Source organism: Bufo gargarizans, chromosome 2 (genome assembly GCF_014858855.1).
Source record: "Bufo gargarizans isolate SCDJY-AF-19 chromosome 2, ASM1485885v1, whole genome shotgun sequence".
Lineage (NCBI taxonomy): Eukaryota > Metazoa > Chordata > Amphibia > Anura > Bufonidae > Bufo > Bufo gargarizans.
In genome coordinates this window covers 536,153,538-536,218,908 of record NC_058081.1, presented here as the reverse complement: position 1 = coordinate 536,218,908, position 65,371 = coordinate 536,153,538, and the positions used below count along the sequence as shown (strand labels likewise).

At 44.5% G+C, this 65,371-nt stretch overlaps 1 protein-coding gene across 1 annotated transcript; it reads right to left on the bottom strand.

The window, feature by feature from the left end:
* Positions 1-7,334: 7,334 nt before the first annotated feature.
* CYTH2 (cytohesin 2) lies at positions 7,335-46,343 on the bottom strand. The gene is made up of 12 exons (XM_044281540.1): positions 46,115-46,343; positions 34,576-34,723; positions 30,797-30,863; positions 28,804-28,922; positions 27,125-27,205; positions 22,700-22,812; positions 20,305-20,453; positions 17,515-17,626; positions 11,997-12,073; positions 11,844-11,915; positions 11,603-11,757; positions 7,335-10,130 (listed from the first exon to the last, which is right to left on the bottom strand). Exons 1-12 carry the CDS (start codon positions 46,131-46,133, stop codon positions 10,022-10,024), a joined length of 1,221 nt encoding a protein of 406 aa, XP_044137475.1. The 5' UTR covers positions 46,134-46,343; the 3' UTR covers positions 7,335-10,021.
* Between the last annotated feature and the right edge of the window lie 19,028 nt (positions 46,344-65,371).

The following is a 65,371-nucleotide window of genomic DNA, read 5'->3' as shown; positions in this document are numbered from 1 at the left end:
CACTAATTATACTGTTTTATTAACATTTGTGGACTTTATTACTTCTGTACTTTAGCAACCTGTATTGTTGTGCATGTGTTCACATAATATATACTCAGAACTTTTAACTTGGTGTCTTTCTCAATGTTATAAAAACAACAAAAACCACTTTAAAGGGGAACTAAAGCCAGAATCTAAACATAAAAAACAACAAAACAATTGTCAGTTTCGTCAGATATCACAATTGCAGACCATGAAAAATAAACTAGAAAAGCAGTGCATTGTTCTCTCAGGCTGCAGCCATATCTATATCCCTCTCCGTCTCGCCCGCTCATGCTAGTGCATGTAAAGCAGGAAGTATAGGAGGAGAAGGCTGGGTCTAGTCTGGATACATTCTGTCTACACAGCAAGCATGGCTATTATGTTGTAAGGAATTTCCTAGTTACCACCATGTGGAACTGTAATAGACTGAAGACTAATAAATCTACCAAAATAAATCCCACTCACCATTCCTAAATAATACCATAGGCAGATTTTGCCATCAGGTTCCCGGGAAAGCTGGGTCACCACCATGTGAACCACACAATTCTAAATCTATAAGATAAATCCCCCTCCCACTCAAATATAGGCCTCATGCACACGGCCATTGTTTGGGTCCGCATCCAAGCCGCCGTTTTTGCGGCTCGGATGTGGAACCATTCACTTCAATGGGGCCGCAAATGATGCGGACAGCACTCTGTGTGCTGTGCACTTCCCTTAAAACGGTCAGTGGCCCCGCAAAAAAAAATAAAAAATAGAACATGTCCTATTCTTGTCCGTTTTGCGGACAAGAATAGGCATTTCTACAATGGGCCGCCCGTTCCGCAAATTGCGGAAGGCACACGGGAGGCTTCCGTTTTTTGTGGATCAGACCTTGAGACAAAATGCCTGTTCTGATGGAAACCTTCTCCATCTGTCAGAAACTGATCAGATCTTCTTGTATAGTGATCATCATAAGGCTACTTTCACACTCGTGTTTTGGGCGGATCCATCATGGATCTTCAAAAACGGATCCGTTACAATAACACAACCACATGCATCCATCATGAACTGATCCGTTTGTATTATCTGTAATATAGCCAAGACAGATCAGTCATAAACTCCATTGAAAGTCAATGGGAGACGGATCCATTTTCTATCGTGCGAGATTGTGTCAGAGAAAACGGATCCGTCCCCATCGACTTACATTGTGTGCCTCCAGAGCGGAATAGAGACTGAACGGAGGCAAACTGATGCATTCTGAGCAGATCCTTTTCCATTCAGAATGCATTAGGGCAAAACTGATCCGTTTTGGACCGCTTGTGAGAGCCCTGGACGGATCTCACAAACGGAAAACCAAAACAAGATTGTGAAAGTAGCCTTATTTGTCAAGCATGTAAGGCTGTGTTCACATCACATTTTGTCCTATGAAATTTGGTCACACAGTAAACAGCTGCTTCATACAAATGTCATACATTGGCATCCGCTGAAGATGCTAGAGAAATGGAATGTTGTCAGGCGACTATGGAAAGGGAGAATCTGGGTGCATCAACTACCCACAAGTCCAGACTGTTATTATGGGGCATCAGTTAACATTAAAGGAGAGGGGTATAAGAGGACAGAATTACAATTCCCAGCATGACCAGACGTATTATGGGGTATCAGTGGCCATTACATGGAGAGGGATATAATAGGAGAGAACTACAACTCCCAGCAGTTCTAGGATGCTATTATGGTCTAGCAGAGGACATTACAGGGAATGAGTATAGGAAAAGAAGTACAACTCCTAGCATGACAACTTATAAAGGAAAACACTAACCTCTCACAGATACATATCGCAGGAGTTTGCCCACTCAGGTCCTTCCCTTGTGGCGTGAGCAAGGCAGGTAGTCAGACGATAGGTCTCCCCTAAACTGCTTATGACAGCAGTCTGGGGAGCAACGTGTAGACATATGTAGCTCTATGGGTACCTGGGTCATCCATGAGTTAGACAGCCCTCCCAGAGTAACTGTACTTGAGATCATACTTACCTTGTCCTCGGTGCTGGGTGTGGTGTGTAATCCTCTCACTGCTGGGCTTTTGACATCAGTTGACGGGGAACACATGACTGCTAAAGCCGATCACAGGCTGCAGGGGTGACCTGCTCCCCTTGGGTCATAACAACTGGTCATTTGACACAAGGGGAGCAGGTCACTGCTGCAGCCTGTGATTGGTTGCAGTAGGGATGTGTAGCTCCCGGTGACAGATGTGGATCTCAGAGCCGCAGGGAGGGGAAGAGCCACCTAGGAGCGGGGACCAGGTAAGTATGATCTCTACCACAGGTCAGCCATTCTCTTCTTGGAGGTCTAAAGCCTCAGTCACACGTCCGTGCTCAAATCCGTGAGCAAGTGGTAAGCGATGCACCCGTGTGTCCATTTTTTGCTGTCCGTGTTTCACTGACACTGGACAGCTGAAAAATAATTTTCAGCGCATCTCTTCTTAATGATCCGTGCAACACGGTTGGCATCTGTGGTTTTCATGGACCCATAGACTATAATGGCATGATGGATCCGTGAACACGGACAAAATAGAGCATGCATCCGTGCTAAAAAACACAAATCCGCAGGCCATGCTAAAACACGAATGTGTGAATACACACATTAAAATAAATGGGGACATGTGCTGTCCGTGGAGAACACGTACAGCGCACATCCGTGAAACACTGACGTGTGAATAAGACTTAACTCTCGGATAACCACTTTAAATGTAATTGTATGTTTTTTTGTTTTTTTTTCAGGGTGTAGTTCCCCTTTAATATTACCATCACCAATTGTTAACACAACATGGAGCAAACTGTAGCTTTTGTGTCGATAATAGGATTGCACTGGTATGATTCCCCTACCCGTCTTTAAAGTAGTTTCTCTTCTAGAGTGCAACTCCTGTGGGATGAGAAAGGAAATCCCAAAAATTTCCCACATGAATCACGGACGGCATATGTTCCCCTTGATTTAAGTAGGATAATTTACACATCAGGATGTGCCATAAATATCAGATAGGAGTTGGTGTCACATCTGGTACCCACTATTTCCACAGCAAGGCCTCAAAAGTGAAGAAAGAGCAATCACGCATGTGCTGCTTCCAGGGGCGGATTGGCCACAGACCTTACAGGGAAATCTCCCAGGGGGCCACCTGGGCCCTCCTCTTAGCTGGCTAGTGGAAGTATTTGTGGATGTATTTTGTGCTGCTGGCAGTATTTTGTGATGAATTGTGGTATTTGGCTCTGTTAGGCCCCTTTCACACGGGCGAGATTTCCGTGCGGGTGCAATGCGTGAGGTGAACGCATTGCACCCGCACTGAATCCAGACTCATTCACTTCTATGGGGCTGTGCACATGAGCAGTGATTTTCATGCATCACTTGTGCGTTGCGTGAAAATCGCAGCATGCTCCTCTTTATGCGTTTTCCACGCAACGCAGGCACCATAGAAGTGAATGGGGCGGATGCGGTGCAATTTTCACGCACGGTTGCTAGGAGACGATCGGGATGGAGACCCGATCATTATTTTCTCTTATAAACATGGTTATAAAGAGAAAATAATAGCATTCTTAATACAGAATGCATAGTACAATAGGGTTGGAGGGGTTAAAAAAAAAAAATATATATATTTTTTTTTTACTCACCTTAATCCACTTGTTCGCGCAGCCCGGCTTCTCTTCTTTCTTCTTTGCTGTGCACAGAAAAAGGACCTTTGGCGACGTCACTGCGCTCATCACATGGTCCGTCACATGATCCATCACAATGGTAAAAGATCATGTGATGAGCGCAGTGACATAATCAAAAGGTCCCATTCCTCAAAGAAGACGACAGAAGAGAAGCCAGGCTGCGCAAACAAGTGGATTAAGGAGAGTAAAATTTTTATTATTTTTAACCCCTCCAGCCCCATTTTAGTAAGCATTCTGTATTAAGAATGCTATTTTCCCTTATAACCATGTTATAAGGGAAAATAATACAATCTATACAAACACCTAACCCAAGCCTGAACTTCTGTGAAGAAGTTCGGGTACCAAACATGCCGATTTTTCTCACGCGCGTGCAAAACGCATTACAATGTTTTGCACTTGTACGAAAAAAAAATAATAATCACGCATTTTCCCGCGACGCAGCCGCATCTTATCCAGGCCAAAAACATGACGCCCGTGTGAAAGAGGCCTTAGGGTGGTATCATGTGCCACAATATAGTATTGCTGGCCCTGCCTTTCATCAATTTGGACCCAACTACAAACCAGGGCCACTTTAAGTTCCCAGTCCGCCCCTGGCCACTGCCCTCCATTCGCCATGTGCTCGCTCGGGTAATTTTTCAAGTTCCATAGTTAAAACTGGAAACAAAAAAAAAAAAAATACCAAGTTCAACCAAGGAATAGGTGGAAATATTAATTTGAAAAAAAAAGGGGAGTAAGACCCAGACTTCTACGCATTTTCATAAGCATCATAGTTAATCAGGGTCCATTCACACGTCCGTTGTGCATTACACACAATTGCGGATAAGAATAGGACACATTCTATTTTCCGGAGCCGCGGACCAGAATGTCCACTGTTAATGCTGTGACCATGTCCTTCGTTAAACTATTCCACAGGTTTACAGTTATTACTGTAAAGAGGCCTTGATGCTATATACTGTTGCGGATGTGCAGTATGCTCTCCTTTCACTTCAGGAGGCCTGTTCTGGAGGCAGGAGTGGGTACAAGAGGCGAGACCTACTCCTATCTGATATTTAAGGTATATCCTAGCAACATGCCATGTTGAGATTGAACAAAACACTTTAAAGAATTTCTTGTATGGGGGTATACAGATTCCACCGGGCCTTTAATCCAGGCCACTGCAGGAAGAAATCAGCTGTATGTTCCAGTAGAAAACCCAGTCAGGGGTTAAATATCAACCACCTGCTCTATTAACATGAACATACAGTGGGGAAATCTTTGAATTTTTTTATTTTTATTTTTTTTAATTACCATGATCATAAAAAAGAAGTCTGTAAAGAATCTACATAAACGTTTGTTCTTGCAAACAAATACTTCTCAAAGTGGTTTCCTGCTTCAGTTTAATTCCAGGAAAAGCAGGCTTGAAGACCACAAATGTACCAGCCATTTTCAAGAACTGTGTCTCACCAAATATCCTTAAACCTTTAACCCTATTTTGTTAATCTCCTATTCCTCCATGTCATGATGAGATGGAGCCCAAAAGGTCGGACTCCTGCCAATCAGATCTCCTTTACTGTAGTTAGGGATTAAAAGGTTACTGAGGTTTCAGAAAACTTCTATGTCATAGAGCCATATAAAAAGTGCCTAGACCCCATCAAATCGCTGGAACAAGGACAGATTAGCACTCACATATCACTCTTGCCCCACAGCTGGTCTTGATTCCGTCTCCTGCAGCGAGGAGAGCGAGAACACTATCCGAGCGCTTCCCTCTACTCGATATAGCGATTGGTGGGTTCTCAGCACTCAGATGCCCACTGATCAAAATTTTTGATATGTCAAAGGTATTCTGAATAAGTGATTACCATGTGACGACACCTTTAAAAGGGATTTTTTTTTTTCCAGAACTGTACTTAGTTATGACTTGTTCTTAGGATAGGTCATCAATATGTGATCGGTGTGGGAGGGACCAACTCCCATAGCTCCACCGACCAGCTGTTTGACAGGCTGCTCCACTTCAGAACAGGCACTAAAACATTTAGATGAATACAAGAAGCACAATGTGCCATATCCCAGTGTACGGAGCAGTGCAGTGACCCAAACAGGTGATCGTAGAGATAATGAGAGCTGCAGCACTATATTGTGATAGATGTGGCCCCCACTGATCTAATACTGATGACCTATCCTAAAGATAGGCCATCAAACATTGCAGTCCAGAAAAACTTCTATTGTAAACCCCCCCCCCCCACTCCCCCAAGAAAACTACCATTAATCTTGACTGTAATTTCTCCAGGGTCAGTACTATTATCTATAGGATCACTGGCCACTTAACCTGGTTTTAGCCTCTTCTGATCATCTCATTAGCAAGAGGATAAGTACTGATGTCATCTGCTGACAGACAAGGTCAGGACAATGAATACCAGTAAGCCACTCTGTATTTCTAGTAAACCACGCGATAGATAGAGAACATTACAGGCAATGCTGCTGTGTCCAAGAGTTTTACACTGGCAAATGCTTGCTCTGTAGACATTTTCTTGAGATAAGAGGTAGAAGATACTGCAGCCGGTTTTCTTGGTAAATCTAGATAAGTAGTTAAGCGAGGCTAATTCCTTGAACTATGCCAATCTAGAGGCTGAAACTGAACAAGTACAAAATGTGACTAAGGGCCTGCCATGAGTTATGAGAATGTAAAAGACCTGCCCCTTAACCAAGATCTACCCCCTGTCCTACATATAGAAATATAGAGTCACAGTCCAACTGGGTGCAGACCAGCTCTCTGCTCCATCGGTGGGGTCTGTAGCATTACTTTGATGCTGTCCAATTATAGCAGACAGTCTGGCTTTTCAAGATTTTTTTTTTTTTTTTATAACTTTCTGATATATATGGATACTTCAGACAATACATGGTAAAGACGCCAGATTTACATTTGCCGATTGTAGCACCAAAGAATACAGGAGTGATTTACTATTCAGGAGCAGATTGTGGCGCAAAGGCTATTTGTGCTGCAATCTGACTTTTTCCCGCTCACGCCTGGTCTAAAAAAAAAAAGCAGGCGTGACATCGGCGGGCCCTCTGTTTTAGGTATAGAAAATGGTGTAAATGTAAGGCAGCAAGGAGCTGGCTTACATTTAAACTGGTGTTGAATACTCTACATAACTTTGGCGGATCCACCGCCAGCTATGGGGGTTATTAAAACTGGCGTCTAAAATGCTGGTCGTAATGAATAACCCCCATACTTTTCATGATGTATTACAGGGACTTTAAGAAAAATGGTGCACATGAAAAAGTTGTAAAACTTTGTAGTAAGCTCTCTGTATGGCTTTAGCTGTTCATTTATTTTTGGGCACCTTAAGTTTTTACTGTTTTGTGGTCTTTATTTCTGCGTTTTTTTTGTAGTGTTTTACGATTAGGGTTTGATCAGTGTTTTTCCCCTAAAGAAAAAGTTGTGCATCTTGCATTTCATATTTCCCACCGACCTTCAGTTAACATCCTAAACTGGGATTTGCACCAAAAACGCAAAAATGAAGAAATGTGTGAAAGCACCCTTACACAGTAGAAAGAGCTCCGACTGAAGAGTTATCACAGTGTGCAGTGATGTTGCCGTTTTTCAATGGAACACATTCGGGTCGACTTCCACAAATAAACCACGCGAGTCCAGAAAAGCTCTCATACTACCATTTACGTTTTTTTATTAATGTATCTGTGTACAATATATTAAATAGAAAAAAATTACAAACATAATTCCAATCCAATATTACCGCGTCTTACCCCTTCAAAAGATGAGGTATTCAGTCCTGAATCATTTTCACAGCTTCTGAGTGAATGCGACAGACAGGCACAGTGCGGCGGGGGACAGGAGACCGTACCCCACCATGGCACTACAAATTACACAACCTGTCAAATGAGTCACATTACAAAACTGAAATATGGGTAATGCCCCTTAAACATATCCAAAAAGATGTGCTTTCCATTCCTCTCGACTGTGGCATGATCGGGATAAATGCATGCACGGTCAGTGTTATTCTATGGCCACCTTCAGCCCGCTGTAGTGTTTTCTTCCCTATCAACATTGGGGAGCAAAGTCGGTGCACAAGTAGCTTCAACATGCTGTGAGATTCTAGGAACCAGCCTTCTAAAAATCTGATTTAGGTCAATACTTTTCTCTTAAAAGGCTGCGCATATCAATCCCACATTTCGGGAGGTTCTCATAGCTGGAATAATGTGACACCTCTGTCATTAATCTCACTGGACACTAGTCAGCTTCCTCTCAGCCTGAAGTGGTTGACAACAGGGACAATAGAGCGTAACCAGCTGCACGGCACAAAGACTTTAGGCTTAATGCCTCTTTAGCGTATTAAACTGAAATCGCTTTGCTGGCGCACAATGAGACATCAAGAATAATGCACTTATTTGCTGCCTGTGGACTGGCAAAAACAATAGCAGCGACGTGCGCTGGCATCTTATATCCCACACAGCGGAGGGAGAAAGTATCATACAAGGCCAATCCTTAACAGTAGCAAATCAAGATCCAGTGCTGTGCTCCACTACCTGCGATATGGGTATTTGTGATATCCAGAAAAAGCACAAGAACTAGTCTGATGACATAAAGGAGGCTGTGAGACAAGCTCTCATAATGGACAGAAATAAATAGGAGGAAGTGCTAGTTTATAAAAATATCATAAAACTGATGCTTTAGGGATATCTGAGAAGATCTCTTCTATGTAAGAGATAATGCAGGGGATTGCAGTATATGCAGTTACCCAATATGCTCTTCAGACTGCATAAAAAGAATGCATATTCCATCATATGCTGTATTACAGAAGTGTCGCCATGGGGGCCGCCCTATGGCTCTGCAGTAGAAGTGACTGCACAGAATATCCAAGTATAGCCCGTGGATCAGCAACCCGCCCACACGCCAGCTGTTCAGAAACAACAACTCCCAGAATGCTCCATTTGCTTTTAATGGAGTTACAAGAACAGAAAAACAAATGTGCAAGCTGGGAGTCGTAGTTTCAAAGCAGCTGCAGTGCCAAAGGTTGCTGAACCCTGGTATAGCATATATGAAGAAAATTTGCAGATGTAGTGGAGGGTGGTAAATCTCTGTACAGGGCTCAACATATTTTACACCAGAGCAGCTACTGAAGTAAAAGCAGAAAACAGGGTCGTATACAGATGTGTAAGCTCATGCCACCCATTATATGGAGTAGGGGGCAGGTCCACGATTGGGCTTCAGCATGGTACAGTTGGTAGCTTTCTAGTGCTATGCCACTGCCTTGGCATTTGTTGAGGGCAGTTTCAGTAGCATGGTTGTGCCAAAAAGACGAGCACTGCCATTTTTATGAACATTTGTGAGGTCCGAACAGTCCAGGTGGCTACATGACAATGTGCCATTTTCAAGATTGAAGATCACGTTTTCTTTAATCTTCTACGGCTGTGAATTTGTTTCTTCAAGCTGCCAGCAGCAGAAAATGGACTAAAGGTTGCCATACACATTAGATGGATGTCAGCTGAACGCAGCGATTGGGGCAGGACTAGCTGACCAACTAACTGTGTATGAGAGCCTCACAACTCGACTCAGATTGACGGGAGAGAAGTGTCAAGGACTCCTTTTTTCTTAAGGTAGATAGGCCATTGCTAGAAGTGTCTGAAGATGGACATCTGGCAGAAGCTTAGTCCCCTTTCTCCACACAGGACACATGCAAGTCTATTGTCCAGTCAAGCCAAGTGTGCATTTGGTGGACCAGAACGAATAGCTGTTGTGCAAATGAAAATTTGGCTAACAGCTATCGAAGGGTTATGGCTACATTTAGACAAGATACATAGAGAACCCATAGAGAAAGCAATGCCAAACCAAGGCGTCACCTTAAGGGATAGTCCCCACCAACCTTGGAGGACCATCTGGCAGAAGATTATAAAAAGAACTGGCTACAGAACAAATGCGAAGCTTGTGCTATGGCAATGGAAAGGGTTCGAGTCGTATTGCTTTTTCATGCACTTTTCCACACCACATATTTGTCCAATAGGTTTAGAGTTCAATAAAACAAAAATATTCTTTACACTAATGAAGAGGAAGGGGGAGGGGGAAAAAAAAAAGGAAAAATCCAACAATCAAAGTCCTCAATGACCAGCACTCAGTGAACACTGAGGCCCGGCTTGAAATGATGGAGGCGAGATCAAGTTCAGCTACGCTCTAGCGAGTACACTAGGCATCCAGTGCAAACAAGGTCTCAGTTTCCATAGTGCCCTACCCGTGAGCACCAGCAATAGTCACCATCCTCATCTGGCAATGGAGTGCTCAGCAGTGGTTGCAAGCCAGGAGAGGCGAGTTTCCAAGAAGAAGGTACGAGTCCTTTAAGACTGTTCTTGTTGTTCCTGTTGCATCTGCTGTTTTTTCTTGACCGAGATCCTTTTCTTCCTGGCAGCCAGCATCTCATAGAAGGGGTCCACACTCACTGCAGCCCTAGAGGACGGGAAAAGGCATGTTACAAGAGTAGAACCTAAAGCATTTTTCTATATGCAAAACATGTACCATGGAATTAAAGGGGTTAACTCGTGACAATATAGTGTCCACCTATAGGAGAATGGAGAACCATTAACTATAATTTATAAATTCACTGTAAAATGTCTCACATATTGCGGTTATGACATAAGGAGGAGTATTCATCGGTTATAGGTCTACAAGCTCCATGACAAGACCTAGAAAACTGCAGGGGCTGGAGCTCTGCGGCCCCTTTATTCAGGAACAGTGTGCGAGTGGTTGTATCCGCTACCGATTCTGCTAATCTTTGGTGGTCCCCACTGAACATATATTACGGTCCTATCCGAAGCAAATCACAAAACAACCTGTTTAACCCCCTTAATGACCAGCCCGTTTTGGGCCTTAAAGGAAATACTTAAAATATTACTTTATTATATATTCTCAAATACCTTTCATTAATTATAAATGGCTCGTTTTGTCTGTGTCAATCATTAGGAGAAATAAAATGGCTGCCGTCCTATTAGTGCCAAACAAAACCTGTCCTAATCACACAGCAGGACAAGCTACTTCACAACACTGAGCTAAAGAGCTCCCTCATCCTCCTCTCATACTTGTCAGGGGATTATGATCCTGAATAAAGCTGATAAGATCTTCAGCTGAATCTCTGTAGGAATGGAGTTCATGAGGAGACATGAAGTACAGAAAGGACGGACAGAACAGACTGCAGTAATGTGGGACTGTGGTAATGGAGACTGCATACAAGAGCTGTTGCTCATTATCCCTCTCTCCTCTCTGTACTTCATGTCTCCTCATGAACTCCATTCCTACAGAGATTCAACTGATGATCATATTAAACTGTATTCAGGACTATAATCCCTGACAAGCAGAGCGAAGAATGAGGCAGCTCTTTACCTCAGTGTAGTAAAGTAACTTGTCTACCTGTTTAAATAGGACAGGTTTTGTGCAAACCAATAGGACAGTGGCCATTTTATTTCTCCTAATGATTGTTCCCTAGACGAGCCATTATAACTAATGAAAGGTATTTTCTTCCAGTATTTTCTTCCGTTAGGTTTACGCTCAGAAGATGATTTTGGAGCAGAAACAAAAGTACTGCATGCAGTACTTTTGTCTCCGCTCCAAAATCATCTTCTGAGCGTAAACCTAACGGACCCCATTATAGTCTATGGGGTCCGTGGGCTCCGCTCGCCTCAGTTATGTGCCCAATCCGTCCTCCTGCTCCTATAACGGAGCAGGAGAACGGAAAGGCTGAACGCTGGTGTGAACTCAGCCTTAAAGACTACATTGGAATTGACAATAAACTTCTTTTGTGAAAAAGTGTAAAATTCCTGCAACAGAGGCGTCATGCAGCAATCTTCATTCTGTTATCATATTTGGCATGAGCTTTATTACTAGAATGCTGGTCAATTAAACACATTTATAGGAGGCGCTCTTACTGTATAGATTTGATCCATTCTTCCTTCTCTTCAGGAGTCGGGGCTGAAATCCTATAGACATTATGGTTGCCTTCCACTACTCTCCCATCAGCCTCCGTTTTGCATGCTTTGATTAGTTGCCCTTTATTGTTTGGTATATAAAGTTCAAAGCAGTTCTGAAATGGAGAAATAGATAAATGTACCAGTTTAATATATTCTAGATATTACTCAAAAGATGGCGCTCACATATACCACAACGCACCGGTTTTCTAGGATCTTCAACTTCACGAATGCTGAGGTTCTCCAGCGGGATAATGCCTCTCGGCTCTTTATCCTGAGTAGTAGTAATAATAATAATAATGTGTAAGAATTTATTTAATACAAAATAGGGGGGGGGGGGGGGTTATTAACTTACCGTGGTATACTCAAAATAATACAGACAGTTGTCAGTTAAGATGAACCAGCGCCTCTTCCATGTTTTCACCCGGCCGCCTGAATGAGGTCAGGAAATATAGGGGGAGGGGCGGTAATGAGAGAGAGGACTTAGTATATATATGCAACATATGCACACTAAACGTTTACCTTCTTGTGTGCTTTATCAAGCAGGCAAGACACAACTACCGTATACAAAAGACAGCCACAAAAACACCATGTGCAGTGACATTAAGAATCGTGACTTGTGCAGTCAATGAAAAAAAAAAAAAAAGCCACAATAATTGATTGGTAATCCTAGGAGACAACATACGTTATGAAATGTGCACAACTATTTTATCATTTGTTGACAAGAATGAATTAAGATACCAAGTTCTGAAATGAGTCTGTATGGAGGCAAAAAAATAAATAAAAAAAATAATGAGTGCAAAAAACTAAAAGGGAGCCATCACTAAAACTAAGCACATAATATTCCTGCAGTGTCCGTGACTGCACTGAACCTGAATGTGGTCGGTCAGTTTCCAGCCTTTACTTTCCACTGTTATCATCATCATACAAAGTTGGGGTTCATGCACACAAGGATTTGTGCAAATTGGAACTGCGGGGGTGAGGGTCGGTTTTAGAGATCAAGTTTTCATCTAGAGGCAGTGACATGGTAGCTCTTAAAGTGTACCTAACCTTTCAACTAACATTGCAATGGACAATATATTACTTGTACCTGGCATAATATATATATATATATATATATATATATATATATATATATTTATTTTTTTTCCAACAGTTTTCCCCTCTGCACGCTGAATGTTAAGTTTGCAGTTCTCCCAGACATAGTGGGTGGACACAATCTGCCATCCACTGCACAGAGAAAGTAGAGGAGAATCTCCTTCCTAACTTTCTCTTACTCACAAGCATCCCCAGGATCATGAAGTACTGACCTGTAAGGTTGTAAATAAAGCATTTCAGCTGAGATTTAAACTTTCTATTTAGCTGTGCAGTCTCTTTGTCTGTGTGTGCCTCACTCTGCTCCTGCTCACTCCTCCCCCTGCCCTCTCCGCAGATTTGTATTGACATGTGTAATATGATAATTCAGCAGAGCTGGTTCTTCCTGGGGTTCAAGACATTTTTCAAAGAAAAAGCATTTAGCAAGGGGAGAGAGATAAAACAGCTGATAACATGAGAACAGGGGGTTTCTCTCTTATAAGGCATATTACAAAGTTTCATATAGTCAACTGTGCTATTTATGTATGCAAAGTTGTGTAAAAAGTTAGTAACCATTTAAATGCAGTAACAATGTATTTTGGATGTGTGAATGAGTCCTTATGGTGGTTTCAGTAAAAGTGATGCAGAATCAGATATTTGATGAGGTGATTAAACTCACTATTCCATTAAAAAAATGCATAATGGCAACTCCCAAATACATGTAGTCTAAACAGTTTTTTTTTTATCAATGGGGGCATTCTGATCGAGAATACACAGAGAAAAGAAAAAAAAAAATAATAAAAAAAAAAGTCATAGGGAATTCTAGCTTCCTATTGTACTGCAGCCAGTGCCTGTTACTTCATCACAAGTTGCTATGCAGGACCGGTGGTGCTACTGCTTAGATAAAGAGTTACGACACTGCAATGCAGTTCCCTAGTGTCAACGGTGTATGAGACAGCCCGATTTAACAGGCGATTGTCAGAAAGGAAGTGTACCTTTCAGGAAATAGTCTGCTTGCCTCCTCAGTATAGGGAGGAGCGATCGTTATGCCATTGCTCTTCCCTTTACTGAATCATTGTTTCCTGGCAGCAGATCGTAATTGGACACCACGATCTGCCGCCTGCAAACCGATGATTTTTTTTTATCTGTCAAAAAAAAGTTGCTTGTTCATTGGGCAATCAGCGGCAGTATTACACTGCCAGATAACTGCTAACTATTGTTACTATGAACGGTCGTTAACGATCATCTGCCAGAAAAATCGGCAGGTGTAATACACACTTTAGCATAGAGTCAACAAAAGCGACACTGCAGAGCTGAGCCAGTGCTACGTTTTTGCTCATCTGTGGTAAAAGGGCAGAGTCACAGTGGATTTTGCCATTGGCTTTCATTTTAAAGTGGTTGTCCAAGATTACAAAACATGGGAGACACTAGTTTTACAGATCAGGTCCACCGCAGTACAAGATGCAAACCGGTGGATAGGTGGGGCAATTATTCTGAAAGAGCGCAGTCATGTTTTTCTGATCCTGTACAATCCCTTTAATAAGAAACTACTGCCTGATCATTTCTCTTGCGATGGCCACTGCAAGGGAAATCTAGTTTTATATGAAGGTCATTCAGTGTCTTTGAGAGTAAAAGCTGCCCTCTTCTCTGGCTCATCTCCCCATGCTCTACCAAATGCAGTGTAAATGTAGCAGTAAAGCACGGAAGTGATTGGCTTTTATATTTTCTAAAAATGACACCAAGAGGTTGGCTTCAAGGAGAATGATTGGTAGTAGGACACGCTTAGCGACCAGAAGGCTGCTTGTCCGCAATGTACAATGACATAATGTAATGTCACTTTGGAAGAGGCCACTCTGGTATTACAGGCTTAGTTGAAACGACAGACCCCCTGTTAGGTATACAAACACATAATCACTCGATGATTGTGTACGTACAGTGTCTCTACACATACAACTATGATGACAAATAAATGCTGAGCTCTACCTACCTCCTGGGGAGTTATTTTGAGAAGACGTAGAGCAAATGTCATCAGCGGCCGAGCACACAAGGTATAGAGAAAAAAAAGTGGGGGGCAAAGACCAAGAAAGAGGAATTTGTGATGAGGACAAGAGAGGGCAGGCAGGCAAGGAGAAAGAGAAAAGGAAAAATAAGTTACATAAACGAAAGGCGGAAATCAAGGTTCATACACATCCTCTAGGCACGGAGCATTTTTGGCGCATTCAGTAATAAAGCGAGGAAACCAGGCAAAGCCTTGACCATCAGGAGCCAAGTAAGGAAAGAGGAAATTTACATGCATTGTTCCTGGGTGTCCAAGAAGTATTGTGTGTGTTCTCCATTTTATTCTTTCATATGGTGCCAACATATTCTGCAGCACTGTACAGAGATTGGTTCTCTATTTTATTCATGGTTAAATAGCGCTAACATTTTCTATAGCACTGTAAAGATATTGTCAGCACCTGTCCCCACTGGGGCTCACAATCTATACGTTTTTGGAGTGTAGGAGGAAACTAGAGTACCTAAAGGAAACCCAAGGCTTTGATTAGATTTAAACCCAAGATCCCAGCTCTGAGAGTGCTAAGCACTCGGTCACCATGCTCTGTCACATACGGTACAGATCTGACAAAAGTGATATATAAATGATATGGGCAAAGTCCTGTTTCACATGTGGGTATGGGCACACCCCAGAACACATTTTGGTGCATATAGATCCACCGAACTGTGTCATGAGTAACAGTACTCCTCTCTTGAAATGCATAATCTGCTCTACTGCAATGTGTAAAACATGAAAGAATTTGTCTTTTACCACTATGCAAATACATTTGCAAACTATTTTTAAGGGGTATTCCCATCTTGCTATTTCATCCTCACCTGCAGCCAGCTCTGCCGTTTACTTCCTGGTTTCCTGCTCCTAAGTCTGGGCGGGCTTAGGCAGTTTGAGTGAAGGCCGGCCACGCCTCCATATGACATCACACTGAGAACTTAGTCTTTGTGTGCTAGTTCATGTGGATAGTACCAGTCACAAGCCTGCAGTGTCTGTGAGGCCCCTCCCCCTTGCTGGGGAATCACTCAAAGAGCTGTGATAAGTGAGCTCAGTAGACAGTAACATGTGGCTGTTCTGCAGTCGAATACAGCTTTACACACAGAACATGTCTAATCTTTTTCAAACCCAATCTGTAACAAAACAATATCTCACTAATATACTTTAGCCCAAAAGCATCTGTCTTCCCCAGTCCCCTACCAGCAGTGGCTGAACTGCTTCTGATACAGCACTGCTACATCAGTCTTCCCCTCCCCCAATAGCACTGTGGCTGAACCGTTTATATATAGCTTTTCTACTTCTGTCTTCCCTGAACTGCTTCTTACACAGCTCTGCTAAGTCTTCCCTGAACCGCTTCTTATACAGCTATGCTACATCTGTTTTCCCCAGTCCCCTACCAGCACTGTGGCTAAACAGCTTCTGATACAGCTCTGCTACATCTGTCTTCCCTACCAGCACTGTGGCTAAACCGCTTCATATGCAGCTCTTCTACATCTGTCTTTCCTTAAACGCTTCTGATACAGCTCTGCTACATCTATCTTCCTTGAACCGCTTCATATACAGTTCTGCTACGTCTATCTTCCTCTCCACTACCAGCACGGAGTTTCAATGACTTCAAATACAGCTCTGCTACATCTGTCTTCCCTGAACCGCTTCTGGGGTGCTAAAATGTGTGGGATTTGTATGGGGGGGGGGGGGGGGGTCTTGTCTTGTGGAATTATGTTGAGGGGGGAGGGAGCTGTGTGTAAGATTGTACGCCGAGACTTATTTGCATATTAATAAAATGATGGATTTCTGTGCATCCGATCTTTGTAGTTAGTTTACTATGGGTAAGAGTACATTCACACAGCAGCCCCCCAGCATACAATGCCACACACCACCCACTCAGTATATAATCTCGCACAGCAGCCCCCTCCCGCCAGCATACAGTCCCACACAGAATCCCCCCACTACATACAATTTTCAGCCCCTCCCCAGTAGTTGCATCTACCTCTCCAGCACTGTCAAACTCTATCCCCCCTCAGAGCTGCAGACCTTCCTACTGTGTAAAGATTCGGCGGGTGCCTGTGATGCCGACCGACGTGACCTTGGGATGTCATTTGATATTGGGACACCAGAAAGTCCTTACAGAGTCTCAGAAGTCTGCCCTGCAAACGTGCTTGTTCATGAATGAAATGAGAGGCCGGCCACTGAATGGATGTACTTCATCTGCGCAGGCGCGGCCCATGAAATAGTCAGGCAGCTGTGGCCGTAACTATGGGAGACCAAAAAGGACAACAATGAGGTAAGAGGGAAAGAATTTGATCAAGGGTGGGAATTTGCCTATACAATATATTTACAAAAATGATCACTGGCACCCTATTAACAGAGTAAACTGTGATCATTGTGATGGGAATACCCCTTTAGTGCTTTTTTTTCCTCCACTGATTTCATGTGACCTTTTTGCATTCCCAAATACATAGCAGACCCACAGATACCCTACCTCCTGTGCAGCACGTTACTTTTGGAAGAACGTATTATGAGGCTCACCAGTAGTTGTCTTTTTTTGTCATTGATCAAATGCTGAGGGGTCTTATAAGATACAGTGCAGCATGGCAAGTACAAAAGCAGCATGGCCTTCAGCATTACAAGCAGGTCTGATTTCATGTTACATGGCTCGAGAGGGATGTGGAGCAATGGCAAAAGAAGAGGGAGAATACAGAAGAACAGAACTAATTCAGTCCATGCTTTCATGGCACTGGACAAGGGGGGGATGTCTTACCCAATTTGAGAAGCCAGCCTTCTCGATCAGGATTGAAGAATGTGTGTGTGAGGTCATTCCCATCATCCTCTGGGATCTTAAATGGCTCATTTCTGATACTGTCATACAAGTTCTGTAAAAGCAAAAAAGAACTTTAACAGAGGGTTAATCGGAAGGCTGGGAGGTGAGGAGCTTTAAGAAATGTGTAGCAATTTTAAGGCCCCTTTAGGTTAGTTTTACATTTGCAGCTGTGCTTTCGGGCAGGCTGAGAACAACCAGTCGGAGCTCCTCAGATCTGGTATTGTCGGATGTTACCTGAATGCCCACCGGCCTCATTGACTATAATGGGTCACAGCTGAGACCTGGTCTCAAACTGGCAAATATGCCGGGATTCGGACAGACAAAAAACGCTGCATGCAACGTTTTTTTGTCAGCCCGGTTCTTTGGCATTCTTTGCCTAACAGCTTGCCAGAGAGCACAGCCGCACATGTGAAAGAAGCCTTACATGGGCAGTCTGTGCCAGGGATTGTTCCCTCCGCTCATGCCTGATCATACAAATTCGCAGTTTCTTAGAGGAAGATCGCCATTTACCTCCTAACAAGCTCATACATCAGCACCACCTCTGGTCGAGGCAATTATTGGGACAAGCGTTCGAAAACTGCCCAAATAGTCAGCCTTCATAAAAGGGGCCTTTAGTCTGCATATCTTGAAGTTCTATTAATACTATGTGAAATGTAGACAGCTTCGAACTAGACTAGATGTGCCAAATTTATCGCAATGGCTCAGGCGTCTTTAGGTCACTTGTCTAACCTTAAGGTCTTGTCTCACTTCAGTAAATTACATTTATCATGTAGAGAAAGTTAATACAAGGCACTTACTAATGTACTGCGATAGTCCATATTGCCTTCTTTGCTGGCTGGATTCATTTTGCTATTACACTACATTATACACTGCTCGTTTCCATGGTTATGACCACCCTGCAATCCATCAGTGGTGGTCGTGCTTGCACACTAAGAAAAAATGCCAGCCACTCTGGTGGCAGGGACCGCAGGACCAGAAGAGATTTGAAGAAACCGCAGCACTCCCAATCTTGAATCCATATCTTCTATCGGCAGTTAACCCCTTGTATCGGCAGTTATCTCCGAAAGATAGCAACGTTTCGACACAAGTCTTTTTCAAGCTGCAGATCACGCTGACCAGGAACCACAGGAGAGCACATAGGCACATATATATATGCAGCCTCTTCAGTCCCGGCCACCCTATTTCTGCTCCGCTGCAGTGACTATTACGTCTGGAAACAAGCCGTGTTTTTTTTTTTTTTTTAATTAGAACTATGAATCCAGCCAGCAAATGGACAATCACAATACATTAATAAGTATTAACTTTCTCTACATGATAAACACCTGTTTCTGACGTCAGACAACCCCTTTCGATGTAACCTCTTGGGTGGCTTGCTGTAGACCAATTTGGTACCTTTTCAGCCACACCTTCTCATACAGCGAAGTGCAAACTGTCTAAAGCACATAGTAATGGTGGCGATTGGCATCTGGACCAGAATTCTGTTCCTTAGACTCCTACAGGCTTGCAGTACGAGGATCAGTCGAGGGTAGTAGATGGTATTGGTTTGTAAATTAATTATTATTAAAGGGATTCTGTCACCTCCCCTAAGGCAAAAAACGATTTAAAACCAGCCATGCAGCACAGCTTACCTGGATTAGGCTGTGCTGTTCAATCTTGAAATCCGTCCAGCAGTTAGTTCAAAAAACGAGTTTGATCAATGAGGAAATGCGTCCTGAAGGTGCCCAGAGGGGCGTTTTTTTCTTCTGAGAGAGCCCAGTCCCGCCCCTTTTTCAGTGCCCAGCCCGCCTTCCTTGTATTTTCTAACTGCCGCCCCCAGCCTGCCACAGCCTCTCCTGCCTCTCCTCCCCCTCCCTCACGCCGAACGAAGTCTCGCACAGGCGCAGTACCCACTGAGGGCTGCGCCTGTGCGATCATCAGGAGACTGAGGGCGGCAGCTTCATCTTCGTCACTGGGCATGCGCCGAGCCCAGTGACGTCCGATGCTCGCTCTTCCCTGCTGACTGAGGGAAGAGCGAGCATCGGACGTCACTGGGCTCGGCGCATGCCCAGTGACGAAGATGAAGCTGCCGCCCTCAGTCTCCTGATGATCGCACAGGCGCAGCCCTCAGTGGGTACTGCGACTGTGCGAGACTTCGTTCGGCAAGAGGGAGGGGGAGGAGAGGAAGGGGAGGCTGTGGCAGGCTGGGGGCGGCGGTTAGGAAGTAAAAGGAAGGCGGGCTGGGCACTGAAAAAGGGGCGGGACTGGGCTCTCTCAGAAGAAAAAAAACGCCCCTCTGGGCACCTTCAGGACGCATTTCCTCATTGATCAAACTCGTTTTTTGAACTAACTGCTGGACGGATTTCAAGATTGAACAGCACAGCCTAATCCAGGTAAGCTGTGCTGCATGGCTGGTTTTAAATCGTTTTTTGCCTTAGGGGAGGTGACAGAATCCCTTTAAGCACTAATTCAAGTCTTTCATAAGGAGAAATACTTTGAAATAGTGCAAGACAGTCTCTGGCTAGAAGGCAACTTGTGGATGCACGACAGGTTTGCAATGTCAAGCTGCCATATATAAATATGTGATTGTGGTCAAGTTACTGCGCCCACGACATGACAGTGGGCAGAAATCCAAAACTTCGGCAGAACTACATTCATAGCCACATTTTAGCAGTGCAATGTTCTATGGCATGGCCAGAAGTGGTCGTGCAGTCCAAGCCACAATGTTTTTGCTTGTTGCTGGGAGTCTCTTACCCGGAGTAGTTCCTCAGGAAGGTCACCCCCATCATTTATTCCCCTGTTCATAGAGATGAATCTTTCAAAGCCAGGTTTGTCTCGAACATTGGGGTTATGCAGACTAGTGTTCAACATGATGACCGCAAAAGACAAGACATAGCAAGTATCTGTATAAAAAAAAAAAAAAAAAAAAGTTTAAAAGTAATAAATGGAAATCAGCTTTTAATTAATCATCCCCAGACACATACATTTATTCTTAGTACCAAACTGTTAGGGCACCCAAACACATAGCTGTCGTATGCCGATTGCCATGTGGTTCTCAGGTCCATGGCAAACACGGGTGAAGCACGTAAAACCCTATTATTCACATGTACCATACTTGCAGAGTGGCTAAAATCTGCTAAAACGTGGTAATCTGCAGCAAATCCATTGTAGGTTGTCACAGAGTTCCCAGTCACAAAAGTAAACTAAACTAATGGTCACAACACCACCAACTACATAACCCATAAAGCCAAACCCAGGTCAGACCAAAACAGCAACAATCTAGGTTATCAGACTATCCACAATAGCAGGCACCTCCCGAACAGTCTTGTCCTTACAGAAGGACTAGTGGACTTTCCTTCGGAGGATTTTATTGTGCAAACCAAAGGCAGGATTACAATACTTCAGGGGATGAAAACTCCATAATAGTTTTCTGTAAGCCATATACCCACCCTCCAGAAATAGTTAATCTTTTCAGTCCAGGCGATTTTCCATTTACGTTCTTTCACCCCCAGGGGGAAGCTGATCCGAATTTTTATATATTTAAAATAATTTAAAGCCCCCACCCCCTCCCTAGGGAATCTGAACATGCTATCTTTAGATCTCTTCTCCCAAAAACACTAAAGTGATTTATTACCCTTTTTATGGGGAATTCAGTATATTCATATGGAGCACTGCCACCTGCAGGTGTCCATAAGAATATACCTGTCATAAGTTGGAACCCACTGGAGGCTACATGGTCTATCACCACCAACAGCAGTTCACACACTGGAGCGCAGAGCTCCTGGGGAATGCCACCTCAGATGCTGTGATCACAGTTGATCATGGCATCTGAGGGGTTTATAGTCGCTGATCAGCGATAACACTGACAGCAGACATTATCCCTGGGTGTCTGCTGAGTGAAACAGCAGAAACCCATCAGCTATGGTGCCCGCTCCACAGCAGGCGCTATCTTTATTATGTGGCACTATCCACCTTACATGTATGGTGGATTTCATGAAAGGGGTTAATGTTTTTTTTTTTTTTCTAATGCTGTTTGTTGAATACTGGACTAAATTAATTATATAGATGCCCACAGCAACCCAGTATTAATGCGGTCATACCCATAGAGTACTATTTCACAGTAGTGTTCTAAATCATGTAATAGTAATGAGGACAGACCACTACTTTTTCAGCAGAGGAATTTGAGGTTTTGATTAGGGTTTTACCGATATTAATCGGCCGATATTCAGGATTTTGAACGTCGTCGGTATCGGCATCTATTTTGCTGATATACCGATAACGTATGGGGAACAAGGATCGCGCTGCTGTCAGCGCTCTCCATGTTCCCTCAGCAGCACAGGGGAGAAGGAAGCAGTGTCTCCCTCCCCCTGTGCTGCTGCTGCTGCCACCACCAATGAGAGGGAAGACAAGAGGAGGGGAGGGGCTGTGGACACTGTGCCACCAATGAAGATAACTCTCATTCATTCATATACAGGAGGCGGGAGCTGGCTGCACAATCACATAGCCGGCTACTGACCTCTATGAGCGGTACCTCGGAGGGGTTAACTGCGCAAGATCGCAACTACCGCTCATAGAGGTCAGGAGCCGGCTATGCGATTGTGCAGCCAGCTCCCGCCTTCTGTATATGAATGAGAGTTATCTTCATTGGTGGCACAGTGTCCACAGCCCCTCCCCTCCTCTTGTCTTTATTTTTTTAAATCTTGCTTAGGCCTGTTTCACACTGGTGTTAGGGGAACAGCCTGCCGGTTCTGTAATGCAAGTGAAAGAATCATGCCACCTGCAGCCTGCCAAGTCGTTCGCTAATCTTCAGGTTGCTGGTTTATTTCAGGCCAGGGAAAGGACGGGATCTTGTTCCTCATTGCAGCTAATGACTGGCCTCAGCGGTGACGTGTCTCCTAGCAGCACATGTGCCACTGAGACCAGCCATTGGCGTGACCCCTTCTGGAAGTAAATAAGCAGGGATCTGGAAGAACACCAAATGGAGTGGCAGGGAACAGGCAAGTATGATTCTACCATTAGGTACCACATGCTATGTGTGCTAATCAAAAAGAGGCAAAATCTATTTGCGTGTGTGTGAGCAACTATATCGAGAAGGTCTACTAATGCTCATTTTACTTTTTTTCGTTAGAAATATAATTAGTTTCCATACCTGTGGACTGAAACACACCCGGATTACACATACAATATCTTTGCGCAAAAGCCTCCATCATGCGGTCAATCTTCTGAGCTTCACCTGGCAGACGAAAACTCCATAGAAACTGCCTAAACATGTGAAAAATGCTAAAATTAGATTGTGCCAAATGTTTCTGTTGATTAGATAAAAATATAAATAAAGTACAAAATACTATACAATAAGGATTAGCCTCGTCTCACCACAGAAATATGGAACATTGTTCAAAAGAACACAGTTCACTTTTAATGAACTCTCCTATTATGTACTGCAAAAGGTAGTTTTTAAGATGTCATCTAGTATCAAAAATACCAAATATAAACTTTTGTAATTTTCGCAAAAGAAGAATCAGACTCAAGAAATAAGAAAATCAGCACCTGAGAACACAAAAAATACAAGAACCTCGGCAATTCAATAATAATTCTTTGAACAATGAAGTTTCACAGAACACTTCTGCATCTAGAAATGATTTTAGAGAAGAATACCTCCGCACTGGGGACACCAATGAAGCATGCCATAACTTGCAGAAATCTATGGGCACTGGGAGCTCCATACAACCTGGTCATGTGATCTCACGTCTGACTCCATGCGGTAATGTGTAAGCAGGTACTCTGTCTCTCCCTTGTGACTGACTTCCTGTGAACTACAGAATCACCACCAATGAAATCCCTCCTGGCAGCTCTCAGGCCCGTCTCCACCCTCCTTGTTCCTGTGTTGTAGATATATCTCCCCTATCTAAAGGCCCAGGAGTGTGGATATATAGTAGGTAGGTGTATACAAACATTAGCTGCATTTATATAAACCCCCTGTACTATCTGTGTGTACTGACTCTCCAGTGTAGTTCTAGGGGATGTAGCTTTACATTGGTCTCCCTGATCCCGGCATGCAAGAGCTGACAGGGGATAGAAATGACAGGGCAGAAAGGCTCACCAACCGCTCTGTGTCATTCATTTGTCATGGCTGCCATTACAAAGAGCAGTGCAGTGCGTTGAGACTCCGCCCCATCTCTGCAATGCCAGGCATGACGGGAAATGTAGGATTCATTAGGAAAACCATATCTGAATGAACCAGTGCTTCATTAAAAAGGGGTATTCCGATTTTGAAAAATTGTCGCCTATCCTGCTGAGACTACCACTGATTATGAGGATGAGGACCTCATACCCCTCCCCTCTGAAATGAACAGAGCAGCAGGTCAGGCATGAGCACTACAGCTCGATTCATCTCTATGGGAGTTCTAGAAATAGGAGACTGCTGTACCCTGCTGTCTCTGGCAAAGATGATTAGAGCAGCAGTGATTGGTGAAAGTCCCAGCGGTAGGACCCCTACTGAGCTAATAGTTAGCCCCTGTACGGTGGATAGGAAAACATCGGATAACCGGAATACTCTTTATAATGGGTTTTCCTGGACCAACAGTGATCCCCTATCCATTAGATTGGTCTCATATTGATGACCTGTGGGGGTCCAACACCCACATTAGATCAGCTGTTTGTGGCCTCTGCAGGTTCTGGAAGTAGGCTGTGCATGGAGCCAGAACACAGCTTTGTACACTGTAGTGGCTGTTCTCGTGTACTGCCGCTGATACTCCTATTCAAGTGAATGGGAGCTGAGCTGCAGTACTCCAAGGATGGCCCCTACACAGTGTAGGGGAGCTGAGGTGGTCCAGCTCAGTACACCTTTATTTCCAGAACCACACCTACAGCTACCAGCTGAGTGGTGGAGGTGCTAATGTCAGACCCCCACCTATCCGATATGGATTACCTTTCCAGCAATGTTTGGACATCGAATACTAACTCATCAGCGACAGCCTAGCAGTGTAATCTGTCTGATCCCAGCTCAGTTGTATCCATACTTTTTAAACCCTTTCATCTTCAGCAGCTTTGGTCATATGACCCACATTTCTGACTAATGGTGCCTTCATATGAGCCAGATTTTGTGGCAGAAAATTCCACGACTAAAAATCAGTTCCATTCAAATGAAGGGGTAGCGAGCACATGCATTTCTTTAAGTTCTATTAAAGGTGACTGGAACTGATTTTCAGTGTCCGAATTTTCTGCCACATGTGAAGGGACCCTAATTTGGTGCCTGCTTTCTTGTGTGGCTCACTTCCTTGATTCCCTCCTTGCAGCTCTCAGACACCTCCCCTCCCCACCCAGTTTCACCTTACTTGATCCTCTGTACTTCCCTCAATGCATAAAATGCTGCTGAAGATATCATTTCTGCCTTACTGAATACCAAGAGCTCAGTAATACAGCAGTGAGGACACACACAGGAATACACGGAGACTGGAGGGAGAGTTAGGGGACATTTGTTGTGCATCACCGATTACTGTATAGTCAATGGGTCCATTCACACGTCCGCAAATTGCGGATCTGCAAAACAGACACTGACCATGTGCGTTCTGCATTTTGTGGACCGCACATGGAAGACACTTTAAATAGAAATGCCCTTTCTTGTCAGTGTCTGCAGACAAGAATAAGACATGTTCTAGTTTGATGCGGAACGGGAGCGCGGATGGGGAAAGCACACTGTGTGCTGGCCGCATCTTTTCTGGACGTGTGAAGGGACCCCAAGGCTGGGTTCACACCTGAGTGTATTCGATAAGCGCTTTTTACAGGTGTTTTTGAGGCATACTTTGGAGTCGTACGCGCGTTTGTGTGATTAACCACAGAGGCATCCAATGAAAAACTGCCACAATACGCACAACAATACGCCCCAAAGAAGCTCCTGTACTTCTTGGGGCGTAGGGAGTTTTACAGCGCGTTCGTACGCGCTGTAAAACGCTCAGGTGAGAACCATTGGATTTTGCCTGTTGAGCGTTTTACAGCACGTAGAAACGCGGTGTGAACCTAGCCTTAGTGTGATAAAAGTCCACCACTTCTGTATCAGCAAAGCCAGGCATGATGCAATATGTAGGCTACATTAGGGGAACTGTATCAGACAGGAAGACAAAGGTGGCCGACAAGCCATAGATGGCACATCACTGATAACACGTAAATACAAGGCATATACAAGAGCTGCTACGTTAATCTTTAATTATGGCATATGCTGCTCTAAATAGGAAAAATAAATTATTGTGCATGAGGCCTTAAATAAATGAAGCTTTGAGTTCTCTAGGCTATGGACAGCTTTGAATGCATGTTTATTACTGCATTGTACTTCTTTTCAGCTTAAACATTTTAAAAGGTCTTTATTTAAAAAGCTCAACTGTTTGTCCTCTGCAGCCTGCACCATTTCACATACCAGAATGCTCTCTTTCACAGTGAAATCTAGCCCTTAAAGGGGTGTTCCAGGACTCTACTATTGATGATCTACATTTAGGATAGGCCATCAATATCAGATCGTCGGGGGTCTGACACAGTGCATACCCGCTACCAGTTGTTCTGTAGTAGCTGGATGGGTTACTGCAGCTCCTCTGATGTTTTCACCGTAAAGGAGAAAAGCGTCTGATGCCGATTGGCACCGGATCCTCCAAAGTAGTGCTGCACTCTACTTGAAAAAGGCTGGGAGGGGTTGGAAGGCGTCCTGAAGATTGTAAGTGCATATAAAAAAAAACAAAAAAAAAAACAAAAAAAAAAAAACAACTTTTTGGTTTCTGGGGACTTAATATTTGTGTGAAGGAGAAAAAACACCCTGCAAAGTATGTGAAAAGGTGTTGGCTGTAGAAGAATTGTTGAAAATTGCTAATAACGAACATTTGGGGTAAAGAATTTTAGCACAAAATACATACATTTAGGCTCCATTTACACATCTGTATGTGTTTTGCGATTCCACAAAACACGGACACCAGCAATGTGCGTTCCGCATTTTGCGGACTGCACATCGTCGGCACTATAATAGAAAATGTCTAATCTTGTTCGCAATTGCAGACAAGAATAGGACAGGTTTTATTTTATTTTTTCGGGATAGGAATTGCGGACCCGGAAGTGTGGATCTGCTTTTCCGGATCCGGACAGCACATCGTGTGGCCCCATAGAAACGAATAGGTCCGCAGTTCCGTTATGCAAAATGCGGAACACAATTGCAGACGTGTGAATAAAGCCTTAAGGCGACAGAGCATCAGAATCAGAACTAAAAATGAATCTACTATTAGAATGTGCTTGCAAGGTAGAAGCACAAACCCCCAACCATGTAGATAGAGTCTGCTACTCATGAAAGAGGAAACCAATACGTGAATGGTAGTTTTACAGCAAGCCTCCACATCTAGGGTTAGATCAGTCATTTCAGACGGCCGGCCGAGCTGCTAGATCACCATGGCTAGGTTTACAGCTTCCTGAATGAGACTTTTGCTTATTCTGTGGTGGACATGGCCACTTCCTCTTTCACAGAAACCTTCCTGTTTCTTTGCAGCCCTGTGGTTCCACAGCACTATCTGTACATGATCTCTGACAAAGCGACGTGACTGACCTGAGAGCTTGAACAAGGTTCAAATCTGTAAACTCATGGAGATCCACAAAGCTATGAAGAACAGAAATATTTAAATCCTCCCTGTAAAAAGTAAAGAAAGAAAGTTTGTGAGAGTTGTTAATAGATGCAAAGCAACCCGAAAAAGTGGGGGCCTTTGCTTTTCTTTTAACCGTTGAAGTAATGGTAATTAAAAGGGTTTTCTAGGCCTTAAATATTGATCGGTGAGGGGCCCTGCTGATCAGCTGTCAGCTGCGCTTTGGCACTCAGGCAAACATTGTGTGTGTTCCTCGGCAGGAGACCCATTTAAGTGAATGGGGTTCAGCTGCACTACCAAGCACAGCCACTATACAATGTACAACACTGCTCCGCAATGCTGACACAGCTGATGTGTCACAAGTTGGACCGCCACTAATCATATAGGGGACCTATCCCAAGTTATGTAAAGGAACTGTCCCATCTGGGACACCTATGGCAGATCGATAACATACGCCATAAATGTCAGATCTCAGAGGTGGGACCCGCACCCATCTCAAGAATGGGGCCCCAGAGAGAATGGAGACCACAGTGTATGCGCAGCCTACTCTCCATTCACTGCTGCGTGACTTCCGTAGATAGCCAGACAAGCGCGCTCCTACTGATATGCCATAAATGTGCCAATGAGCATACCCCTTTAACTCCCAGAAACTCTATAATAGTGATTGCTCAGACTAAGATTACGACAACATATTTCAAACTTTGCGGTTCACATTGCTTGACAATTACTGTGAAAACTAAGACCTTTCTTCAGCATGCTATGTAAGCTGACCTTCCCTGACCATACTAAACTATGGGGATCAGACTTTATGCCTTTAGCAGATGACGTGCATGTAACGCTGTTTAAGGCACCACGGCTCAACTAACTGCAAGAATCAGACACTAATGATCAGTACTAGTATTTTCCAACCAGGGTTCCCAATAGGGTCCCTTCAGCTCTAATCAGGGGTTCCCCAGAATACAGTCACAATAGGGAAGGCACCCAGTGCCAGCCTGCTTATAGGGGTTGGCCACCTTATCTTTCTACATATGTGCTGGAAATGGCATAGCACATAATGGCAGCTAGTGATAAACTGGTATTAAACAATTGTCGCTGATGTCTGATGGTTTAGTGACTAATATACAGTGCGGCACTCCAGTCCCAAAACAGCTGCTGATGGAGGGTCACGGGATCAGTCCCACTGACTAACCGTGCACACAGCAATAGAAACGTGAACATGCACAGTGCCATGGGCAGGGGAAGTCAATGGAGGCTGCTGATGGATTGATCACATGACCCTCCATCAGCTGCCTTTGAGTGCTGTTCCCAGTGCATCTGTAGGATTAAAGGTATAGTGGCCAACCCTTTTAACATGTGTACCTAGAATTACAGAAAGCTTTACCTGCCTACACCAAGTTTCTCTGAGGGAACAGCATTAGGAGACCCCCAGGAGTGGAATCACTTCAGCAGTAATAAAGCTGGGAATCCCTTCCATTGATTATAGGGAGGGAGAATGTCCCTTTGCATTGGTCATTATGCTGGAGGTCTGACCACCATCTATACCATCTCTCTATAAATCCACTTTATAGTTAAAGATTTTTCACTCAAGAATCCAGATGGTGAACACTGTCTTCGTTATACTAATTTCCATAAAGCTCAGGTTTACCTCTCTCCTAAGTAGTCCCCGATGGCGGTCTTATTCAGCCCTTCCCCTTTGTACAAGAAGCGTGCTATGTCTTCTGCAGTGTTTCTCAGCAACTCATTCTCCTGGAGATAGAGGATGCCCTAAAAGCAGGAACCGAATGTCATAAAATTAACCAACAGTATAAAATACATTATGTTCTAACTAAATTACAAAACACAGACGAGAACCATCAGAGGAGTCACTGAAGACGCAGGTAGTCACTGTAGTAAAGCATCTTAAACCTTTATCTACCCAAGTGCAGGGGACAAAGCTAGCCACAGCTTAACCCCCTGGACATTAGGCGCTCCTTAGAGGTTATCCAAAGCCAGATAACAAGCCCTTCTGGTAACGGAAGACAAGTCAAGTTTAATACATTTCTAGCAGAATTTGTTCCTGTGATGGGTACAGCCATGGTACCACCACAAGGGGTTAGCACAATATAGCAAGTTTCATATCAAACATGGCCTTTTGTTCTTAAATATTTTACACCAAAGTCAAAACTCCATAAGCCTTTTTTTTTTTTGTAGCCATGAAATGAAACCTTTAAAAAGAGATTCTGTCATCAGATTTGAGGCCTATAACCTAAACATATGGCCAGGTCCCTACTAATACCCTGAATCCTAAAGTGACCTTATCAAATGCGCCTGTGGCTCTATTATCATATAAAACAGGTGTATATAACCTGTCACTCACGTCCCAAGACGTCTCATCATGCAGGGTGCCCGGATGCAGCCATCTCCTTTTGGTGCCCAGCGCCGCTTTCCGACTAGAAATCGCCGCCCACCTCACGTCATCGCCACCTCTCTAACCTTAGCGCCGCCTCTGAAATAGTCCGCTCTCCTCAGCCAGATCCCACGCGTGCGCACTAGGTATAACCTGATGCGCCCATGCAGACTCCTGGCAGCGGCCTGCGCACTTCGCTCGAATCTGCCTTGACCACCCTATTGCAGCCATCCTCTCACAGCCGCACGGGATCTGGCTGAGGGAGCGGACAATTTTGGAGGCGGTGCTGAGGTCAGGAAGGCTATTGAAAGGGAGGGCGGCGGCAGCCGGGCACCCAGCATGATGAGACGTCCCCTTGGACACATTTGGGACGTGAGTGACAGGTTATATAAATCTGTTTTATATGATAATAGAGCCACAGGCGCATTTGATAAGGTCACTTTAGGATTCAGGGTATTAGTAGGGACCTGGCCATATGTTTAAGTTATAGGCCTTAAATCTGATGACAGAATCCCTTTAAAGTGGTTTTCCAAGATTTTTATAGCGATGACCTATGGATAGGTCATTAGTATCTGATCGGTTGGGGTCCAACACCCAGGACCCCCACCAATCAGCTGTTTGAGAAGGCAGAGGCACTCGCAGTATGCCACGGCCTTCTCTCAGTTATCCCTGGGCCGAGTGATGACACGTTCATCGTTCATGTGGCCTAGGCACAGCTCAGTCCCATAGAAGTGAATGGGGCTGAGCTGTCAGACCAAGCACAGCCGCTATACAATTCATCAAAAACTGATAGTCAGGGTCCCATGTGTTGGACCCCCACGGATCAGATACTGATGGCCTATCCAGAGGATAGGCCATCAATAAAAGAATCTCGGAAAACCCTTTTAAGAGTATGTCTACACAGGACAGGACACTGGATATGCGTGCGGCTTCTTCAGTACCAGCTACATGGATGAGCCTTTAAGAAACCGAACTCACACACTGGAAAACAAATCTGCAGTATAAGCTGACCTGTCGTGCGGATATTACATTCATGCTGCAGATTTCACCCTTTGAAACAGAGGGTGAAATCCACTACAAATATTCAGCAAATTCTGCATGCCAGGGATTCACTGGGAGATTTTCGCCTATGGCTCAGGTGTGGTCTGCCCAATTCCCAGAAGTCCTGCTCCAGAACTGAAACAGTATTGTAGTATCCCAAATCAGATGACAGAGCATGACCACAAGAGGCCCTAATACATTATATTTTTACCTTTTTAGGATCCATATTAAACTTCTTTCTGCCCATCCCGATCTTCCGGTTTCTTTGTAACGTTTTGCTGTGGGGGGAAAAAAAAACAAAACAAAAAACAAAACAAAGGAAACAACGTTAACCAGAATGACCAATGTAAGGCAGATAAGAACAAGTAGACGTTACAGTACACTGCCGTCACTTCCAGGATCCCAGTGTAACAAAAGTGCAATCGAGTTGCACCAACAAGCAAAGCGGTCGGCTTTAGTGATATTTGCTCCAGCGAGGCTTCAGTCTAATAACAGCAGTGCGTTATGTGCGTGTCCAGGACATAAGCAAGGCATTCAGAATTGTGTACCAATCCCCCAACACTCCCGTGGGGTTGCTCCTTCCTGGTCCCCCTCTACACAGACCTCTGATCTGTTCAGCCATTCATTGGCTGCAGCGGTCATACGTGTCAAAGTGACATTACTGCGCTGAAGCGCAACAAACTATGAAGAACACTGGAGCAGCAGGAGTTATAGAGGACATGTAACCGCTCCTTAAATGTCCGTTTTAGTAACTACTGGCACCCCTCTTGTGATAACATTTCTGTAGTACTAGCCTTATAAACACACCCAACTGGACCTTCATTGCAAACGGTTATTCATAGGAATAGGACTAAAGGAATAACAAAACACAAGGTCCTAAGAACAGATGCAGATCCAGAATGGTTATTACATGGGGAATACAACTAGTTAGTAAAAACAGACCTGTCAGGAGAGGCGACAGCTCCTCAAACAGGCAAGTAATGGTTCTTTTATTGTTTTACACAATTTCCCCCTTAGCCTGTTTTTCATCCTTTAACATGGATATGTGTCACCGACGTGGTGATGTGCGCGGGTATGGAACGTCACCACAGATGCCAATCACTGCCCTCAGAGTTAGACTGTGATTGGCTGCAGTGGTCACATGCCCTTAATGCAAGATAACGGCGATTTCAAGAGAATGCTGTTGTATCTCTGCCTATAGTAAGGGCACCTGTCACCACTACACATGGCAAAACTACAATTCTGGAGAATATTTTCTTACACCCCCTATGTTGCTCCTTGGCTATTCATCCTAGAAAATGAATTCTTGACAACTGTATGTCCTGACACACATGTCCAATCAGAACTGACAGTTTTGGACTGTATGAGGAGTTGAGGACACATGTTAAGACCAATTTGTCTCTACAGAATTTCTTGGAGAAATAACAGAAGAACAGACCAATAGAAAGCTCCAAGATGCTCCAGAACATTGGTATTACTTAGGCCCCTTTCACACGGGCGAGTTTTCCGTGCGGGTGCGATCCGTGCGGCGAACGTATGGCACCCGCACTAAATCCTGACCCATTCATTTCTATGGGGCTGTGCACATGAGCGATGTTTTTAACGCATCACTTGTGCGTTCAGTTGAAATCGCAGCATGCTCTATATTTTCCGATTTTGACGTGACGCAAGCCCCATAGAAGTGAATGGGGTGTGTGAAAATCGGATGGCATCCGCAAGCAAGTACGGATGCCGTGCGATTTGCACGCATGGTTGCTAGGAGACCATCGGGATGGAGACCCGATCATTATTATTTTCCCTTATAACATGGTTATAAGGGAAAATAATAGCATTCTGAATACAGAATGCATAGTAAACCAGCGCTAGAGGGGTTAAAAAAAAATAAAAAATAATTTAACTCACCTTAGTCCACTTGCTCGCGAAGCTGGCATCTCCTTGTGTCTCCGCTGCTGATGAACAGGACCTGGGGTGAGCTGCTCCATTAAATAGAGCTTAAGGACCTTCGATGACGTCACTCCGGTCATCACATGGTCTTTTACCATGGTGAATCACCATGGTAAAAGATCATGTGACGTACCATGTGATGACCGGAGTGACGTCATCGAAGGTCCTTAACCTGTATTTAATGGAGCAGCTCACCCCAGGTCCTGTTCATCAGCAGCGGAGACACAAGGAGATGCCGGGCTTCGCGAGCAAGTGGACTAAGGTGAGTTAAATTTTTTTTATTTTTTTTTAACCCCTCTAGCGCTGGTTTACTATGCATTCTGTATTCAGAATGCTATTATTTTCCCTTATAACCATGTTATAAGGGAAAATAATAGAGTCTTCAGAACATCAATCCCAAGCCCGAACTTCTATGAAGAAGTTCGGGTTTGGGTACCAAACATGCGCGATTTTTCTCACGCGAGTGCAACGCATGACAATGTTTTGCACCTGCGCAGAAAAAAATCGCGCATTTTCCCGCAACGCACCCGGCTCTTATCCGGGCAAAAAAACTCACGCCCGTGTGAAAGAGGCCTTAAGACATGTCAGAACTGACAGCCCCTCATGGGGGAAAAAAAAAAATAAAAAAAAAAAACATACATCGCAGTCTTTATTGGTCACTAGAAAAACACATTTATTTAGTGAAGCGATTCACAGGAAAGCGACAGAGTGATAAAAACTTTCCGGACAGTGGCCTTGGGGCGGAAACTCTGTCAATAGCTGTTAGGACTGTGGTCATGGCGTTTCTCTGAAGCCACCCTACTTTCAGCTCCCCTGAAGGTACGTACCAGGATGTATTAGGCCTCAGGGTCAGCTCTGCAGTCAGAAGGATTCGCACACCTTCTACTACAGTGAAAACAGGGTCTGCCATTTTAGTTCAGCGATAGTCATCCAATAAATAATCTGGGGGACATTTACTAATGGTTTTACTCTATTATTGTGGCATAAAAAACTTCACGAAATATAGCATACGGCACGTGCACCCCGAGGTCGCAGTACTTTATTTCTCTTAAAAAAAAATAAAAAATCCTCTTAGCACTTTTGGGGAGTATTTTTAGCCGAAGGAGAGTACGAAAGTTGCAGTAATTCAGATGCATGATGCGTGGGCCTACACTTGTTTGGGGCGTCTGTTGCAGATTTTGTCAAAAAAGACCGGAAAAAAAAAAAAAAAAAAAAAAAAAAAAAAGCCCTGGATGCAGCACTTTTGCCCGATAAAAAGATGATCTTTTTACAAGCAATAAAAAACGGACTCCATCATAGTCAGAGAAGTCTGTTCAGCTCTGTGCCGGTCAGGCTGGGTCCACATCACGTTTGTCATATGTACACAGAAACATACAACAAAAAACGTATACGTTAATAGATGCCTTAGACAGATCCCATACTGTGGCATCCGTCACCATAGAGTTCCAATGTAAAAACATTTTATATTGATTAACCCCTATATCTATTTCAATAACCCGTTTAAATGATGGGGGCAGGAGAACGGAAAAGGCACATAACTGAGCCGAACGGAGACCAAAGCGGAGCGGAGACCAAAGCTGTGCATGCAGGACTTTTGCCTCCGCTTCAAAATCCTCTTCTGAGCGGAAACATAACGGACCCCATTATCGTCTATGGTGTCCTAAGGGCTCCATTTGGCTCAGTTATGTGCCTTCTCCGTCCTTTCCGAACGGTGATGTGAACAAAGCCTTAGGCTTCAGGCACATGGTCATATTTATCAACAAAGTGCATTTTCTGCTGGCCCAGTTATTCCTATGGTGCCATGCACACATCCGTATTTTTCATGGATCTATGTGGCTGTCCATACTGCTTACAAGAACAGTCCTTTCTATCGATTGGAGTGAGAAAAATATGGTGTAGATTCGTTATTTGCAGACCAAAATACTAACAAGGCTGAGTGCATGAGGCCTCACCAAAACTAAGCTGAATTCCGCATTTACTTTAACTCACACACTTAGCAGCACGCAATGGCCCATGGACATGCTGCACGTGACTACACAGCCTTACCTTCCTTCATTGGCCTCCAGGCCTTCCACCTCATTCATAGCCTCACTCAGCTCATCACGCAGCCTCTGGATCTCTTCCAGCAGTTCCTGTTTCCTGCGACGGATGTTCTCGAGCTCAATACGTTCTTCTGGAGTCAGGTCAGCGGGAACTAAAGAGGAAGCAACAAGATAAACATTCTCAGGATCTATTGTGCATAGCAGCAACGTATTTTATGTTGGGGGGGGGGGGGAAATAAATAAATCCCAGTAAATTTGTAGCCAAAAAGTTTAGCTTTGACCGGCAAAGGACATGTTCACACAGAAGGATCTTGTCACGTATTCCACCTCCTATTGATTCTCAATTGAAATTGTGCCACTTCAAGAAAGGTTATGTCCCTTCTTGATGGAGGTTTCTACATGGTAACTACAGCGGGCGTCTTCAAGCAAATTTATCCAAACCCACGGCAGAAATCTGAGGGTCAGCCTTAGACATCTGCACCGGATTCCGTGGAAAACACAGGTACATTTTTTCTGACATGTATTATAAATGATTAGAACATGCTAGGTATCCATGCAGCCAGTCACTGGCCTCAACAGTATACAGCACACAACTGTTGAGGCCATTGACTGACTGCAGCAGTGACCTGGTGTGCCCAGGATGATACTGCTGCGTCCAAGAACGCAAACACCGGCGGGAAGGACTGGAGCAGGAAGTGGCAGGGGAGCAAGATGACTTCTTTTGAAATTTGACCACAATTACTGTAGTTTCATCTGACTTGGAGGTCAAAGTAAGCATACCAGCATGTAGAGTAGGTGCCCTGAAAGAAAACGATATCTCTCTTGTGAAAACCCGGTGCCATAATCCTTTTAAATTTTACGCATCCAGTGTGGTGCGCCATAGCTCTCACCATAACGCCGCCGACCCCCTACTTTCACTGGCGGTCTCTGAGATTTCAGTACTGAAAATCTTATTTGTATAAAAAAATCTATTTCTCCGGATTAGAAGACCAGATTTTCACAACAAAGGTACAATTATGTTTTGGGGTTCCTAGGCCATGTGTAAAGGAGTTTTCCCGAGATGTTAATACTGATGACTGCTATCCGCTGGTAAGGGCATCAGTATCAAATTGGTGGGGGTCCAACACTTGGGATCCACACCAATCACCTGTTCGAAAAGGCAGCAGCACGTGCAGTAGAGCCATAGCGCAATACCAAGCACGGCCGCTATATAATGTACAGCTCTGTGCTGCGAGAAGGGCACGCCACTGCCTTCTCAAACAGGGGATCCTGGGTGTCGGACACCCACCTATCAGATACTGGTAACCTACACAGAGGATAGATCATCAGTATTAAACGGATTTTAGACATAATAGATTGCCTTTCGGTTTCACGCCCAATCTTTGAGAGAAGGCACTGCAGTAAAGGAGTCGTAGCAGCAGAAAAACTAAAATGGCGTCCCTGCTCAGGGCACCCTCTATGAGGCAGAACAAAGAACCTGCTCTGTACAAGTGACTCCCGTTCGGGTGGGTCATCCATTCGAATGGCTAGCATGTAATGCTGGAGGGAAAATGAGCGGCCAGATGAGACTTCAGAAACCAGCTGGGATATGGCCTACATCAGACATTAGGAGAGAAGAGAAGAAGAATCCCACATGTGAATGGAGTTCTCAGTTTTCCTGGCTGGAGACGGACTTGCTCACCACGGGCTTTTTGCACTTAGCATATTTTCCTTTCTTTGGGACCATTATTGCAGAATTTGCATTGTTGGTGAAAGTCGTCAGAATCAGTTCTAACAGCTACAGTCATAGATAGCTAACCATTTATTAGAAAGACAAAAATTAGCTCTTTGTACACGGAGAGAAATATTTAGCAGCTGGTAAGGAAACACTGAAGTCATTGTGCATTTTGTCTTGTGAGAAAAAGGTCTTTATTGAAAGAAGAAAAAAAAAAAACACAACACTGGATGCCAAGGGCTGGTCATGGTATAATCCTTGTCATACTGTAAAACAAAGTCCTGTTTGATGACAGTCACTCATTTATATCCATGATCAGTCCCAAATACAAGCTCTGATGGAAGATACACTGAAGTCCTCCAGTCACCATTGGACATCAGGGCAATTTGTTGGAGATGAAAGGCAATTTCAGGTGCCAAAACCTAACTCAACCATAACAACCTGTCAGTGACGAGTCCACGAGAAGGCACTGAGCTATTTGTCTATACCCATGGAGGTGTGTGTGAGTCTGTCTATCTATCTATCTATCTAGATGGATAGAGAGAAAATCCAGCGGGAGCACCAGCCAAGGTGTGGGTGCAATATCCAGTATAGGGTAGCGGCAATACCCCGAGTATTGTAGAGACAAAAGAATCCGGAATGCACTCCAAAATAGACGTGAAACGTCGCAAGTTTTGCCTTTTTATGGGTGAATAAATCATTTATTTCACGTCTATTTTGGAGTGCATTCCGGATATATATATATATATATATATATATATATATATATATATATATATATATATATATATATATATATATATATATATATATATATATTCATACCTGATGTTATGGTGGTAGGTTTGTCTACTCATCAGATTAGACATCACATATCTAAAGTTATACAGATTAGACAGCAGTTTGTTGATGATGGAACAGCAGTTGAATACACAGTCCTCTGGTGAACGTTCTGTCTGCAGACACGGCCGTACATATTTAGTCCATATTGGCCGTCGCAGTTGTTCAAACTGCCCATACACGTTCAATGAAACTGGGCGATGGACGAAAGATCTTTCTGGGAACCTTCTTTCAAAAACAGTTCATTCATCTGGCTATCGAACGAAAGTATTAAACATGGCCAACTTCTTTTCAGATGATAAAGGTCTGTCATTGGTTGGCTAAAACGATTATCTGTTATTAAAGGGAACCTGTCCTCAACTTTTAGCTAACCTCACTAAGGGCAGCATAAAATTGTGACAGAAATGCTGATGTCAGCGGTGTGTCACTCATGAGCTAAAAGTAAGTGATTGCTGAGAACCAGCATCTTAACCATTGCAGCTCGGGCCTAGAAAAGAGTCACATCTACCTGAGAAGAGTCAGTGTTATCCATAATCTCCTGCTCTCCCGCCCATCTGCTGACGATTGGCAGTTGTCTCCTACAGAGAAAGGGAGGAAACTGGGTAGAAGACGGTCAGTCATCAGCAGGTGGGCAGGAGAGCAGGAAGTCATGAATAACCAGGACTCTTCTCAGGTGGCCGGGACTCTTTTCCAGGCCTAGTCTGCAATGATTTTGCCGAGAACCGACACATCACACACTTAGAAACAGTAATGGATGTGGCGCACAGTATTCACTAGGACCAAAATGAGGTGCTCTCAAAGAGGACTCACCCTATCCTCAAGAAGTCAGATACGTATAACAAAGGGGAACCTGGGCACTCAAGATATTCAGACCATAAAGAATGTATTGCTACACAAATAGATTAAAATACAAATACAAATTCGTGAAATATCCTCTACCCATACACGTCCTATAAATGCTCCTAAAAGACAGGAATATTGATACCGACAAGAAAAATCCTAAAATATCCTTAAAATACGCGTTTAGCCAGGACCCCAGTTATCGTGACCAGCCTGCCGTAGATTGTAATACAGTCTGCCGCACGCATGGGAGGTTGAATTAGACAGCGCAAGACTAACCATATAAGCCGGAGTCCAGCTGCACGTGGCAAACAAACCACCATCGCGGGAGAACGGGGACGAGAGACGCTCGTGAGTACTGGCCTGACAAAACACAGGACCACCTAGCCGAGCATTTGAGGGATATTTACTTACACAAAGACTGTCCTTATTCTTCCGGCAGGCTGTCACATGGAGCACAAGAAAGTTTTCCCCAGTGGGACGCCGCTGGTGATATCATATAGCGGGGCGCCGCTACCTCTGTGTGTATGTACGCACTGTTTTCATTTGGCTTACAGGATACTATTTGTGACATTATACCAGGACTTTTATTTATTTTTTTCCAGGATATTTTTGAAAGTATCAATTACGTTTGGGACTATATATCAAGTGTAACCCATTTACCTCATTGGACAGTAGCTATATTTTGTTACCTGTGGCTACTTGATTTTGACTTTACAATTATCCCCATATTTTAAGGATATTTTAGGATTTTTCTTGTTGGTATTAATATTCCTGTCTTTTAGGACGTGTATTTTAATCTATTTGTGTAGCAATAAATTCTTTATGGTCTGATTATCTTGAGAGTGCCCAGGTTCCCCTTTGTTATACACATCACACACTTACTTTTAACTTATAAATGACAGGCCGCTGAAATAAACTTACCTGTCTACTTTATGTTGCCCATACTAACAGCAGAATAAAGTTGATGACAGGTTTCCTTTAAACTTCACTCAATGAATGTTCATTTTTGGTTGAAATCATCCATTTTGATCAACTTTAGACTAATGTGTACTGTCACCTTTAGGATCCCTTCCTTCAAGGACACAGTAGATCGCCACTCATTCATCGCATGTATGTTTCATGCAAAGGTTGTTCATTCATTTTTGTGTCATCTTAAAAGATGTGATCAATGAGAACGAGGGCAATGAATAAGAACAATCATCACCCCATATAAAATAATAAAATAAAAAGTAAGGAATTCAATTCTGAGTTTCTGACAATCTAACAGCTACAACTAGTCCCTTAAAAGGGTTGTCCGTGAATAAATTATTTGTAACAGATGCCTCCCCCACTGAAAACATCATACTACCTGCTCCCCGCTGTGCCGTTCCCCCGTGCTGACTCCCGCGTCTCCATCTTCCGGTACAGGATTTGCTTACTTCCCAACATCATCAACTGATCTTCTTGAGCCAACCTCTGGCTTCAGGAGTGATGCGTCCACAAGAGACATGTCACCACTGAAGCCAGTGGTTGGCTGAAGAGGATCAGGTGAGCATGTCCATGTTGGGGAAAAAATAAAAATCCTGGACCAGAAGATAGAGGCTTAGGAGCCAGCGCAGAGGACAGGAGAGCCAGGGAACAGGTAAGATCCTTTTAGCAGCAGAGGCAGGAAGCCAGCACTGTTGGAGTCCAGTGGGCAGTTCTACTACATGACTGACAGCCTTTATTGTATAGCTGTCAATGACTGATAGGACCGCCCAATGGACTCCTAAGCTAAGAATAATCAGGTATATAAAAGAATAAATTAGTTTTACTGGAAACAAACTCACTGAAACTTGTATCAAATCAGCACGTAAAATTACACATTTTTGGCTTTGGTCCCACCCCCAGTGACTCCAGTAGCCACCCATAGACCTGAGCAAGGCTACGGGAACGGATGATACATTTAAGCTTTGGCTGGGCCCAACGTGCGCATCTCCTTCATCCATATATGAAGGAAGAGAATCTCTACCAATACTGACAGCAGAACTGTACATGGTGCAATAGGAGGGATGCCGGACTGCAGGCGAGAGAGGGCGACATAAGAGGCGCCATTGTGTACAGATATGTTGAATGGGTGACCGCAAACGCTAGATGCAAATTGGCTGCGGATACTTCAGATACCAACGCCGTACATGCCTGCAACAAAGCATTCTTTATCCTGGGCTGAAAAGTGTAATACTAGATCCTGGCACCAGCCAGATGAACAATTAACAGGATTTTTCCAGCCTTCATTTTCCCCCCAAACAAAGGGTGAAACAAGGACTCTAAATGCCCCAGACAACATTTACCACCTCGGTCACAAAATGTGAGGAATTGAGGTCACACAAGAAAATCATTTATCAGATCAAATTAGCAAATCAGTATCAGTTTAGGTTTTATACACGTTTTAGGTCAGGTCAAATTCCTACAGACTGGCACTGACAGCTTCACCTGCCCAAGAGGTGGCGGTCACAGATCACTACCCATCTGGACAGAGGCGGCCACCATAACCACCATCAACCTGGTTACATCGATAGAAGTATGAATGTGGTGAAAAACGTACTGACATTGCCTGACGTACTTGTAGGTTATAATTGGGAAAACGTAGTTCAAATGTGAATGTGTGGATGCGTTTTCCCATAAAAACAGAAACCTATAAACCATCTAGTCAAATGTATACAATAAAAACTACTGTATATATTCCTGAAATTGCTGACATTTGTTCATGTCCATTTAAAACGGTTGTTCACATGAGAAGATTCTGCACAAACAAAGAGGATCTTATCTAAAATGGGGTAAACTGTGGGAAGAGTGGGACATGGTTTAATTAATTTGGAACTTTTTTTTTCCTTTTTTTTTTTTCCCTTTTTTTTTTCCCCCCTGCAAGGATGGGAGGGGGGGGATAGGCGGGGTGGGTTGGCGATGACTTCAGAATTTATGATATTATAAATGTCATGCGGATATGTATTTTTGTATTATAAATAAAATATGGAGATTTAAAAAAAATAAAACGGTTGTTCACCCCTGGGACCCACGGTGGGAATCATACTTATCTGGTCCCCATCTCTTTTTTCCGGCTCCCCCACAGCTTCTGGGTCTCCCAGCATCAACATCCGGCATGACAAGGGTCACCAGGTTGCAGTGACGACCTGTCCTCATTCGTCAATGTCCGCATCAAACTGGATGTTAACGTGAGGAGACCCAGGAGTCGGAACCTAGCAGTGGGGATCAGAGAAGTACGATTCTGCAGAAAAGGTCCCCAGGGGTGATAAACCCTTTAACATGTATTGGTAAGGTGTACTATACAAACCAGATGTTATCGGCCCCTTACCAGGAATAGAGCAGAACGCAGAAGCCATACATGCTGGTTTCTGGCTGCCAACAACGAGCACAGTCCAGGGAGCCGGACAAATGTCAGCGTTACAGGTCCGGCTGGATGGATCCCGACTGTGGTTTTGTACTGCTGTACGGAGGGCACAATCCCAAATTGTACACAGTGACCTATACTAATGGAAACCAAATACTGATAGCAAATATAAACACATTAGGAACATGTGGTTCCGCATCCAGGCGGCCCCAAAAGATAAGACATGTCATATTACTTGCGGACCAAGGACCCATTGAAGTTAATGGGTCCGCACCTTGATGCGGCATGCACACAACCGTTATCCGTGGTTTGTGGACCTCAATACAGACACGGTCATATGCACGATAATAGCAAGAGACTGCATTGTGGGACCAGCCAGAAAAAAAGGCCTCTCCGCTACCATGGGGCTGCCTTTTGCCATCACAAATTGAGCCCTGCTACATACAATACAGCCAGTCATTGGCTACAGCAACCAAGTGACCCCCATCAAACAAGAAGTTTACCAGCTGCGGTTAGAGACTGAAGGAGCCTGAACCCAGGGGCAGAGAGAAGGTTAGTATACTTCCCTCTGCGAGTCCAGCGACGTAGGGATGGGGGTCTGGCTGAAAGGCGCCGCCCCCCCCCCCCCCCCCCCCCCCACCCGGAAGGTAGACAAGCCCATTTCTCAGAAGTGACATTATCTTCTAACAGAGACAAGCGGGTCTGTCACTACCTTACACTGCCCGCAGGGGGCGCAGCATAAAGGTGGTCACAGACCCCTCAACCACCAGACAGAGGTACCTTAAGGTAAAAACACAGAGCGGCTGAGACCCTGAGGTTTCATATAACTTGTTATAACAAGCCACAGCAATAAGCAGGACACTAGGTGACTATAGTCCCCTGAGAGGGGTCTTCCTGGACACGGCATGACCAGATTATGCCCCCTTAGCACAGGACCTAGGAGGTACAGTACATATGATAGAGCAAGCCGCAGTGCTCTCCACAAATTGCTAAAATTCACTTCAGCACAAAAGGTCAGCGAGTCCATAATTCACACTGCTGCAATTCATTACCTAAGAAAACCTATTCAGTGCTTTCTTCCCGGTCTGATCATGTGAAACATAAGGTGTTCTGTTCCTAGGTTACATAAAGCGCTTACCATGGCGGTACTCAGCCAGGAATACGTAACCTACTTTCATCACAAAGGGGACGAGAACGTTTTTAGAGTTTCTATAACCCAAACTTGACCTGACAACAGAGGACTGAGGAGACCTATCTGATTGGTGGGGACCCAACAATCACAATAACAAGGGGCCAGAGACCCTGGGGTGAGCAAATCGATGACCACCCATATGCGCTGATGCTCCTCTCTACGTCATGTACTTGGCTTCTCTTCAGCATGAGTGATCATCGGCCCATCCACTTGGTGGACTAAGAACCCAGCAGTCAGACTGCCACGATCAGATCTGGATAGGTGGTAAGTTATTATGGTGGGACTACCCACTTAAAGGGGTATTTCCATCTCAGACAATGTGTGTTGAAGTGGTCGCTCATTATAGTCAATATGATTAGTCCTTTAGTATATACACTACTTGTCGTACAGGGTTTTCCAATCTCAGACAATGGGGGCATATCGCTAGGATATGCCCCCATTGTCTGATAGGTGCGGGTCCCACCTCTGGGATCCGTACGTACTCCAAGAATGGAGCGGGGAAGGTGTTGGCCAAAGGGCCCCGGGTTTACTGGAGTCCGGCCAGCACCAAGCACTCTCCCTATAGGATTCAATGGGAACACACCGCACTTGCGAGGGCACCGCTCCCATTCATTTCTATGGGGGCCAACAGAAACAGCCGAGCAGGCTTTGTTTTTTTCCCGGCGGCGCTATAGAAATGAATGTAGGGCGGCTGCACATGCCCAGTGTGCCCTCCACAATCTTCAGGGGTCCGTTCTCGATGTAGATGCATCTATCAGACTATGGGGGCATATCCTAGCGATATGCCCCCATTGTCTGAGATTGGAAAACCCCTTTACGGACTAATATTGGCTATAATGAGCAACCACTTAAGCCAGTTTGGTTGGGGACCCACTGCTCTAGGCCTCCGTCCTGAGACAACCCCTCTACGCGGGCTGATGACAGATGCCATTCACGTGGTCGGCCATACCTACATTCCAGGTGGGTCACACCCCTGCTTCATACGTGAAGCAGGAGACATTCAGTATTGTGATTCACTGCAGATGATTTTATACAGCCCCAGGGGACGTTCTAGCTCCATGTGCTGAAATCACTGAGGACAGAAAGGAACAGGAAAATGGAGATCCTGACACCCCAGGTTCAGTATTTTAGCCTCTCTATGCCCTCCATACTTATGCACGCTCAGATGGGCTGAATGTGTACGGGCTCCTAATAGGGACAGACACCCATGGCAGCAGCTAACCTCCTCTGAGGAGAAAGGACCGGGACACAATGAAATCCAAGTTCTGCGACCCCATTCATTCCTGCGGCTGCCCACCTACACTGCAATACTTGGGCATGGGACATGTATCAGCCCCAAAAAAATCACCCTGTAGCTGAACTCTTAGGCCAGACACAGATAAGCAAGTTCAATGTGAGAAACTCGCAGTGCGTCAGTGCGATTTCCCATTCTGACCTCCGCTCCTCTGACAGGATCACACAGCATGAGGATTTATAATACTGTGTCACCCTGACATAATGCGGCCACTGTAATAGGTTCCAGGACTCTCAGGATCCCCCAGTATTATAAATCATTATACTGCAGTGCGATCCCGTCAGAGGAACGGGGGTCAGTACAAGACCCCACACTGACACACACTGCAAGTTTCTCACTCGCTCATCTATGTTTGGGCTCCAAACAGAATCCATGGTGCAGTGAAGGATCTGTTGTACTATGGACACCACCGTCTTATAACAGGGGCCCGTCATATACCTGTCAACTAGGTGGCATGGCATCTGTGGCAGAGAAAATCTCCACATACATATCGTATGCCACTGTATACCATGTGGGGCATGAACCATGCACAGACCTCCCAGGTTAAAAGAAAGGATTTTCTTATGGACAATTCTCAGCATATTAGGGTAACTAGCGTTAGTGTGATCCGGCAGGCAGTTGCGTTGTGGGAGCTGCCTATCAGTGTGACAACTGACAGCATTTGTAGACGGATCCGGGTGCAAATCCGTCTACAAATGCATTGCAAAAACGGATCCGTCTCTCCGCTTACAATGCCGTCCTTCAGTTGTTTTGCAATGCCGGATCCGGCACTAATGCAAGTCAATGGGAATTAATGCCGGCATTCCAGCGACTTATCAGGCATTTTGGACGGACATAACACTGCAGCATGCTGCGGTATTATATCCCGCCAAAACGCCTGACAGCGACTGAACGGAGGGCATACTGAACGGATTTCTATCCATTCAGAACGCATGGGGATATGCCTGATCAGTTATTTTCCGGCATAGAGCCCTTTTGACAGAACCCTATGCCGGAAAAGAATAATGCTAGTGTGAAAGTACCCTTAGCTAGATTGTGGCCGGATCACCCATTACAGTAAATGGGGCTGGATGGAGCCTCTCAAGCAGAGCGATCCCTAGTGCTAGTAGGAACCTCGCTGGAGGAACCTCCAACCAATTTACTAAGAGGTGCCCCCTCTTCTGCTGTCCGTGCTGTACAACAGAAATCTACTGCAGCCAGGAGCCGGGCAGATTACTGGTATAATGTCACCAGCCCGCTAGTCAACAGCTCTATACCCAATGTATCTAAGGTTTACTTGTTCCCATACACATTGGGGGGAGACTTGTGAAGACCAGCGTCTGCTATGCCAGCCTTATATCTCCCGCACCTCTGGAGATGACACATAGGACACGTATGGCAACTCAGAGGTGGCATACATTTGTCACCATTTACGCCAGAAAACTGGCGTAAATGATAAACGTGCCGAGGCCTATGGCCACAGCCCCTCGTTGGCCGAGGAATAAACGGAAATTGCCCATAAATTGAGTCACCAATCCTGGGTGGCGTATGGAGAAGATAAACGTCCCCATAGAACATCATCTGAATGAAGCTTAATGCATCCAGCGACCCTCACCGGTCACTAAGGAGCGTCCCTTTGGCGCCCGCCAGGTGGGATGTCTATAGAGGAGCGCGGCCTACAGTGGTTTCCTGTATAGTCAAGCGCTATGAAAAAAAAAAAATGTATACTAAGCGGGCAACGTAGGCAGCGCCTGCTGTACAGATGTAGATGCACCCCATGTACACCCCAGCGTCAGCTCCTCATGTAATGTGAACACAGCCCAGGCTATCATAATGACATGTAAAAGTTTAATACACACGGCTCGTCTGACTGACTTTCATGACGGTCGATATGGCCACGGTCGGCCAGATATCGCCACGGTCCCATACATGCGGCAATTTTTCCCTCCAGTCCAGAGACGACTTCTCACTGCTTGTTAAAGGGCCACACACAGTAAGAATGGAGAGGGCTGACACTACAGTATCACCTCACCTTCCCCTATCCCATATCACAGGGCTGACACGATAACAATCTGCACACTGGCTCCAGCCTGCGCCCCCAGCATGACTGCAGGCTACACCCCCCACAACGGTAAAGATGGAACGGTCTGCACGCTGCTTCCCATGCACAGGACTGCTAATCCCCACCCCATCCCAAGGCATAAAATGGAGCATCCTGCCCCTTCCCCGTCCACAGCCCAGGAAGAGCCTAAGAAACCGAAATAATGTACACTCCCGACCCGCTCACTGCAGGAGAATCCATAGCTGCACTTACTGTAAATGGTATCGTCCATGTCCAGGAAGGTGACAAGTCCGAGGACTCGCTTGACCGGAAATCACGACTTCACGTCAGAAATGTCCACGGACCCAGAATAATATTCTAAACGAACGGTTCCTATGAAGCTCCGTTCCCACCGCTCTGTAACCGGCTCGCCTTCATCGGGCTCACCACCCCCCAACACCCGTCGCCTCTAAAGCCCACCTACTGCCTCCATAGCAGCCACCCGCAGTCACCGCCCACTTCGGTAACCGACAGCGCAGGCAGCCAATCACATCGCGATTGTAATCAGGGTCGGGGATTTAGGAGGGCGGAAGCTTACGGCCTCTTTGTCTCGAGGACGTGCATTCCTTCTTGATTGACAAGCTATTTGGCCAATCCTAAGCCAAGACTGTCTGGTAAAGGCGGGACAACGCCGTACATCAACCAATAAAATCTACGGATACAAGCGTAGCTAAGCCAAATAGAGGTTGGTAAGGGCGGGGAATCCAAGGAGCTCCTGAAAGGAAATGCTAATGGAATGTCTCATAAGTGCAATGTCTGCAGTTACAGCCTGGAGAGCAACCTCTAACCCCATAAGGCTACTTTCACACTGGCGTTTTGGTTTCCGTTTGTGAGATCCGATCAGTTTTGCCCTTATTGCATTCTGAATGGATAAGGATCCGCTCAGAATGCAGCAGTTTGCCTCCGATCAGTCTCCGTTCTGCTTTGGAGGCCGACACCAAAACGCTGCCTGCAGCGTTTTGGTGTCCGTCTGACGAAACTGAGCCAAACGGATCCGTCCTGGCACACAATGGGGACGGATCAGTTTTCACTGACACAATATGGCACAATAGAAAACGGATCCGTCCCCCATTAACTATTAATGGTGTTCAAGACTGATCCGCTTTGAACGGATGCATGCGGTTGTATTATCTGAACAGAAGCGTTTGTGCAGATTCATGTTGGATCCGCACCAAACGCGAGTGTGAAAGTAACCTTAGTCATAACTACGCCACTGGAATGATCACATGGATTCTCTTGGACGCTATTAGAAAGGGCTAAACGTGCCTGATAGCAGAAGTAGCGCCACCATTCTGCAGCGCAGTACAAAGATTGGCAGCCCCTGTCTGCAGTGGGCCTTATAACCTGTGGGATAACTATCCCCCCAGACCCATGTACGGTCATTTACATGTGTGTCAGTCACCTCTGGTGGCCGTAAGAACTGGGCATGTTCACATTCCTCTGCCTCATTTATCAAAACTGGAAAACTGTCTTTGTTGCCCATAGCAACCAATCAGCTCACCTTTTATTTTTTTCAGATCATTTTAAGAAATAAAAGGTGAGCTGTAATAGGCTGCTATGGGAAACCAAGTTTTCCTATTAGACAGTTTTGATAAATGAAGCCCATGGTGGGTAGAATCTGGCAAAATTGTTGAGCTCAGATGAATTTAAAGGGGCTGTGTCACTTCAGCAAATGGCATTTAACATGTAGAGAAAGTTAATACAAGCCACTTACTAATGTATCCTGATTGTCCATATTGCCTCCTTTGCTGGCTGGATTCATTTTTCCATCACATTATCCACTGCTCATATCCAGGGGTTATGGTCACCACTGCAGAGCAGATACGAGATGGCCGGGAAGGGAGACTGAGCATGTGTGCCTATGTGAGCTCCCATGGTTCCGGCCACCAGAGAGGCAGCACTTTTTTCTATAGTACACAAGCACGACTACTGCTGCTGGATTGCAGGGTGGTCATAATGCCAGTTTCACACTTGTGATAAAGAGATCAAGCAGGCTGTCCCGGAAGGGAACAGCCTGCTGAATTTCGGCTTTGCCGGAAGCAACCGCATTGCCGTCCAGCCCCATTCACTATAATGCCGATCAGTGGAGGTTCAGCCGCAACCCGACAAATGTGTGGAGAAGTAGCACGTATTCGCTGTGGCATTGTTTCAATGAGCTTCTGCAATGTCACAAGATTTATTTCCATCCAGTGTTGCATTCATTTTTCACCAAGATCTTGCATTGATGATGGTAGAGTCTGACCGCTGCGCCAAGCCTTCTCCAGCACATCCCAAAGATTCTCAATGGGGTTAAGGTCTGGACTCTGTGGTGGCCAATCCATGTGTGAAAATGATGTCTCATACTCCCTGAACCACTCTTTCACAATTTGAGACCGATAAATCCTGGCATTGTCATCTTGGAATATGCCCGTGCCATCAGGGAAGAAAAAATCCATTGATGGAAGAACCGGCTAAAGGACCTGTGGTGACGTCAGATCACGTGATCTGACGTCACCACAGGTCCTAGCCGGTAGTTCATCATTAAAGAAGAGACCAGGAACTACACGATCAAGAGGAGAAGGTGAGTTAATTTTTTAATTTTTTTTAACCCTCAATTGATCACCTACTAAGCATTCTGTATTCAGAATGCTATTATTTTCCCTTATAACCATGTTATAAGGGAAAATAATCCAGTGAATAGACTGTCACCTAGCAACCGTGCGTGAAAATTGCACCGCATCCGCACTTGCAGATGCTTGCGATTTTCACTCAGCCCCATTCACTTCTATGGGGCCTGCGTTGCGTGATAAACGCACAATATAGAGCATGCTGCGATTTTAACGCAACGCACAAGTGATGGTGAAAATCACCGCTCGTGTGCACAGCCCCATAGAAGTGAATGGGTCCGGATTCAGTGCGGGTGCAACGCGTTCACCTCCCGCATTGCACCCACGCGGAAATCTCGCCTGTGTGAACTCAGCCTTACTTACAGTCCCTGGCTGTCAGTAATGTGACCCTGCACGCTGCCTGCTTCTGCGTCCTCCGTCCTTCAACAGATAGACGGACCCTGCATAGCAACCTGATTTTAAGCAGAGGTAAAAGTAGGCAGTACAGGGAACAAAACTGTGGAATTAAGGGGTAATTGAGTACACAGTGAAAAGTTGAAATAAGGCCACCAAGGAGATATTAATCACCACAATGCAATACTCAAAAAAAAATAATACGACAGTTATCCTTTAATAATGCGTTGGACAGTTCTTAACCCAATTTTAGTAGTTTCTGCAATCTCCTTAGATGTTTCCTCTTCTTGATGCATGCCAATGATTTGACCCTTCTCAAACAGACTAACATCTTTTCCACAACCACGAGATGTGTCTTTCGACATGGTTGCTTAAAGGGAGTCTGTCACCACATTTTAGCATGTTAGACCGTTAAAATAGGGTTATGTGATCCAGCCAGAACATAAAAACGGTACCTTTGTGGTAGAAAACGGACTTTTCAATTTGCAGAAAACGAACTTATAAGATTATCTTCTGAGCCCTCTCAAGTGCCCAGGGCGGTCTCTCAATCCTCGGAGCCCCAGGCAGGCACCTCCTAAACGGCTGATAACTCCGCCCTCCGTGCGCCTCTGCCCGCCTGTTTACTCCCCTCCCCTGTCCCTTTCCACTGCGGCTGTGCGGTACAAATCGTAGCGGGCGCATGCGCAATAGGTATTGCGATGCCCTGCCAGGAGCGGGCATCGCATTGCGCATGCGCCCGCTACGATTTGTACCGCACAGCCGCAGTGGAAAGGGACAGGGGAGGGGAGTAAACAGGCGGGCAGAGGCGCACGGAGGGCGGAGTTATCAGCCGTTTAGGAGGTGCCTGCCTGGGGCTCCGAGGATTGAGAGACCGCCCTGGGCACTTGAGAGGGCTCAGAAGATAATCTTATAAGTTCGTTTTCTGCAAATTTAAAAGTTCGTTTTCTACCACAAAGGTACAGTTTTTATGTTCTGGCTGGATCACATAACCCTATTTTAACGGTCTAACATGCTAAAATGTGGTGACAGACTCCCTTTAAGGGCTGTTTCACATGAGCGAGTCCATTGCAGGAATCCCGCTCCATGTGTGAGTGAGATCCTCTGCTGTGGACTTGCAGGTGCGCACGGCACTATCATGATTTATAATGCTATGTGCCTCTGCTTGACCTTATTTCTACAGAATCATACTGACAGCTTTATGTCAGTATGATTCTGTGGAAAAAAGGCCATGCAGAGACACATAGCATTATAAATCATGATAGTGCCGTGCGCACCTGCAAGTCCACAGCGGAGGATCTCACTCACACATGGAGCGGGATTCCCACAATGGACTCGCTCGTGTGAAACAGCCCTTAAGCAACCATGTCGAAAGACACATCTCATGTGTCAGCGGTCGGGACTCACGCATACAGGGACGCTATAGCCACGGGGTGCCTGCTGTTTGAAACATGACTAAATGTGACCATGGCACCATGAGGTGTGTTCCGGCTCCCCCCAACAGAGATCGGGGAAGCCGGATGTAGTGTACGGCAGCCCCTGTACTCAGTAGGGGTACTTAGTTTTCTGGTGTATATCTGTTGCAGATTGCAGCGCAAAGTTGATTTGCGCCCCAATCTGCGACTTTTCCCCACTCACGCCAGGTCTAAAAATGGTGGCATGGTGTGCGCGGGGAAGGAGACGGACCGGAAGGCCCCTCCCATTTATAATTTTCTACACCCGTTTTAGGGTACTTTCACACTTGCGTTTTTCTTTTCCGGCATAGAGTTCCGTCATAGGGGCTCAATACCGGAAAAGAACTGATCAGTTTTATCCCCATGCATTCTGAATAGAGAGAAATCCGTTCAGGATGCATCAGGATGTCTTCAGTGCAGTCACTGAACGGCGTTTTGGATGGAGGAAATACCGCAGCATGCTGCGGTATTATCTCAGTCCACAATTTCGGATTAGTTGCCGAATCTGGCATTAATTTATATTGAAATGTATTAGTGCCGGATCCGGCATTAAAAATACTGCAAGGCCGGAATCGTCCTTCAGGTCTGCGATGACATCCGATGAGACGGATCCGTTCTTGCAATGCATTTGTAAGACGGATACGTTTACAAATGCTGTCCATTTGTATGCAGATTGCCGGATCCGGCAGGCTATTCTGGCGACGGAACTGCTTGCCGGATCACTCTGCCGCAAGTGTGAAAGTACCCTTAGGCATAGAAAACGGTCTACATTTAAGCCATCAAGGAAGCGGTCTTACATTTAAACCAGCGGTGGATGTGCCGAAGTTATGTAGACGCCGGTACCTCCATATAACTTTGGCGGATCCACCGCAGGAGTTATTAAGACCAACATCTCACTGCTCATAATAAATTACCACCTTAATGTAATTCTCCTGTATTATTAAAATATGAAAATATTTATTACATATAGCAAATGGCAAAACGGAAAAGTCAAAATGGTGATTCGCCAATTTTTGGGTCGCTTCAGCTCTCACCATTGTGGGCGGTGTATGACATTTTGATTACTTTTTACTAAATTTTTTGTATCAATAAAAAGTAGAGATCGCTCTGCAAAAATAAGGCCCGACATAGCTTCGTACACATGAAATTAAAAAAGTGATGGGGGTAAGAATATGGTGATGGAAAGAAAAAATAGTTTTATCCAAAGTTTTTCTTTTTTTTTTTTCAGTATTAAAACACAAGAAAAACTATACACGTGTGGTATCATTTCTAATTGTACTGACCCAGAGAATAAAGTATTGTTTAGTCAGTGTTACTGCGTAGGAAACACTGTAAAAACAAAACCCATAAAACTGTGGCAGAATTGTGTTTTTTATAATTCCACGCCAATTTTCCCCCGCTTCCCACTACACTGTATGCAACCGTAAATGGTTCCATTAGAAAGTAAAACTTGTCTTGCAAAAAACAAGCCCTCATATGGCTATGTGAATGGAAAAATATAAAAGTTATTGCTTGGGGAAGGCTGGGAGTAAAAAACAAAAATGAAAAAAATTGAGAATTTACTGGTCATGAAAGGGGTATTCCCATCTCAGACAATGGGGGCATATCACTAGGATATGCCTCCACTGTCTCATAGGTGCAGCCAGCTGCCCTCCATTCATTTTTATGGGGCCACTGAAAATAGCCAAGCACTAGCTCGGCTATTTCCGTCGACCCCATAGAAATGAATGGGAGTGGTGGCTACGCAAGCGTGGTGTGCTCCCGTTCACTTCTATGGAGAGAGCGATTGTTGATGGCTGGACCCGGGGAAACCCATGGTCCTCTAGCCACCACCTTCCCCGCTACGTTCTCGCTGGGACCCGCACCTATCAGACAATGGGGACATATCCTAACAATATGCCCCCATGGTCTCAGAAGGCAATACCCCTTTAATGGGTTAAAAGGGTTGACCCATTAAAGGGAATCTGCTCTGAATCTTTACCCCCAAGTTAAAGCAAGTGGTGTAAAGTGTAAGTGACACAGAGTATCTTCATACTCACTTGCAATCCAATCCTTGTGAGTAAAAGCCTGCCTGTTTAGAAATATGTGTGTAAAAGCCTGCATAGAAGTATGTGTGTAAGGCCTTCTGCACACGAACGTGTGCGCCCCGTGGTCGTGCTACGGCCCGCAAAATGTGGGCCGCAATGCACGAACATCGTACGTGGGGCAGTGGATCGCAGAGCCATTCACTTCAATGGGTCCTCGATCCGGCCGTTCCGCAAAAAGATAAGACATGTTCTATCTTTTTGCGGAATGGAAGTACGGGACGAAACCCCACGGAAGCACTCCGTAGTGCTCCCGTAGGTTTTCGTTCCATGCTTCTGTTCCGCACCATTCCGTATCTCCAGATTTGCGAACCCATTGAAGTGAATGGCCACGGAACGGCGCACGTGTATTGTGGATCCGCAATACGGCAATGGGAAGCACACGTTTGTGTGCAGGAGGCCTAAAAGCCTGCCTGCCTGTATAGAAGTATGTTAGTAAAAGCCTCCATAGAAGTATTATATGTATAAAAACATGCCTGCCTGTATAGAAGTATGTGTGTAAAAGCTTCCCTGTATGTATAGAAGTGTGTGTGTGTGTGTGTGTGTGTAAAAGCTTCCCTGTATGTATAGAAGTGTGTGTGTGTGTGTGTGTAAAAGCTTCCCTGTATGTATAGAAGTGTGTGTGTGTGTGTGTAAAAGCTTCCCTGTATGTATAGAAGTGTGTGTGTGTGTGTAAAAGCTTCCCTGTATGTATAGAAGTGTGTGTGTGTGTGTGTGTGTGTGTGTGTAAAAGCTTCCCTGTATGTATAGAAGTGTGTGTGTGTGTGTGTAAAAGCTTCCCTGTATGTATAGAAGTGTGTGTGTGTGTGTGTGTGTGTAAAAGCTTCCCTGTATGTATAGAAGTGTGTGTGTGTAAAAACTTCCCTGTATGTATAGAAGTGTGTGTGTGTAAAAGTCTGTCTGCTTGTACAGAAGTATGTGTGTAAAAGACTGCCTGCATGTATAGAAGTGTGTAAAATCCTGTCTACCTGCCTGTATAGAAGTATGTGTATACAGGGAGTGCATAATTATTAGGCAAATGAGTATTTTGACCACATCATCCTCTTTATGCATGTTGTCTTACACCAAGCTGTATAGGCTCGAAAGCCTACTACCAATTAAGCATATTAGGTGATGTGCATCTCTGTAATGAGAAGGGGTGTGGTCTAATGACATCAACACCCTATATCAGGTGTGCATAATTATTAGGCAACTTCCTTTCCTTTGGCAAAATGGGTCAAAAGAAGGACTTGACAGGCTCAGAAAAGTCAAAAATAGTGAGATATCTTGCAGAGGGATGCAGCACTCTTAAAATTGCAAAGCTTCTGAAGCGTGATCATCGAACAATCAAGCGTTTCATTCAAAATAGTCAACAGGGTCGCAAGAAGCGTGTGGAAAAACCAAGGCGCAAAATAACTGCCCATGAACTGAGAAAAGTCAAGCGTGCAGCTGCCAAGATGCCACTTGCCACCAGTTTGGCCATATTTCAGAGCTGCAACATCACTGGAGTGCCCAAAAGCACAAGGTGTGCAATACTCAGAGACATGGCCAAGGTAAGAAAGGCTGAAAGACGACCACCACTGAACAAGACACACAAGCTGAAACGTCAAGACTGGGCCAAGAAATATCTCAAGACTAATTTTTCTAAGGTTTTATGGACTGATGAAATGAGAGTGAGTCTTGATGGGCCCGTGGCTGGATTGGTAAAGGGCAGAGAGCTCCAGTCCGACTCAGACGCCAGCAAGGTGGAGGTGGAGTACTGGTTTGGGCTGGTATCATCAAAGATGAGCTTGTGGGGCCTTTTCGGGTTGAGGATGGAGTCAAGCTCAACTCCCAGTCCTACTGCCAGTTTCTGGAAGACACCTTCTTCAAGCAGTGGTACAGGAAGAAGTCTGCAAGGTAAGAAAAACATGATTTTCATGCAGAACAATGCTCCATCACACGCGTCCAAGTACTCCACAACGTGGCTGGCAAGAAAGGGTATAAAAGAAGAAAATCTAATGACATGGCCTCCTTGTTCACCTGATCTGAACCCCATTGAGAACCTGTGGTCCATCATCAAATGTGAGATTTACAAGGAGGGAAAACAGTACACCTCTCTGAACAGTGTCTGGGAGGCTGTGGTTGCTGCTGCACGCAATGTTGATGGTGAACAGATCAAAACACTGACAGAATCCATGGATGGCAGGCTTTTGAGTGTCCTTGCAAAGAAAGGTGGCTATATTGGTCACTGATTTGTTTTTGTTTTGTTTTTGAATGTCAGAAATGTATATTTGTGAATGTTGAGATGTTATATTGGTTTCACTGGTAAAAATAAATAATTGAAATGGGTATATATTTGTTTTTTGTTAAGTTGCCTAATTATTATGCACATTAATAGTCACCTGCACACACAGATATCCCCCTAAAATAGCTAAAACTAAAAACTACTTCCAAAAATATTCAGCTTTGATATTAATGAGTTTTTTGGGTTCATTGAGAACATGGTTGTTGTTCAATAATAAAATGAATCCTCAAAAATACAACTTGCCTAATAATTCTGCACTCCCTGTAAAAGCCTGCCTGCCTGCATAGAAGTATGTGTGTAAAAGCCTGTCTGCCTGGCTTCCAAAATTTAGGCAATTTTTTTAAGTAACACTACAAAAAACTTATAGGTTGGTACAAGGACTGAATTTTAACATAAAGGATTTACAATAGTAAATTCTGGTAAAAATAAACGCCAGAGCTAGATTTATGTGTATACGGGCTCTAATGCCTCATTCACACATCAGTGTTCGGTCAGTGATTTCCATCAGTGATTTAGAGCCAAAACCAGGTGCGGCTCTAAACACAGAACAGGAGCAGATCTTTCCCTTAAGGCCCCTTTCACACGGGCGAGTATTCCGTGCGGATGCGATGCGTGAGTTGAACGCATTGCACCCGCACTGAATCCGGACCCATTCATTTCTATGGGGCTGTGCACATGAGCGGTGATTTTCACGCATCACTTGTGCGTTGAGTGAAAATCGCAGCATGCTCTATATTGTCCGATTTTCACGCGACGCAGGCCCCATAGAAGTGAATGGGAAGCGTGAAAATCGCATAGCATCCGCAAGCAATTGCGGATGCGGTGCGATTTTCACGCACGGTTGCTAGGAGACGATCGGGATGGAGACCCGATCATTATTATTTTCCCTTATAACATGGTTATAAGGGAAAATAATAGCATTCTGAATACAGAATGCATAGTAAAACAGCGCTGGAGGGGTTAAAATTTTTTTTAACTCACCTTAGTCCACTTGATCGCGAAGCCCGGCATCTCCTTGTGTCTCCTTTGTTGAATAGGACCTGTGGTGAGCATTAAATACAGGTAAAGGACCTTTGATGACGTCACTCCGGTCATCACATGGTCTTTTACCATGGTGAATCACCATGGTAAAAGATCATGTGACGTACCATGTGATGACCGGAGTGACGTCATCAAAGGTCCTTTACTTGTATTTAATTCTCACCACAGGTCCTATTCAACAAAGGAGACACAAGGAGATGCCGGGCTTCGCGATCAAGTGGACTACGGTGAGTTAAAAAAAAATTTTTAACCCTTCTAGCGCTCTTTTACTATGCATTCTGTATTCAGAATGCTATTATTTTCCCTTATAACCATGTTATAAGGGAAAATAATACAATCTACAGAACACTGATCCCAAATCCGAACTTCTTTGCACTCGCGTGGAAAAATCGCGCATTTTCCCGCAACGCACCCGCCTCTTATCCGGGCAAAAAAACTGACGCCCGTGTGAAAGAGGCCTTAAGGCCTCTTGCACACGACCGTATGGCTTTTTCAGTATTTTGCAATCCGTTTTTTTTTTGTGTTTCTGCTTCCATTCCGTTTTGTTTCCATTTGTGATCAGTTTTTTTTTCAGAACGGAAAACGGAAGCATACAATAATGTTTAACCCCTTAAGGACACAGGGCGTACAGGTACGCCCTTGTGCCCTGGTACTTAAGGACACAGGGCGTACATGAGCAGGCACCTAGGCTAAATGCGCGGGGGGGTCCCATGACCCCCCCATGTCGGCGATCGCGGCAAACCGCAGGTCAATTCAGACCTGCGGTTTGCTGCGATTTCTGCAGTTTCTGATCCCCGCGGTCCCTGACCGCGGGATCAGAAACTTTAGGATTAATTTTTTTTTCCAGTATCCCTCCCCCCTGCACCCCTGAGTTATTTTTCACACGGTGGGAGGTGCAGGGGGAGGGTTGTGGGCGGTGCGGGAGGCGGGCGGTGCGGTAGGCGGGATCGCGATCCCCCGCCCGCCTCCCATTGCATAATCGTTGGCGTCTAGTGGGTATACCAGGGTGCCAGCACATTGCTGGCACCCTGGTATAAACGGCTGACATCGGTGATGCGATGTCAGCCGTTTAACCCTTTCTATACAGCGGTCCGTACGGACCGCTGTATGGAAAAGGTTAACAGCTCAGGGAGCTCCCTCCCTCTCCCATCGGGGGGCTGCTGTGCCTTTGCAGCCCCCCGAATGGAGAGGGAGAGAGCTTCCAGGCAGCCCCCCCAAGCCCCGTCCTTACCCTTCCCCGTCTGCGCAGTTCTGGCAACTACTGAGCAGACGGGGAAGGTTCCCATGGCAACAGGACGCCTTCTCAGGCATCCTGCTGTCCATGGTTCTGAACAGATCTGTGCTGAAAGCATAGATCTGTTCAGACAAAGTGTAAGTAAAATACAGTACAGTACAATATATATTGTACTGTACTGTATTATGCAGACATCCGACCCACTGGATCTTCAAGAACCAAGTGGGTCTGGGTAAAAAAAAAAAGTGGAAAAAGTGAAAATAAAGTAAAAATCAAAAAACACATTTATCACTGATTAAAAATGAAAAAAAATAAAATTCCCTACACATGTTTGGTATCGCCGCGTCCGTAACGACCTGATCTATAAAACGGTAATGTTACTTTACCCGAACGGTGAACGCCATAAAAATAAAAAATTAAAAACTATGATGAAATTGGAATTTTGCCCACCTTACTTCCCAAAAAAGGTAATAAAAGTGATCAAAAAAGTCGCATGTACGCCAAAATTGTAACAATCAAACCGTTATCTCATCCCGCAAAAATCATACCCTACCCAAGATAATCGCCCAAAAACTGAAAAAGTTATGGCTCTTAGACTATGGAAACACTAAAACATGATTTCTTTTGTTTCAAAAATGAAATCATTGTGTAAAACTTACATAAATAAAAAAAAGTATACATATTAGGTATCGCCGCGTCCGTATTGACCGGCTCTATAAAAATATCACATGACCTAACCCCTCAGATGACCACCATAAAAAAATAAAAATAAAAACGGTGTAAAAAAAGCCATTTTTTGTCATCTTCCGTCACAAAAAGTGTAATAGCAAGCAATCAAAAAGTCATGTGCACCCCAAAATAGTGCCAATCAAATCGTCATCTCATCCCACAAAAAATGAGACCCTACTTAAGATAATCGCCCAAAAATTGAAAAAAACTATGGCTCTTAGACTATGGAGACACTAAAACATTTTTTTGTTTTAAAAATGAAATTATTGTGTAAAACTTACATAAATAAAAAAAATTGTATACATATTGGGTATCACCGCGTCCGTGACAACCTGCTCTATAAAATTAGCACATGATCTAACCTGTCAGATGAATGGTGTAAATAACAAAAAAAAAAAACGGTGCCAAAAAAGCAATTTCTTGTTACCTTGCCGCACAAAAAGTGTAATATAGAGCAACCAAAAATCATATGTACCCTAAACTTGTACCAACAAAGCTGCCACCCTATTCCGTACTTTCTAACATGGGGTCACTTTTTTGGAGTTTCTACTCTAGGGGTGCATCAGGGGGGCTTCAAATGGGACATGGTGTCAAAAAAACCAGTCCAGCAAAATCTGCCTTCCAAAGACCGTATGGCATTCCTTTCCTTCTGCGCCCTGCCGTGTGCCCATACAGCAGTTTATGACCACATATGGGGTGTTTCTGTAAACTACAGAATCAGGGCCATAAATAATGAGTTTTGTTTGGCTGTTAACCCTTGCTTTGTAACTGGAAAAAAAAATATTAAAATGGAAAATCTGCCAAAAAAGTGAAATTTTGAAATTGTATCTCTATTTTCCATTAAATCTTGTGCAACACCTAAAGGGTTAACAAAGTTTGTAAAATCAGTTTTGAATACCTTGAGGGGTGTAGTTTCTTAGATGGGGTAACTTTTATGGAGTTTCTACTCTAGGGGTGCATCAGGGGGGCTTCAAATGGGACATGGTGTCAAAAAACCAGTCCAGCAAAACATGCCTTCCAAAAACCAAACGGCGCACCTTTCACTCTACGCCCCGCTGTGTGGCCGTACAGTAGTTTATGGCCACATATGAGGTGTTTCTGTAAACGGCAGAGTCAGGGCAATAAAGATACAGTCTTGTTTGGCTGTTAACCCTTGCTTTGTTAGTGGAAAAAATGGGTTAAAATGGAAAATTAGGCAAAAAAATGAAATTCTCAAATTTCATCCCCATTTGCCAATAACTCTTGTGCAACACCTAAAGGGTTAACAAAGTTTGTAAAATCAGTTTTGAATACCTCGAGGGGTGTAGTTTCTTAGATGGGGTCACTTTTATGGAGTTTCTACTCTAGGGGTGCATCAGGGGGCTTCAAATGGGACATGGTGTCAAAAAACCAGTCCAGCAAAACCTGCCTTCCAAAAACCAAACGGCGCACCTTTCACTCTACGCCCCGCTGTGTGGCCGTACAGTAGTTTACGGCCACATATGGGGTGTTTCTGTAAACGGCAGAGTCAGGGCAATAAAGATACAGTCTTGTTTGGCTGTTAACCCTTGCTTTGTTAGTGGAAAAAATTGGTTAAAATGGAAAATTAGGCAATAAAATGAAATTCTCAAATTTCATCCCCATTTGCCAATAACTCTTGTGCAACACCTAAAGGGTTAACAAAGTTTGTAAAATCAGTTTTGAATACCTTGAGGGGTGTAGTTTATAGAATGGGGTCATTTTTGGGTGGTTTCTATTATTTAAGCCTCGCAAAGTGACTTCAGAGCTGTAGTGGTCCCTAAAAATTGGGTTTTTGTAAATTTCTGAAAAATTTCAAGATTTGCTTCTAAACTTCTAAGCCTTGTAACATCCCCAAAAAATAAAATATCATTCCCAAAATAATTCAAACATGAAGTAGACATATGGGGAATGTACAGTCATCACAATTTTTAGGGGTATTACTATGTATTACAGAAGTAGAGAAACTGAAACTTTGAAATTTGCTAATTTTTCCAAATTTTTGGTAAATTTGACATTTTTTTATGCAAAAAAAAATATATTTTTTTACTTTATTTTACCAGTGTCATGAAGTACAATATGTGACGAAAAAACAATCTCAGAATGGCCTGGATAAGTCAAAGCGTTTTAAAGTTATCACCACTTAAAGTGACAGTGGTCAGATTTGCAAAAAATGGCCTGGTCCTAAGGTGTAATAAGGCTGTGTCCCTAAGGGGTTAAACAGTAAGTACATAAAAAAATTGGGCTGGGCATAACATTTTCAGTAGATGATTCCGCAAAAACTGAACGGATACGAAAGACATACAGCATCTGATCGGCGGGGGTCCGACACCCGGGACTCCGCCGAACAGCTGTTTAAAAATGGCAGCGGTGTGGGCAGTAGCGCCCCTGCCTTCTCGCTGTTTATCGCAGGCCCAGTGACGTCATGACTAGTATCATTGGCCTGGGTGGGGCTAAGCTCCATTCAAGTGAACAGAGCTTAGCAGCGCCCAGGCCAGTGATACTAGTCGTGACGTCACTGGGCCTGCAGTAAACAGCGAGAAGGCCGCGGCACTACTGCCAGCTCCACTGCCTCCTTAAACAGCTGATCGGCGGGGGTGTCGGACCCTGGCTGTTCAGATGCTGATGATCTATCCAGAGGATAGATCATCAGTTACAACAAACTGCAGAACCCCTTTAAGTGTGAATGTGTGAATAATTAGGTTATTAATTAGTTAGGTATATGGGGAGCCAGTGGAATCTGTCATGGGATATGGCATTGTGATTTCCATTATAAACTGGGGGTGGCAGGAAAGATGTTAAGGAGATGTAGAATCAGCCTGAGCATAGGGCAGTTTTTTGTAATTTTTTTGACTATTTTTAGAATATTTACTTTGTAATGAAAGGACTTTAAAAAAAAACTTGTTACTAGAGAGTGCAATTTATTTGTATCTATAAGATGCTCTAAGTAAAAGATCATGGACGCCAAGGGGATCACATATTAATATATATTCCTCATTTCAGAATTTTTTATATAGAATGTCAAAATTACACTTAGATAAAAAAAATGTTTAACTTGTTTGTCCTTTTTCACAAATTACTATAAAATATCTTTCTAAAAACATGGTATTAAAAAGATTTTAGAAAAATAAAACGGATATGTCATGAAAAGTTGGGACCGTTATGCCACCACAGGATTTGCCTTTGGCCTCCACAGCAAAACAGAAAAAATGCAACATCTGAAATGGTAATAGAAGCAGAACAGAATCTGTTACCAATCTTTAGCTACAGCTCTAATGTTTCATAATATGCTGGATAATTTGAAGATTTGGGTGGGAATCTTCTGGATTTTACCCTGGACTGACCTGCTATTTTGACACTAGTACTTGTAGTCCTTCCAGATTATTAGACCTGGCCGTGATGCTGACTCTGCATTTGGATTCCCCACTGCTCCACCAGTCAGCGACTACTCTACAGACCCAACCAGAAACTCCTAGCAGTGGAGACCAGATCACTATCTAGGGTGAAGCCACTGCAGGCAAGCTTGACTGTGGAAGTGCAATTGCTAAAAAGGTAATTTCCAACAGTACCATTACAAGGGGCAGCTAGAGAGAAGTCCTGTTGTTGCACAGATTTTAATCCATTTAGCATGGTTTTCAAATTTAAAGACTGCAGTGAAACCTCTTCAAAAGACCACCTTTTTAAGAGGACCACTCTAAGGGCTCATTCGGATGAACGTAAGGACTCTGTACCTGTTTCGTGGTCCACAATGCCTGGGGACCTCTCGTGTGAATACCATATTGTAGTGGGGACCCATTCAAGTCAATGAAGCCATATGCGATCTGCAGAAGATAGGACATGTCCTTTCCTTTGTGGTGCGGAAGCACAGGCCCCAAAGCCCACGGAAGCGCGGTGTCCTATCTTTCACCGTATCTTGCGGATCTCTGACCCATTCAAGTCAATGGAGTACACAGAGCCAGTATATTGCGGATCCGCAATATACTGAATGAGCCCTTATCAAGACCAGATTTCTTGTGACATATTCTTTTTTTTTTTTATTATTAAATATTTTATTTTCTTCAATGGTGACTATAAAAACTTTTCAACAGAACCGGAAACACAAAGATGCCAAAAAAGGCTTATACACATATAAAAAACATATTACTATAGTTTCATCTCATTAAAAACAATACCATTAAATCCATCTATATAGACTAAAACCTAGTACCTTTGAGCCCATCTATTCCCCCCCTACCCTTCCCTTAGTTGCTGTCGCTGGTAGCCCGAACCCCATACCCACCCCCCCTGTACCTGTCCTGATGGTCCGCCCGTCAAACCAACATAGTCAGTCCATCTCGCCTCTACAAAACAGAAAAGAGACGCATGCCCAACCTTCTCCGCCTCCTCATAGATCTTTATTTGGGACATAATCTGTCTCCACTTCTCAAATGCAATAATCAAAGAATGAATGTTGTTGGCTGATGATGTATGTTTTATTAAGTGTGGCTTTGTGTGCATGTTTTAAACGTGCGTACATAAATCGATCTAAAAAAGTGTTTGTGAAATTAAAGTCCCCTAAAACTTTAAAGTTATCTGCAACAAACAAGTGTGCCACTCTAGTAATACCCTTACAACTCCAATAAGTGTAATCAGTTATTTACAAAAATTCCAATAAATTCTGATTGTCCCACAATGGGGTGAAATCAAAAGCATGTGACACCTGCAAACTCGTTTTCAATGTATCCCAGATCCTCTGTAGAGTTCTAGGGATTAAACATCTAGTGTCCAAAGCACCAAATTGTGCCGTTTCTAAGTACATAAAAATATTCTCAATTGACCTACCTGTTACCCTAGTTAAATACTGCCCTAGTGCATTCTCTCCAGAATAACAACATCTTTGTACCTGCGCAGAAAAAAAAAAGTACCCTTGAAAAAAAGGGAGTGACAGTCCCCCTTCTGACTCAGCCAGCCATAGATACCTCTGCTTTATTTGGACCCTCTTCCTCCCCAGTGGCGGATCCGGGGGGGGGGGGGGGGGGCAATGAGGCAATTGCCCCCCCCCCCCCCCCGAGCTGGCGGCGGCGGCGCTCATCTCCAGTCATCTGTATCGCCGTCCTCAGGACAGCGATACAGATGCCTGCCTGTGCTGCGGTAGGGGAGGGATAGGCGTGTCCCTTTCCCTTCCTCTGATAGGCTGTAGGCACTAGGCCAGCAGCCTATCAGAGGCCGGCGCAGGCAGCGCGATGACGTCATCACGCTGCCTGAGCCATACAGCGTGGGACACAGGCCAGAAGAGGCCTGCATCGCATCGCTGACATGGAGATAAGTATGTTTGTTTTTTTATTTTTTTATTATATACAATACTTTTACTGGCGGGGGCTGTTATTACTGGCACCTGGGGGCTGTTATTACTGGCGGGGGCTGTTATTACTGGCAAAGGGGGTCTGTTATTCCTGGCACAGAAGGGCTCTTATTACTGGGGGCTGTTATTACTGGCAAAGGGGGGCTGTTATTACTGGCACAGAGGGGCTGTTATTACTGGGGGCTGTTATTACTGGCACAGGGGGGCTGTTATTACTGGGAGCTGCTATTACTGGCACAAGGGGGCTGCTATTACTGGCATAGGGGGCTATTATTACTGGCACGGGGGGGCTGTTAATACTGGCACATGATTGGGGGCACTATAGGGGCATCTACTGAGGCCACAAAGAAGGGGTATTTTATATGGGCTCTCTGTACAGTACAATTTTATACTGGGACACATTATGGTGGGTACTATGGGGAAGGGGGGAGAGGAGTACTATGGGGTCATCTACGGGGGGCACTAAGAAGGGGTATTTTATACTTGCAAATTATGGGGGACACTGAGGGCATCTACTGGAGTATTTTATACTGGTACATTATGGGGGGCACTAGGAGGAAGGAGGGTGTGGAGCACTATGGGGTCATTTACTAGGGGCACTATATAGGGGTATTTTATACTGGCACATTATGGGGGCACTATGGGGACATTAGCTCAACTGGGGGCATTACAAGGGGGTATTTTTTGCACTGTCACATTATAAGGAGAATTATTACTACTGGGGGGGGCATTATGGTGGGCTTTATTACTCCCCCATGGTATGACCCCCTAGTAGCAGCACCGGCCTCTCCCTGCTCTGCTATCCCTCTGCCCCTTCTCCAAATCCTTATTATGAAATCTTTCTCATTAGGATAAAACACAACATCAGCTCCGCCGAGCCCCCGGCCAAAGTGTGGAAGTGGCGTCCGAGATCCCCAAGGGCCAAGCCAAGTAACTGGATATTTTTTATGTGAAATATGTTTGTTATACACATATAGCCTACACTGTTGAGTCTGTTCTATAAGCACCATTGTTTTGTGGCGGCGGACAGAAAATAATCTGAAAGTGCCCCTCCCGAGACCAGACTCTGGATACGCCACTGTTCCTCCCCCAAATTAGATCATTTATTAAAGCTTCCAATCTATAAAACAAAGGCGTCCTCTATCCAAATGGGGGAGGCACAGATCGGATATAAAACCAGAGGTAGTATGATCATTTTTACTAGTGCCAGTCGATCAGATTGCGATATTAGCAATTTTTGCCATGCTCTAATTTTCCCCTTTACTTTGTCCATTACCGGGGAAAGATTTCATTCATAGAATCTACTTATAGAATCTACTTATAGGGACACCTTGACGTGGTGAGTGGCTTATTACGCTTTGGCCAAAATGTACACCAATGCCTTATTCAACATCCAGCATAAAGGCAGGGCATAGTGCTGGTTGCAGTGTGCGATTGCATTTTGTGTTTTTACATTTATATCTCTATTTCGCCATAGCAATCTGCACCTGCTAGGGGTTGTGCGGGCTGAAATTTCCATATTTTTCTCTTTGTAGTACGTATTGGAGGCGTGGCGATCTCCAAGCAGTCAAGCACACCTGTCCAGTTAATCTGCCCCCTGGAGGCTGGTTTTAAAGTCAGTATAAAACTGAGTCTGCTTATACAGCACCTACCAGTAGCCATTAGGCTCCAGGAGAAGTATATAGTGGGCTCAGCATGCATGTGAGTACTTGCATCCCTGGATCCGATGAAAGCTGTAATGGCACCGGACGGGGTTAAAAGCAGAATGTGCTTGGCGTGCATGCTGTGCCTGCGCTCCCTGGACTTTATGTGGCTGTCATGGCCCATAAAAGGTAGGAACTAGTGTTAGGGACCACTCATGAAGGCGACCTTGACGTGGTGAGTGGCTTATTACGCTTTGGCCAAAATGTACACCAATGCCTTATTCAACATCCAGCATAAAGGCAGGGCAAAGTGCTGGTTGCAGTGTGCAATTGCATTTTGTGTTTTTACATTTTTATCCCCAGATAGTCCAGAGAATCATCCAACAATAGTATCCGGATCCGGGAGCCACCGTCGGGGACATTTCGATTTAGCGTGAGGAGTGAGGACTTAGCCCAATTAATTGAATAACCAGACAATTGACTAAACTCCTCTATCACCTGCATAACATAGGGGACAGCATTCCAGCCCTGATCCAAAAAAAGTATAATATCGTCGGCATAGAGCCTGATTTTGTCACTCTCTCCCGCTACCCTGAACCCCCGAATCTGACCATCCAAGCGAATCCTACATGCCAGCGGCTCCAGAAATAATGCAAATAATAAGGGGCAGAGGGGACATCCCGGT

What these genes read in the sequence shown, in the direction of transcription:
- CYTH2 (XM_044281540.1), bottom strand. An exon ending in CTGGAGGCCAATGAAGGAAG is followed by an intron (nt 30,864 to 34,575) that starts GTAAGGCTGTGT and finishes TTCCCCCCACAG; the next exon opens with CAAAACGTTACAAAGAAACC. An exon ending in GGGGACTACTTAGGAGAGAG is followed by an intron (nt 27,206 to 28,803) that starts GTAAACCTGAGC and finishes TACTTTTTACAG; the next exon opens with GGAGGATTTAAATATTTCTG.